Here is a 58,802-nt window from a genome sequence, read left to right as displayed (position 1 = left end):
TATAGGCATATAGTGGGAATAGGCTCTCCAGAGCTCTCCAGAGCTGCGACTTTGTCCATTTCTAGGAAGGAGTAGAAAGGCAAAGGATGATGGGACCATCTCTACCTGGAGGGAGTGAGGCATCACCTATGGTCAGTCTTAATTTAGCTCCACTAGGTGAAGTTACTGTCTGTTCCGTTTTTCCTTTAGGAATATGCACAGTCCAATTGAGAGGAATTTGAATAGAATTCTGAGCAGCAATGTCTCCATGAGTCTGGACATGCAAATGTTATCCTGGACTCAAATCAATTGGATTCACAATACAACAAGAAATTTTGTGAGGTGGAGATAATTTTTGTGAGATGATGGGTAGCATCATCCCTGACCCTCTCATTCCCACCTCTGCACCTCCCAAAATTTCCAGAAATGTTCCTTTATATTCAGATGAAGCACACATTTGCCTAGTGTTAATCTACACTGTGCACCAGTGTCGAATGGTCCCAAAAGCCTTCACTCATTATCTCCAGGTCATCCAACTTCTTTTAAAACTGAAGCATAATTTGCATCTGGTAATATAACTCAAATCTTAAGTGTATAGCTTTTTACTGATGATTTGTTTATTTCCTATTGATGAACATTTGGGTTGTTTTTAGTTTGCCCTATTATGAATAAACCTGCTATGAATTTTTTGTTCAAGTTTTTTTTATAGATGTAGAGTAGTTGTATGTTTAATTTTATTAGGAATTGCCAAACTGTTTTTCAAAGTGATTGCATACTTTTACATTCTTACCATAAGTATATGAGAGTTTCAGTTGCTCCAAACCCTATAAAAATTTTGTATTGTCTATTTAATTGTAGCCATTCTATTGAGCATTCAGTGGTATCACACTGTGACTTTAATTTACATTTCCCTGATAAGTAATGATGTTGAGTGTCTTTTCAGATGTGGTATTGGCCATTTGAATATCTTCTTTTGTAAAATACCTGTTTAATTTTTTTGCCCACTTTAAAAAGTTGAGTTGTATGCGTTTGCTTATTGATTTGTATGAGTTCTTTATATATTCTGGATATGTCTTTTGTCTGATATATGTATTGTGAATATTTTTTCCCTTTTCACTTTCTTAAGGTATCTTTTGATGAATAGAAGTTTTATTTTGATGAAATCCAATTTAGTAATTTTTCTTTTGTGGTTAGTCCTGTTTGTTTCCTGACCAAGAGCACTTCATTCATCTCAATGTCACAAATACATTTTTATATATGTTTTCTGTTTTCTTCAAGAAATTTTATAGTTTTAGCCCTCATATTTAGGTCTATGAGTCACTTTGAGTTAATTTTTGTGTGTGCTGTGGAGTAAGGAGTCAAGGTTTAATTGTTTTCTATGTGCATATCCAGTTGTTCCAACTGAATGTATTGAATGAGTCCTTCTTTCCCCATTAAATTGCTTTGACACTTTGCCAAATTGAAGTGATTATGTAAATAAGGATATATTTCTGGGTTCTTTATTCTGTTAAATTGATCTATTTATGTATTGTTTTGTACAAATACTACACTATACTAATTATTTTAGCTTTGCAGTGAGTCTTGCAATGTGGTGATGTGTGTCCTACAACTTTGTGGTTTTTCTTCAAGATTGTCTTTCCTGTTATAGGTCATTTTCATTTCCATTGAAATTTTAGAATTGGCTTGTCAATTTCCAAGGACAATAACCAGGGTCCCGTGCCCAGGCTCGGAGTAAAGTGGTTAGAGTCAGGGTCTACTGTCCCAAAGCCTAAGCAGTGGCAGCATGACTACATTTGGAGTAGCATTTCTATAGATAGTGGTTAGGGGAGAAGATCACAAAGTAACACATTAGGGCCGGCCCCGTGGCTTAGCGGTTAAGTGTGTGCGCTCCGATGCTGGCGGCCCGGGTTCGGATCCCGGGCGCGCACCGACGCACCGCTTCTCCGGCCATGCTGAGGCCGCATCCCACATACAGCAACTAGAAGGATGTGCAACTATGACATACAACTATCTACTGGGGCTTTGGGGGAAAAATAAATAAATAAAAATTAAAAAAAAAAAAAAAGTAACACATTAGAATGACCTCTAGTTTCTCACCAAAACACTGATGCAGTTGGACAATGCAGATATATCTTCAAAGTTCCGAAAGTTTTGGTACATAGAATGCTATATCCTATCAAATTATCATTCAAATGAAAGAGCCAAACAATGATGTTTTTCAGATATGCAAACACCTGGAAAGTTTCTTTTCACCATTGCATTAGTCATCTGATTTATTAATAGTTTTAAATTCCATGAGCTATAAATATTTATTTGAAGAAATTCAGACATTACAATTGTGTATAAAGTGGAAATCTCCCTCTCTTCCCTCCCGTACATTTCCGTTCTTACTCCAGTGACTATACACACATGTATATTCATATAATGTTTTAAACATAATGAATTCATCCTTGTATACTTTGTTCCACATATTGATTTTTCTACTTAATGGCTTTTCAAGGAAGTAATAGACATCCATTTGATTCTTTGAACCTACTGTATGTGTAGTGCTACATTTTATGTAATTAATCATAATTAATTTCTCCTTTCCCTAATGATAGGATTTCAGGTTGTTGCCAACCTTCATCTGCTATAAACTGGGATTCACTGAAAAAAGTGTATCTTAATATTCAGTATACATTTATGGTAACATTTCTATAGGTCTGACTCCTAAGAGTGAGAGTTTCTAGAATAAAATATTAAATCACCTATTTTTATTTCTTTTTTGAGGAAAATTGGCCCTGAGCTAACATCGGTTGCCAATCTTCCTCCTTTTTTCTCCCCAAAGCCCCAGTAGATAGTTGTATATCATGGTTGTACATCCCTCTAGTTGCTCTATGTGGGATGCCGCCTCAGCATGGCTTGATGAGCGGTGCATAGATCCGCACCCAGGATCCGAACTGTTGTACCCTGGGACACCAAAGTGGAGCACGAGAACTTAATTGTTGTGCCACTGTGCTGGCCCCTGAATCGCCTATTTTTAGACATATAACCTTAGGGATAGATGTAGGGAAGAGAAGTTTCAACATCTCTACTGTGGAATGGATTACTTTCATGTTATCACTCTTGGTTCTTAGTCTATATGGCCATTAGCATGTTTAATTATGTGGTAAAAAATAAGAGGAAATTAAAAAAAAATTAAGCCACGGCAATATAATGAAGGATAGAAAAAGAAGAGAAGAATAAAAGTAAGAACTTGATTTTTAAACAAGAATATTTTTTTTTTTTAGTGAGGAAGATTGGCCCTGAGCTAACATCCATTGCTAATCTTGCTCTTTTTGCTGAGGAAGATTAGCCCTGGGCTAAAATCCATGCCCATCTTCCTCTACTTTATATGTGGGACGCCTGCCACAGCATGGCTTGATGAGCGGTGCATAGGACCGTGCCTGAGATCCAGGCCTGCAAACCCAGGCTGCTGAAGCAGAGCACGCGAACTTAACCACTACGTGACAGGGCCAGCCCCCACAAAATTTTTTTTTAAGAGAAAAATAAGGAATTATAAAATCCTCAAAATGAGAAAATCAGCTAAAATGTAATCCTCCTTTTCCCTCTCTGCCTCCATTCTTTCCCCCTTCCAATGTTTTCAAACACATTCAACAGCTATAAATTATTTGTTTTCAGCAATACACTGAAACATGAAGGATTTTGGACGGTAAATCTTAATAAAAAAAGAGAAATTTGTTCAGGAAATATTTGTGGGAAAAGGACTAGTTTAAAGCAGTGTTTGGAAGATGAGAAAAGGATGAATCTTCATAGGAAAGAGGAGGAATAGTGAGGAAGAGTGTCATGATTTAAGCAGAGGCAGGGCCAATTGGTGTGCCATCATCAATAGATATAAGTACCCATGATAGCCTTGTCTCACATGAGTTAAAAATGCTAACCTTCAACAGCTTGATTGTTCACCAAGAACCAGTAGAAACCATAGTCAAGTGGAGCCGACTCCATTTGTGGGTTTGTCAAGAGGGTGCTGCCTGCGATTTCCTCTTGCCCATCAGCTTCCTCAGGCCCCCTTTCAGGTCCTTGTTTCTCAGACTGTAGATAAAAGGGTTTAGCATGGAGGACCAAACTGTGTAGACAATTGTTGCTATGTGGTCCCTAACAGTATAGGTGGACAGGGGCTGTAAATAGACATAGAAGATGCTTCCATAAAAGAGTGTCACCATAGTGAGGTGAGAACAACAGATGGAGAAGGCTTTACCTTTCCCAGCAGCTGAGAGAATTTTGAGAACCGCGATGAGGATTCATATACAAGAGAAAGCAATGAATAGAAAGGGGGTCACCAAAACAACAGATCCTTCTGTCATTATCACAATTTCATGGACAAATGTGGAGGAGCAGGATAATTTCATCAGAGGGCCGATGTCACAGAGAAAGTGATGGATAACATTGGAGTCACAGAAGGTGAGATGATTCAGCAGAATTGTGTATAGGAGCATGTGGAGATGAGGAAATGAGCAGCAGAAGGCCACCAGCAGGACACAGTGGTGGTGGCTCACGGTGGTGACATAGTGGAAGGGGTCGCAGATGGCTACATAGTGGTCAAAGGCCATGCCTGCCAGAAGGCAGCTATCAGTGTTGCCCAAAGCATAAATAAAATACATCTGTGTCAGACACCCAGCATAGGAGATGGTCTTCTTTGACAGGAAGTTCACTAGCATCCTGGGGACAACAGTTGTTGTGAAGCGAATGTCAGTGAAAGACAGGAAACTCAAGAAGAAATACATGGGGGTTTGGAAGTGCAGGTCAGAACAGATGACCAGGATGATGAGTAGGTTCCCTGTTATAGTGACCAGGTATATGGTGAGGAAGAGGACAAAAAGTGGCTTCTGGTCCTTGGGCAGTGAAGAGAGTCCCAGGAGGATGAACTCAGAGACACTGCTGGTTTGGTTGACTCTTTCCATTGACTTGGGTCTAGTTATATACAAGAAGTTCTGTTATTTAACATACTCAAATTCCATAACCCAAATCATGAGAACACAGCAAGTCTCTGTTTTCTCTGTTTGGTCACAGTTAGCTGTTGTGCAGGGACAGCTTGTCAACCTCATGGTCCTTGATGTGGTCCTCCCTTCCCAAATCCGTAGACATCACAAGGGCCTTATATTGAAAGCTGGAGGGACAGAAAGAGAGTTTTCCTTTAGAGACCATCAGAGGTGGACTTCTAGGTTTCAACTTCACTAGTTCCTATTCTATGAAAAGCACTGCTCCCCTGCTGGGGACACAACAATAAAAAGAGCCAGATCTTTGCCTTTGGGAAGCTCATGTTCTAGTTGCAGAGAGAGTTAATCAACAAACAAAATATGTAATATAATATCAGGTAGGGATAAATTTCGTGAAGGAAATAAAGCAATATATAAGAGGATTGAGGTGGATGGGGCATGGGGGTGGAGGTATTTTACATAGCAGGGGTCACAGGACACACATTCCCTATCAAAGCAAACTCAGTCGTGTCATTCTAAAGTATGTCTTTGCATTGTCTTGGAAAAAAATAAGTGTTTGCCAAAATAACCAACAGGGCAAATCTAAGAGGTATGTTGAATCCAGTTCAACAAAATGTTTTTTTTTTTACTCGTCTGGGCACAGGATGAGAGATTCACCCTCCTTAGCTCATGGCATGCTATCATCATCAGTCTGTGCAGGTCTCCCCTTTTTGGTAAATTGCTTTTCCTTTCTTTAATCCCCTGTCTTAAATCATGTTTGTACAGGATGGGCATGCATTGTTGAGTTTTCAATTCATGCTTTTAAATTTGTCTCTCATATATGTACCCAAAAATATCTATGAGAAATATATTAATTTTTAAAATATGTATATTTTTTCAGTCATATTCAGTTACTTAGCAATGGACATCAAAGTGGCCTCCATTTGTTGCTACTACAAGAAACTCTTCAGTGAGAGATCTTGTATCAGCAAAGTGTTTTAAACTAATTTATTAGTGTCAGCGTATTCATCCATACCTTATGAATGAATATATTATGTAAAGATTTTCAAATATTTTGAGACATTGGTTATTTATATATTCTTGGTTACCATAAAAATCTCTACAATAAACATACTTATATCATCAAATTGTTTAAAATAATTTCTTTAGAGATGGCATATTCTTTGACACATTTTGAATGGGCCTATTACATTGGAATTTTCTTTTTGTTATTTATTGCACTAACATTGGTTTATAACATTGTATAAATTTCAGGTGTACACCATTATACTTCTATTTCTGCATAGATTACATCATATTCACCACCCAAATACTAATTACAACCCATCACCACACACATGTGCCGAATTATCCCTTTCGCCCTCCTCCCTCCCCCCTTCCCCTCTGCTAACCGCCAATCCAATCTCTGTCTCTATGTGTTTGTTTATTGTTGTAATTATCTACTACTTAATGAAGGAAATCATACGGTATTTGACCTTCTCCCTCTGACTTATTTCACTTTGCATAATACCCTCAATGTCCATCCGTGTTGTCACAAATGGCTGGATTTCGTCGTTTCTTATGGCTGAGTTATATTCCATTGTGTATATATACCACGTCTTCTTTATCCATTCGTCCCTTGATGGGCACTTAGGTTGCTTCCAAGTCTTGGCTATTGTGAATAATGCTGCAATGAACACAGGGGTGCATGTATCTTTACAAACTGGTGTTTTCAAGTTCTTTGGATAAATACCCAGCAGGGGAATAGCTGGATCATATGGTAGTTCTATCCTTGATTTTTTGAGGAATCTCCATACTGTTTTCCATAGTGGCTGCACCAGTTTGCACTCCCACCAGCAGTGTATGAGAGTTCCCTTCTCTCCACATCCTCTCCAACACATGTTGTTTCCTGTCTTGTTAATTATAGCCATTCTGATGGGCGGGAGGTGATATCTCATTGTAGTTTTGATTTGCATTTCCCTGATAGTTAATGATTTTGAACATCTTTTCATGTGTCTGTTGGCTATCTGTATATCTTCTTTGGAGAAATGTCTGTTCAGGTCTTTTGCCCATTTTTTAATTGGGTTGTTAGTTTTTTTGTTGTTGAGATGCATGAGTTCTTTATATATTTTGGAGATTAAGCCCTTATCAGATGTATGTTTTGAAAATATCTTCTCCCAATTGTTAGGTTGTCTTTTCGTTTTGTTGATGGTTTCCTTTGCTGTGCAGAAGCTTTTTAGTTTGATGTAGTCCCATTTGTATATTTTTTCTGTTGTTTCTCTTGCCCGGTCAGACGTGGTGCTTGAAAATATGTTGCTAAGACAGATGTCGAAGAGCGTCCTGCCTATGTTTTCTTCTAGAAGTTTCACAGTTTCAGGTCTTACATTCAAGTCTTTAATCCATTTGGAGTTAATTTTTGTGTATGGTGTAAGGTAAGGGTCTACTTTCACTTTTTTGCATGTGGCTGTCCAGTTTTCCCAACACCATTTGTTGAAGAGAATTTCTTTTCTCCATTGTATGTTCTTGGCTCCTTTGTCAAAGATTAGCTGTCCATAGATGTGTGGGTTTATTTCTGGGCTTTCGATTCTATTCCATTGATCTGTGTGTCTGTTTTTGTGCCAGTACCATGCTGTTTTGGTGACTATAGCTTTGTAGTATATTTTGAAATCAAGGAATGTGATACCTCCAGCTTTGTTCTTTTTTCTCAGGATTCCTTTACCTATTCGGGGTCTTTTGTTGTTTCATATAAATATTAGGATTCTTTGTTCTATTTCTGTGAAAAATGTTGTGGAACTTTGATAGGGATTGCATTGAATCTATAGATGGCTTTAGGAAGTATGGACATCTTAACTATGTTAATTCTTCCAATCCAAGAGCACAGAATATCTTTCCATTTCTTTGTGTCTTCTTCAATTTCTTTCCACAATGTTTTGTAGTTTTCCATGTACAGCTCTTTCACCTCTTTGGTTAAGTTTATTCCTAGGTATTTTATTCTTTTTGTAGCAATTGTAAATGGGATGGTATTAATTTCTCTTTCTGCTACTTCGTTGTTAGTGTGTAGAAATGCAACTGATTTTTCTATGTTGATTTTGTATCTTGCAACTTTACCATATTCGTTTATTACTTCTAAAAGTTTTCTGGTGGATTCCTTAGGGCTTTCTATATATAAAATCACGTCATCTGCAAATAGTGACAGTTTCACTTCTTCCTTTCCAATTTGGATCCCTTTTATTTCTTTTTCTTGCCTGATTGCTCTGGCTAGGTCTTCCAGTACTATGTTAAATAGGAGTGGTGACAGTGGGCATCCTTGTCTGGTTCCTGTTCTTAGAGGGATAGCTTTCAGTTTTTCACCATTGAGGATGATATTAGATGTGGGTTTCTCATATATGTTCTTTATTACATTGAGGTACTTTCCTTCCATACCCATTTTATTCAGAGTTTTTATCATAAATGGATGCTGTATCTTGTCAAATGCTTTCTCTGCATCTATTGAGATGATCATGTGATTTTTGTTCTTCATTTTCTTAATGTAGTGTATCACGTTGATTGATTTGCAAATGTTAAACCATCCCTGCATACCTGGAATAAATCCCACTTGATCATGGTGTATAATCTATTTAACATATTGTTGTATGCAATTTGCTAGTATTTTGTTGAGGATTTTTGCATCGATGTTCATCAGTGATATTGGCCTGTAATTTTCTTTTTTTGTGTTGTCCTTGTCTGGTTTTGGTATCAGGGTAATGTCGGCTTCATAGAATGAGTTAGGGAGCTTCCCTCCCTCCTCAATTTTTTGGAAGAGTTTGAGAAGGATAGGTATTATGTCTTCTTTGAATGTTTGGTAGAATTCACCAGGGAAGCATTCTGGTCCTGGACTTTTACTTTTGGGGAGGTTTTTGATTACTGTTTCGATCTCCTTACTGGTGATTGGTATATTCAAATTCTCTACTTGTTCTTGATCCAGTTTTGGAAGGTTGTATGGTTCTAAGAATTTATCCATTTCTTCCAGATTGTCGAATTGGTTGGCATATAGTTTTTCATAGTATTCTCTTATAATCTTTTGTATTTCTGAGGTGTCTGTTGGAATTTCTCCTCTTTCATTTCTGATTTTACTTATTTGTGCCTTCTCTCTTTTTTTCTTGGTGAGTCTAGCTAAAGGTTTGTCAGTTTTGTTTATCTTTTCAAAGAACCAGCTCTTGGTTTTATTAATTTTTTCTATTGTTTTTTAGTCTCTATTACATTTATTTCTGCTCTGATTTTTATTATTTCCCTTCTTCTACTGATTTTGGGCTTTGTTTGTTCTTCTTTTTCCAGTTCCTTTAGGTGCATTGTTAGATTGTTTATTTGAGATTTTTCTTGTTCGTTGAGATAGGCCTGTATTGCTATAAACTTCCCTCTTAGAACCGCTTTTGCTGTATCCCATAAATTCTGGCATGTCGTATTTTCATTTTCATTTGTCTCCAGGTATTTTTTGATTTCTTCTTTGATTTCTTCATTGTCCCAGTCGTTGTTCAGTAGAATTTTTTTAAGCTCCACGTATTTGTGGCTGTTCTGATTTTCTTCTTATAGTTGATTTCTAGTTTCATACCGTTGTGGTCAGAAAAGATGCTTGGTATTATTTCAATCTTCTTAAATTTATGGAGACTTGTTTTGTGGCCTAATATGTGATCAATCCTGGAGAATGTTCCATGTGCATTTGAAAAGAACGTGTATTCTTCGGTTTTTGGATGGAATGCTCTGTATATATCTACTAGGTCCATCTGTTCTAGTGTATCATTTAAGGCCAATGTTTCTTTATTGATCTTCTGTTTGGATGATCTATCCATTGGTGTAAGTGGAGTGTTAAAGTCCCCTACTATTATTGTGTTACTGTCTATTTCTGTTTTTATGTCTGTTAATAATTGCTTTATATATATAGGTGCACCTACATTGGGTGCGTAGATATTTACAAGTGTTATATCCTCTTGTTGGATTGTTCCCTTGATCATTATGTAATGCCCTTCTTTGTCTCTTTTACAGTTTTTGTTTTAAAGTCTATTTTGTCTGATATGATTACTGCTACCCCAGCTTTCTTTTCATTGCCATTTACATGGAGTATCTTTTTCCATCCCTTCACTTTCAGTTTGTGAGTGTCTTTAGGTCTGAAGTGTGTCTCTTGTATGCAGTATATATATGAGTCTTGTTTTTTTATCCAATCAGCCACCCTATGCCTTTTAATTGGAGCATTTAGTCCATTGACATTTAAAGGAGCTATTGATAAGTATGTACTTACTGCTATTTTGTAACTTTTTTTTTCTCAGTGTTTTAGTAGTCCTTCTCTGTTCCTTTCTTCTTCTATACAGAATTGATGGTCTCTTTAGTTTGACCTCTGTCTGAAAGCTGTACTCTTTAACTCCCTCCTCCCTCCTTTTATGTTTTTGATATCATAACTAACCTCTTTTTTTGTGTATTTGTATCCATTGCCCTCTTATCATGAAAATAGATAATTTTTCCTATTTGTGGTCTTCTCTTTTCCCCTTAAATCAGTCCCTTTAACATTTCTTGTAGCACTGGTTTCTTGGTGACAAACTCCTTTAATTTTTGCTTGTCTGGGAAATTTTTGATGTCTCCTTCCATTATGAATGATAACCTTGCTGGGTAGAGTATTCTTTGCTGTAAGTTTTTTCCTTTTAGCACGTTAAATATATCATGCCTTTCTCTTCTAGCCTGTAAGGTTTCTGTTGAGAAGTCAGCTGATAGCCTTATGGGGTTTCCTTTGTATGTAACTTGACTTTCTCTTGCAGCTTTTAGGATTCTCTCTTTATCTTTAATTCTGGACATTTTTATTATGATGTGTCTTGGTGTGGGCCTCTTTGGGATTATCTTGTATGGGGCTTTCCGTGCTTTCTGTACCTGGATGTATGTTTCCTTCCTTAGGTTAGGGAAGTTTTCATCTATTATTTCTTGAAATAGATTCTCTGCCCCTTTGTCTCGCTCTTCTCCTTCCGGGACACCTGTAACACGGATGTTAGTGTGCTTCATCTTGTCCCAGAGGTCCCTTAGACTGTCCTCACTCTTTTTAATTCTTTTCTCTTTTACCTGTTCAGCTTGGGTAATTTCTTCTAGTCTTTCGTCCAGCTCACAGATCTGTTCTTCTGTATCCTCTACTCTGCTTTTGAGTCCCTCTAATGAATTTTTCATTTTTCATTTCTGATGGGTTCTTTTCTATATCTTCCATTACTTTGTTGACATTCTCACTGAGTTCATCTATTCTTCTCCCCAGATCAGTGAGCATTCTTAACACTCTTTGTTTGAACTCTCTGTCGAGTAGGTTGCTCATTTCTGTTTCACTTAGTTCCTTTTCTGGGGTTTTGTCCTGTTCCCTTACTTGGAATGTATTCCTTTGCCTCCTCATTTTGCCTCTTTCCTTGTGCTTGTGTGTATGTATTAGGTAGGTCAGCTATGTCTCCTGCTCTTAGATAGGTGACCTTATGTAAGGAGGTCTTAGGAGGCCGGCACTGTGCTTCCCTCTGTTCTCAAAGTTCCAGGGGTCACCCCTATGTGGGCTACGTGTGTCCTTCTGTTGTGGCCTGTTTGCTCTCCCTGTAGGTGCCCCGGGAGGCCGAGTTATGCTCCTGGCCAGCTGTTGTAATGCTCAGCTGCTTGTAGTTGTTGTGGGCCCTTCAGTCTCTTTATCAGGTGTGGGGAGCCCCAGCACAAGTTCTAATACCACATTTGTTTTGCAGTATTTATTTTAAGTGAGTAGGCCCCCAGTGTGGCAGGTTGTTGGGCTCAGGGCCTTACAATTGCTATAAGCCTCCAGGCTTTAGGTCTCTTGTCAGCTCTCTGAGGATTGCAGCTGGGTGGGGCTGGCCTCAGGCATGGGAGCACTCAATTGTTTCAGGCTTTGGAAGGTGGGGCAAACCCCCTATGTGGGTCTTTGAGAAGCACAAGTCTTCTGCAGCTCACAAGCCCTGCCACCCACAGGTCCACACACACAGTCAACACAGTCCTGCCTCATGTGCACGCCCCGACCTCCCAAAGCGGACCCAGTCTCTCCACGGTGGGAGCCCCACACACTCTACCACTGCCCCACACTCTCCACCTGCTCCTTGTGCATGCACTGCCACTCTGAAGTTGGCTCAGTTGCCAGGCTACAGAGAATCCAGTCACCAATCTATGCGGGCCCACAAGTTGCCTGAGAGCTTGTTGTTGGGTGGGGCCAGTCTCTAGGGTGGGCTGCCCGTCCTGGCTGAGCTGGATTAAATCAGGGCACTCTAGTGGGTGGGGCAGACCCTGGGCTAGTAGGCCCCAGGGAGAACTCCAATGGCATCTGTGTCAGCAAGCCCACACCAGGCCACAACAATGGCCGCCGCCAATGTCCCAGTCCCTGGAGAGGTCTCACCTCTCACCGAGATGCACACAGGGTCTATTAGATGAGTCTCTTTTCACCAAAGCACTGTGCACCTTTCTTTCTGGTGATTTTAGGTTGCTTTCTGAAATGGGTGAGTTTGTGTGTGGGCCCTTTAAGAGCCGGTTTTAATTTCTTTGTGAACCAGCTTTTCTCGGGGTACTCCCCAGTGTTTTAGTAGCAGGCAAAGTCAGATATTATGCCACTCATCTCGATTGTGCTGGGTCCACAAAATGCCCACTGTGGGGGCGCTCCCCGGCTCAGGGCCCCGTGCCTCCAGGGAGGGCTGTGTAACTTTGGGCTGCTCCTGGGTGGCTGTGATGCTGGCGGCTTGTGAAGGCGTCGTTTTTCCTCTCCAGAAGGTGGTTTCTGCCTCTTCTACCTCACTTAGGATTGTCTGTTATTGCAGGAGTTCCTCTTATCCAGTTTTCAGTTCTGTCTCAGGGGTAATTTTTCCACTAGTAGTTGTAAAATGGTTGTGTCCGCAGGAGGAGGTGAGTTCAGAGTCTGCCTACGCCGCCATCTTGACTTCCTCCTAGATCCCACAAAGTGTTTTAAATTATTCATCCAGACATTGAGAATGGGCACGTTGGATAAGCATTTTTTTATAGCAGTTCAAGGAATGACCATTTATTTATTCATTCCATCATACAACAATTAAATGCCTATTTTCCAGCTGGTTAACATCAGGCATGTTATTCAATATCTTTAAACTTCAGCTTTATCATGTGTAAATTGGGTAAACTTATAAACATTTGCCCCATAAGATTTTTATGAGGATTTCATGATACTTAAAGCACTTAGAATGGCCCCAGGGACAGAGCAAATGCTTGATATTATTGTCTTCTCCTCCGTGCCGTCATCATTACCAATGACTTTTTCCCTAAATAGGTATTTGTACATGTCCTCAAGATTAATGAATCTGAATATTATAATGACCTGAGCCCTCACAATCCAATGGTCTAACGGTCAAATTAACCCCATTCATACATAACCTTTGAATGAATTTACAAACCTTTTTCAGATGGAGTATTTGTCTATGCTTTGAATCATCTGAGAGGGAATCAATAATTAAGCACTTACCTTGTACGGGCAGTACTTTCTTTAATCCTCAAGACAACCTTATGAAGCATAAGCTATTTTTATTCCCATTTTTTTTTTCTGATGAGGAAGCAGATATAGAGACTTAACATAATTTGCTCAAGTCAGACATCAAGTAAAGAGCAGAAACAAGATTCAAATTCAGGACGAATTCTGAACCTCAAGATTTAACCACTATGCATCTTTTCATATTTTTGTAAAGCTATAGAAGTATATCTGAATCAATCATGCATAGGATCTATTTTTCTTCCGCTTTGATCATTTTCTATGCTAACACTCATACAGACACACACAAGCCCCACACATTTTTTTCCTTAAATGTTTTTCATCCCACATTAAGAACAGACCTTTATTGTCACAATGAGAAATCTATTTTTTCTGTGTTGACCAGGTTGTAGAATTTTAAGATTCTACTATACATGTTTCACTAGCAACAATAAGGGGATATTTGTCTTGGGTGGCTGGGGCATTATGTATGTATGGAATGAGGGTGTGGTAGAAAGTGCACTGGACTTGGAAGCAGAAGATGGGGGTTTGGACCTGACCTCCATTACCTGCTCACTGAGTGATCTTAGATATTCTGAAGAGCTAATGAAATATCATGTATAACTGTAGTTTGTAGAAGATACATCAGCAAAAGTAAGCTATTCATGAAGGGAATGCCCAGGGAGTGTGAGATGTAGAAGATCTGAAGTGATAAGTAAGGTTGGATCCTCCTGTGTCTCATCTATGCTGAGAACTTGGGAAAATGGAAGGAATTTTTGGAATGAGAATCTGAGTGAATAGTTATAAAAGCCTGGAATGTGTCTCGGGGGACTTTTTTTTTTTTTTGTCTTTTCTACTAAGTTCCTGATATCCACTTTTTGGGAATTTGCTTCTTCAAAAACCATGGGATAACTACATACCCTAGCCCAGTGATCAAATAGAGTGGTCATAAAATACAAAGCTAGGCTTAAATGTTAGACTGAACTCTGTGATATACCGTGCCCATGTGATTATTGGAACTTCCAAGGAGGGTGAAGTAAGTACCTGATTGAGGTGGATGGTCAGGTGGGCAGCCAGTACTGATGTTCGCTTTCCATGTTCAGATATCTTCTTGCCTTTCCCAGATTTAAAAAATCTGTTCTCCCTCCTGAACCACTTCTCCAAGTTGGTTATGTTCACGTATAAGTCAAAACTGACCTTTTTGACCTTCTAGCCAGTGACAAGCAAGAAGAGTTGAGGGAAAGGAGGAAAGAGAAGATAGATTTCTCTAGATTCTAGAAGGATATACTTAAAGAGTGTGAAAGTCTCAGCTGACTCTACCGGGAGCTCTGGAACTAGAATATCAAGGGAGATGGCTCTTTATATGCCCATGTTGATCATTGGATGCAGGCTGCCCTGGAAGGAAGGATGTTGTTTGGTGAAGCAATCTCTTTCAGTGGAGGCCATCTCCAAAGAAATCTTAAAGCTGAGGATTCTCTTACCAGGCAACACTTGATGAGCCACAGTGTAGTCATTATCCACTTTTGACCTGCACTTACACAGTGAGCTGACCCACCTCTAAACCATGCTCTGGATTTTCCCTCCTCCATCAGCTGGTTATGGGGAATAGTCTATGCAGCCATAGCTTTCTGATCCCTCTCCTAGATCACTGGATTTCTAAAAATGTTATTGATGTAGAGGTTTTCCTGCATCTTTGTAGTGTTTATCTTCCACCCTCAGGATTGTCTGTGTCTTGCTACGGCTCCAACTTGCTAGCAAATTCTTGGTTATCTGGTCCACTCACCATGGTGTCATTGATACAGTGGACCAGTGTGATATTCTGTGGGATATCCAGATTGTAGGCATCTTTGAAACTATATTACGACAGATTTCAAGAAAGTTAACAGAGCCCTGGGGAAAAACACGTGGTGTTTTCCATTCAAAGTGCATGTGAACTGTTTCTGATTCTTTTATGTGATAGTAGTGGAAAAGAATGCATTCATCAGATTAATGGCTGCAAACCATGCACCTGTGGCCACTTCCCAGTCTTCTGAAGCAAATATGCTATATCTGGCAGGATGGCTGAGATTGAGGCTACTCCTTAGCTGAGGTTGCACTAGCCTACTGTCATCTTCCAGAATCTGTCTGGTTTGTGTAGGGACTCACCTGGTGAGGTAAGGAAAGATATGATGGAGACATTCACCCTGGCATGCTGTCTCTGCCATTCCCCTGGGATACGATGTTATTTTTGATTAATTATCCTGGCTGGGGGATGGACAGTTCCAGAAGCTTCCCACAGGCCAGGGATCCAATGTTGAGGTTGTGCCAACTGCCAAGTATATCTTTGAATGATATATTTGTAGACTAGTAAAATGATCACACAATGGGCCTGCAGATTAACCGGACCCACTGTGTAACAGATTTGGACAAGCACTCCATTTAACACCTTGTCCCCATATGCATCCTCTCTAACAACAGGACCATGACGACATTTTCCCATGTGAAGTTACCCAGGCAAATGGCCATAGGTACCTGTGGGGAAGGACAGGTAATCTTTATGGGTACAATTTCTGTGGTGTTGCATGGCCCTTCCTCCTTGGGACCTGGCCTCTCCATCAGTCATTGGTTCTGCGTCTGAACTGGCTCAGGTCTAAAAACTAGGCAAGAGATTAGAACGTTTTATTGGAGTGACTACACTCAGTCTCTTCATCATTCATCCTTGATTTCCTTTGTTCTAGAGATGGAGCACTACCCCTTATGGGTTGGTGATCCATTTTCCCCTTGGAATGCCATTTCCATAATTCTCCCAAGGTGAGGATTTCTTGACTGCCTCTCTGACCTTACCTCTGGTGATGGTTAATTTAACGTGGTGGTCAACTTGGTGGGCTACAGTACCCATTTATTTATTTATTTATTTAAATTTTTTTAAATTTTTTGTTTATTGCAGTAACATTGGTTTACAACATTGTAAAAATTTCAGGTGTAATTCATTATACTTCTATTTCTGCATAGATTACATCATGTTCACCACCAAAATACTAATTACAACCCATCACCACACACGTGCACCGAATTATCCCTTTCATCCTCCTTCCTCCCCCCTTCCCCTCTGGTAACCACCAATCCAATCTCTGTCCCTATGTGTTTGTTTATTGTTGTTATTATCTACTACTTAATGAAGGAAATCATACGGTATTTGACCTTCTCCCTCTGACTTATTTCACTTTGCATTATACCCTCAATGTCCATCCACGTTGTCACAAATGGCTGGATTTCATCATTTCTTATGGCTGAGTAGTATTCCATTGTGTATATATACCACATCTTCTTTATCCATTCGTCCCTTGACGGGCACTTAGGTTGCTTCCAAGTCTTGGCTATTGTGAATAACGCTGCAATGAACACAGGGGTGCATGTACCTTTACAAACTGGTGTTTTCAAGTTCTTTGGATAAATACCCAGCAGGGGAATAGCTGGATCATATGGTAGTTCTATCCTTGATTTTTTGAGGAATCTCCATACTGTTTTCCATAGTGGCTGCACCAGTTTGCACTCCCACCAGCAGTGTATGAGAGTTCCCTTCTCTCCACATCCTCTCCAACACATGTTGTTTCCTGTCTTGTTAATTATAGCCATGCTGACGGGTGTGAGGTGATATCTCATTGTAGTTTTGATTTGAGTTTCCCTGATAGTTAATGATGTTGAACATCTTTTCATGTGTCTGTTGGCCATCTGTATATCTTCTTTGGAGAAATGTCTGTTCAGGTCTTTTGCCCATATTTTAATTGGGTTGTTAGTTTTTTTGTTGTTGAGATGCATGAGTTCTTTATATATTTTGGAGATTAAGCCCTTATCAGATGTATGTTTTGCAAATATCTTCTCCCAATTGTTTACCCAGTTATTTATTGAAACACTAATTTGGATGTTGCTGTGGAGGTATTTTGTAGATGTGGTTAATATCTACAATCCTTTGGCTTTAAGTAAAGGAGATTACTCTCAATAATGTAAGTAAAGGAGTATAATGTAAGTAAGTAAAGTGAAATATATTATTTTATAAAGTAAAAATAATGTAAGTAAAATAAAATAATGTTGAATAAAGGAGATTATCCTCTTCTAATCAGTCAAAGGCTTTAAGAGCACAAACAAAAATTGAGGTTTCCTGGGGAAGAAGAAATTCTGTCTCAAGACTTCCTGAGTTTCCAGCCTGCTGGCCTGTTGTATGGATTTTGAGCTTCAGATTGCAGCATCAACTCCTGCCTGAGTTCCCAGCCTGCAGGTCTGCCCTGTGGATTTTGGACTTGCCAGCTCCCACAATTGCATGAGACAATTCTTAAAATCTCTCTTTCTCTCATATATATATAATATACATAAACATATATAAATATACACATACATGTATGTATGTATATAATAGGAGATGTCTATACACCAATAATCTATCTGTCTATCAACTCCTATTGGATCTCTTCTCTGGAGAACCCTCACTGATATTCCACTCATTACAAAAATCAGATCCATTTGTCTTCTTATGGTTTAGATTTGCCACTTGGACTCTGTCATTCTCATTGCCATTAGTGAGCTGAGTTCTGTGATGGCACATCCTACTATCAGTCTGACTTACAGAGGAAAGAAAAGCCACTATCAAAAGTATAAAATGAAAAGTAAAAGTCTTATCTTTCTGTTTCCCATCCGCAGTCTGCTTTTAGTTGGTTACTATCATAATTTAAAAGCAGATGAAGACTTGTGTTGGTGTGCTCCACAGTAATAGTAACCGGAACAATTACTAAAGTGAATATTTTATTTGGCCAATTGATTAGGATATATAGTCCCTTAGGCCAACTTGTTTCCAGGAAACTGGCTGGCTTTAGTGTTTTAACCTACAGTATCTCATTTAACCCTCACAATAACCTCAAGAGCAAGGTACTATTACCACCTACCATAGATCTAAGGAAACAGAACTTCAGCCCCTTGCTTAAGGCATCCAGTGGCAGAGCTGGTTCTGATCTCAGGTCACTCTGTGTCTAATGCCCTTGGGATCAACCTCACCACTTGACTACTTCCAGAACAAGCCTCAGCCCCTGCTCTGCAGAGTATCTCAGAGGGGTGGGGAGACCTGCAGGCTTTCAAGTGGCAGTGGAATGTGTGCTCTAATGGAGGCCAGGGTCAGTGGTGTGGTAGTCTGCAAGGGCCAGGCGTAATCCTGTCTGGGCCATTCTGTGATGTATGAAGAGTGATGTTTGAAGAGGCCAACTCCATGCTGTGGTTACTTCAGAAGCCAAGGTGACCATAGTCACTTCTGCTTTCCATGACATCAACATCAACATCAAGGACACGTTCTCCTGGGACTCGTGGCTCAGCCCCTTTAGTCCCTTCACAGGTTACCTTCCAAGGGAAAGGTAGGAAATAGGGAAATTAGACCGTATAGGCTCCTGTTCTAATCAGAAGTTCAGGGCTGTTTTTCCCTGGGCATTAACCTTGTTGGTGAATGGGGATCTTCTTGCCCACTTTTCTGCTGCTCAAAAACAGGCATGAAACATTCAGAAGATCCTTAGGTCATGAGATCTTCTTTTCCTTGGATATCGGTTCTCTTGAACAAAAAGTGAAGGCTCAGGAAACAGCCTTGATCAGAGGTGTCTGAGCTCACCAGGGATTGTCACAGGTCAGAGGAAGATGGAGAATCATCACTTGGCACTGATGTGTATGTTTATTCAAGAATGTGTATGCGTGTGTATTTTTTGTGTTGCCTGTAACCCAGTGTATTTAGTGGGCAACTAGTCACATACCAACTCTCTTCACGTAGGAAGAGTTGAGACAGATTATGGAGGGCTGGAAAACTCTTCTTGGTAGTCTATGTGTGTGTCTGTGTGTGTATATACACGTGCTGTTTATGTTTATGTTTGTGTGTTGTGTTTGACTGCATGGCTGCGTGTGTATATATGTGTACATAGTATTTGCGTTTGCCTGTGGGTTGTGGTTTGTCTGGATGACTAGGTGTCATGGTTATGTGTTGTACTGTGTGTGACAGTGTTTTATTTATCAGTTGTGTGTAAATTTGTGTGAAAATTCACAAACACTGACTGCTTTTTACCTAGAGTACGTATAGGTCCTAAAGAGAATGAGTATAGGTCCGAAGTTTATGATTCTGTGTATGTGTGTGTGTGACTATACGTGTATTTTTATGTCTAAAACACCCACACTCTGACTATTTTAACCTAGAATGGATGTAGAAGAGAGGGAGCTAAAATAGTGATAAAGTAATGTGTGTGTATGTGTGTGTGTGTGTGTGTGTGTGTGTTGGATAAACAGACTCATAGCTACATTCTCCTCTTATGTCTTATCTCCTCTTATTTCAGAGAGACACAGGCAGCTTCAAGCAGGGTCCTCCTCAAGCCAAGTTGTAAGGCCTTTGTCCATGTGAGTTGAAGGCCCCACAGTGCTCTGAGGGCACTTTTCTTCACTGGCCTTCAGCAACGCCATTTTTCTACTCTTGGGAACACAGTAGTGGTTAAGAGCTTAGGCTCTGGTGTCACATACCTCTTGATTCAAATATCCTATTTTGGCACTCCATAGCTTTATGACCTTGGGCTCTACCTCTGTGAGGCTCAGAAGACTGAACTGTAAAATGAGATGAAAGATTTAATCAAATATGTGGCATGTTATAAACATGCACTAAGTGGGCGCTAGCATCATGATTATTCCTTAAATGCATGATATTCTCAACTCGCTAGTCATTTCTTGACTATTCAAGGCAGAGTATTTTGTGCAAAGGCAAAGGAAACATCCAAAGGGGTTCTTTCAAACTCCAGCTGACAGCTTCCCTTCTTCCTTCCTGAGCGTGTGTCCAGCTGCCTCTTTCACACAGGGGTCTTGCATCAAGATTATATTTCTCCTGGTCCAATGATTGAATGTGAAGATCGTACTTGACACATAACTTCTGGATTTCCTCCCAGAGATGCTTGAGTTCCAAGGACAAGTCTGATCTAATAAATGCCAGTGGGAAGCCAAGTCTCAGCAGAAGGTTTAATTCACTGCCCTCCTCCTGGTCCCCACTGACTGAGATGACCTGCTTGGCTGAGCTCCTCTCTTCTTTGAAGGACCTCTTATATCAGATATCTATGCCTTACAGTGATGTCTTTCACTAGCTTCCCTCTCTAGGGCTTCTGTATGTGACCTCTAACTCTGATTTAACTCCTAGTGAAGGAATTATAGGCACCCAATAAATGTTTTCTGGTTAATGTAATTAAATACATGTAAAAATCCTTTGCAAATTAGAAAGTGTGATATAAGTAGCTGACCATACATTCTGGTTTTCCTGGGAAAGTCTTGCTGTGGCTCTGTTGTCCTGGTATGATTATTATATAACTTCTCTTTCACTCTTAAAAGTGTCCTGGCTTGGATAATAAAATACAGAGTCATCATATGTGTAAATATGAGTGTTGGTAGATAATCACACAGGTGGCTGGGGTAATTTTGAAGCCCTGAAGCAATTCCAAACAAGGCCCAGGATTTTCTGCCAAATAAACGAGGGGCAGCATCAATGGAACGGTGAAGAATAGGGCGTCTGATCATACTGACATAGATTGGAATTGTGGCTGCATCAGGTATTACCTTTGTGACTTTGGACTAATTATGTAACCACCCTAAGATTGTGTCCTGAAATGTAAATTTACCATTATTAATGCCTATGTCCTAGTAGAAGCTCATTAAATATCAACTATGATCAATGCTAAGGTAAATTTTTGGAATTAGTCATAGTTAATCAGAAACTATGAATTCTAATAGATATCTGAAATCCTACGTTATCAGCAAGTTCTTAGGGGTCTGGGAAGGACCTTGGGCAAATTCTCAAGCCTCTCACTGCCTATGTATGCTTACATTGGAGAGAGAGAAAGGAAAGGAAAAGGGAGAAGGGGAGGGAGAGGGAGATGGAGATGGAGAATAAGCGAGTTGGGTCATGTGAAGAAGAAACAATGTTTCTAAGATCATTGCCATCAGGAAATTAATCCCTAGGGTCCATGGTCTGAGTCTTTGCCCTTTCCCAGGGAGTGTGAAAGTCCAGAAAGTTAACAATTTTTCTAGGCCAACAACTGGGACTTGTCTGATGCCCATATTGCTTTTCTGTTCTCTTGAGTTCCTGGAGTTTGATGCCAGATTTATCTGTTTAACACGTCCTGCTGTAATAATAGCTAGCATTGTTGCTAACTAAGTGTAGGGCACTGTTCTAAATTTATCACACGCATTCAACTCATTTAATTCTCCCAACATCCCCATAGCCAGGTAATAATATTATTCTCACTTTATAGACAAGGAACTGTGGTACATAGAGAAAGTGCCCAAGACCACCGAGACAGTAAATTATTGAGGTTGGACTCCAATTCAAGCCTCTTGGCTACAAAGCCCCAGCTCTTGATCAGTACTCTATAATGTGCTCATAGAATGTGAGCTTCAAGAGGGAAGAGGATTGGGTATTTGCTTTCTGTTCTATTCCCAGGGCCAAGAATGGCATCTGGGACATGGTTGAATAAGTGTAGAAATTTACACTGGTCTCCTTTGAAGGAAATCTTGTCTGCCTTTGGAAATCTGACGCACTCTGTGGCTAGAATGTGGTAGGCAGAAGATTTAGACAGCAAAATGTGCAGTTTGTCTGAATTTTGACACAGTTTCCAGGAAAAAAAGTGTGTGGCTATAATGTACACATGGTGATCATAACAGCCATATCTCAGCCCTGATATTTCCTACTCCCTCTATCCCTAGCAGAGATTAAGAAGAGAATGAGAAGGGAGAACCAGAGCAGCATGTCTGAATTTCTCCTCTTGGGGTTCCCTATCCAGCCAGAGGAGCAGAGTGTGTTCTTTGCCTTGTTCCTGGTTGTATACCTGACCACAGTGCTGGGGAACCTGCTCATCATCCTGCTCATCGGGTTGGACTCTTGCCTCCACACCCCCATGTACTTCTTCCTCAGCCACTTGGCTTTCTCTGATGTCTCTTTCTCATCTGTCACTGCCCCAAAGATACTCATGAACATGCAGACTCAGCACTTATCCATCCCCTATGTGGGGTGTTTTTCCCAGATGTATTTTTTCATTCTTTTCGCTTCTCTTAACAATTTACTTCTTGCAGTGATGGCATATGACAGGTATGTGGCCATCTGTCACCCACTCCACTACACCATCGTCATGAGGAAGGAGCTATGTGTCTTATTAGTGGCTGGATCTGGTTCTTCTATTGTGCCCACGCCCTGTTGCATACGGTCCTTCTGTCCCGCCTGTCCTTCTGTGCTGACAATACCATCCCCACTTCCTCTGTGATCTCACTGCACTCTTGAAGTTGACCTGCTCAGATCCCTCCCTCAATGAGCTAGTTATCTTCACCAAGGGGAGAGTGTTTGCCTTCCTACCATTCAGTACTATTTTGGGTTCTTATATTCCCATTGGGGTCACCATCCTGAGGGTCCCCTCCATCAAGAGGATCTGCAAAGCCTTGTCCACCTGTGGCTCCCACCTCTTTGTGGTGTTTTTGTACTATGGGACTCTTGCAATGATTTACTTCTTTCCTTCATCAAATAACCCCAAAGTCAAAGACATAATTGCTTCAGTTATGTATACAGTTGTGACACCCATGTTAAACCCCTTTATCTATAGCCTGAGGAACAGAGACATGAAATTAGCTCTGGGGATATTTCACAGGAGAGGGCTTTTTTTTTCTCCAAGTAACAGTTACCCACTCATGTTCTTAATTTTCCTAGTGATGCTTCCAGAGACATCTCCTTGAAAAATTGTGTAGGTAACTGTGGTAGATTGCAAAAATGGTCACAATACTTTGCAGCCCCTCCTTGCAAGAGTGGAGTTTATTTCCCCAACTGTTGAATCTGGGCAGGAATTGTGACTTACTTTGACAACTAGATTCAGCACAAGTGATGTTGTGAGAGTTCCAAGCCTAGGTAGACTATGTTCCTACTGCCCTTGGAACCTTAAGACCACAATGTGAACTAGGCCAAGTATGAAGACGGGGGACCACATGGAGGAGAACCAAGATGCTCCAGCTAATAATCAACCAGCTCCTAGGTGAGCTGGTAGGTGATTGTAGAGGCATGAGTGAGGCCCTTCTGAGATCAATTGGACCTAGCCCAGACCAGAAGCACCATCCAGCTGAGCACAGTCCCAGCCCAAATTACCAGCCCGTAGAATTGTCATATAAACAACTAGCTGTTTAAGCCACTACGTTTTGGGATGGTTTGCCATGCAGCAAAAGCTAACTGATACAATGACTGCCCTTGTTTTTGGTACCCTCCAAACTTTACTTGATTTCCATGATCCCTCCCCCTTTTTGGTTCCCTACTTGGATTGTATTCCCTGCGTATTTTTCTAGAACACACTGGCTTTAAAACCTCTGAGTTATGATCTCCATAACCTATTGACTGAGCTTTAGGTATATCTCTTGTCCTCACTATTCTCTCATAACCCCTGGTAACTGGCATTGCCAGCAACTCTCATTTTTGTCAAGTCAGCATCTAAAGGTACAGCCTTATCTATCTGAAAACACATGAATGCCTTGCTATGATATCAAAATACATAAATTTTCTCTTTCTGAAGGAAGATATTACATATTATGTGCTTCACCCTTAAGAAGAGAAACAATCTTAGACTACAATTAGAAGACTGAATAATATTGCATTTTATAGGTTATATCTTCTTACTCTTTCATTTACTGATACCAAGTTGAAAAAATAAGAAGTCTCAAATGTGATATGCTACTTGTCTTTAGAATACAATTCACATGTGGACCCTTACAGTTGCATTAGTATCAAGGTTTGTGGAATATTGTTTTAGAAAAATAAAAAGTCATAAAAATGGCTAATATGAAATTTTATGATAATTCATAGTTTGTAACTATTTATGTAAATGAGATATCAATAAACATTTTGGTTTCTTTGTCATTTTGTCCATAATTTCCATAGTTATAAAAAGTAATCATCACTCCAAGTGAAGTTGATGAAGTTGAAAATATTTGTATTTTCACTGTAGTTGCTAGTTATATATTGTGTCTGATTGCTTCCTAAAATCTAAACATATTGAAAAATTTTGGCTTTATTATTCTTACATTTGTTTTTACCTATGATAAAAACCCTACAGAGGAACACAGGATATTGAATCTCAATTCTAAATTCCCCAAACCAATGTAGGACGTATTTTTTTTTTTCTAAGTGGGACTTTCTTTGTGGGAACAGCCTACCTATGCCAGCTTAATACTAGGTTATGAAAATGAGTTATCTTTTGCTTCACAAACAGCAAAAATTGATTTCCAGGTAAGACATGGCTCCATGTATATATAAGTAGTTCATTCTTTTAACAAGTATTTATTATGTGTCTACCGTGTGTACAGAAATTTCTAGAAGTGAACAAATCAGATAAAAATATTTTTCTGTTGTAGGGCTTATATTCTAGCGAGGAGAGGATGAAAATAAACACAATATATAAATAAGTTTCATGGTGTTTAAGTGCTGTAAAAAGCAGCAGTGTGAAGAAATCAGGAATGTGGGGAATAGGTTGCAACTGTAAGTCATGAGATGAGGACTGGTCTCGCCGAGAAGGTGATATTTGAACAAATAATGGAAGGCAGCAAAGAACAGAGCCGTGAGGATATTTGCAGCAAAAACATTTGGGGGAGAGGAAACAGCAACTACAAACCTCTGAGATGAGATGGTGTCAGCTATGTTCCAGGACGACAAAGGAGACTAGAGTGACTGAAGAGGGGTGAGCATGTAGAAGAGCAGTAGGAGATCATTTTAGAGCTAACAGGGGGGAGCTACTGTGTGTAGGTCTTATAAGCTTTGTAATTTGATTTTCTGTGAATTACTTGTGTAGCCCTTGGAAGCTTTTCAGCAGAAGAGTAACATGATTCGGCTTAAAAAGGATCACTCTGGCTTCTGAGATGAGAATCGACTGAAGGAGAAGGGGGCAGAGTGGAAAGAGGGAGCCCATCTAGGAGCTTCCACAACAGTGCAGTTAAGAAATGAGAGTCAGGCTAGGGTGGTAGCAGAGGAAGTAGTAAGAATTCAGCGAATACTGTATTTTGTTGTAAGTTAGAACCAACAAGAGTTGCTGACGAATTGAGAGGAGTGTAATAGAACGATAGGAGTCAAGGATTCACACATTTTGGTTTGAACAACATGGAGTTGTCATTAACCACAATAGTACTGACACAAATGGCATATGTATGTGTGAGCAGCTGAAGGTCAGGAGTCTGTAAACAGTAACAATAAAATAACCCATGTTTATTGAGGACCTACAAAACACCAGACAATATTCTAAGCAAATTATATATTTTAAGTCATTGAATCAACTACTTTAAGAGAGGGGTTCAACTGTCACTCATCCCGAGCAATTCTAATGAGGGAAATGGTGCAATTGTGGCTTATCTAAACTAGAAGTGCCAATTAAAACCATACTGGCAAGGGGCTGGCCCAGTGGCCTAGCGGTTAAGTTCCCGTGCTCTGCTTAGGCGGCCCGGGGTTCGCGGGTTCGGATCCCAGGCGTGGACTGATGCACCACTTGTCAAGCCATGCTGTGGCAGCGTCCCATATAAACTAGAGGAAGATGGGCATGGATGTTAGTTCAGGGTTAATCTTCCTTACATGAAGAAAAAAAGAAAAAAACACACTGTCAAATGTTACACAGAGACACTCTCCACAGATGAATGGTTTGGAGGTCTCAGATATTCCATAATTTTCCCTAATCACCCAGTTGGCCTGCTGTCAGCACACTGTCCAGTCTGGCCCCTTTGGTAGTTTCTGGTCAATCAGCTTAGCCAGACTTCCTCCAGTTTCCTTCTCCCTCTATGCATCCTGTTTTCTCACTTCTATGATGGTCTATTGTTTGTTATTTCTTGCATATTTTAGCAAATGTCTAGAAAACTTTCAAACTAAAGTAAGTGCATCTGAGTTATTCTTTGCTACCATTTTATGGAAGAGGAAACATTTGATCTTATAGCCATACTAATAAGACCCAAGGATACTAATTGTAATCCTAAAACTAATAATCATTCTCTTTTATATTGTATACAGGAATATTTTTATCCCATAGTTATGTATATGATTTAACTGTACCCTAAGGTAGCAAAAATTAGCTACTGTCGCTGGTAGGTTCCAGATCGCCAAAGAAACGACAGGGATTTCCAGAATAGAAAGGAGCATGAGACTTCTGTTCCTGAACAATATTTCCTTATAGAGCTCTACAGAAACTGTTCCCAATTTACTTAAGTACATCCACAGTGTTTTTCTCCATCATCAGAACAATCAAGTTCAGACAGTTGGTACCTAGCAATTACCATAGCAATACATTTGTATCTCCCCAATGTATAGCTCAAAACTATTCCTATGTAATCAAATGAACTTCCTGTAATTACAACTTCAAAATATGAATGGATCTTTGGGGATATTCATTTCTTTTCTCCAAGTGTTCAAAATAAACCTCTAGTCACTCACATTTGATTAATAGCCTTATGTGGTAACATAACAGGAGGGCACTAAGACACTAGTTCTGGCCATTGTATGGTGCTGTATGCATAATACACAAGTCTAACCAAGGTGTGGAAGTAGCATTGGACTCTACCACCAATCTCGTGGCCATTGACATGAGACATAAAGATCCAAACAATTTGTGCTCACTGTTATGAGTCTTTTTTCTGAGACTTTACTTTTTCTTTTATTTTTTTGTTGAGGAAGATTGGCCCTGCGCTAATGTCTGTTGACAATCTTCCTCTTTTTTCTCCCCAAAAGCACAGCACATACTTGTGTACCATAGTTGTAGAGTTGTAGCTCTTCTGTGTGGGACGCTGCCTCACCATGCCTTGATGAGCAGGGAGTAGGTCCACTCCCAGGATCCGAACTGGCGAACCCCACCCACCGAAGCGGAACCCATGAACTTAACTGCTATGCCACTGGGCCAGCCTTGAGACTTTATTTTTTTATAGCATTTTTAGGTTCACAGCAAAACTGAGAGGAAGGTACAGAGATTTCTCCTATACTCTCCTGCCCCCACACATGCATAGCCTCACCCATTGTCAACATCGCTTACAAGAGTGGTATATTTATTGCATCTGACGAACCTACATTGACACACCAAACTGTAGGGTTCACTCTTGATGTTGTACACTCTATGGGTTTGAAAAATGTGTAATGATATATATCCATTATAATATCATATAGAGTACATTCACTGCCCTAAAAATCCTCTATGCTCTACCTATTCATCCCTGTCCCCCTGCATCCCCCCAGCAGCCGTTGACATTTTTACTGTCTCAATAGTTTTGCCTTTTCTGGAAAGTCATATGGTTGAAATTGTACAGTATGTAGCCTTTTCAAATCGGCTTCTTTCACTTAGTAATATACATTTAAGTTTCCTCCATGTCTTTTTACGGCTTGATAGCTCATTTCCTTTTAGTGCTGAATCATATTCCGTTGTCTGGATGTGCCACAGTTTATTTACACATTCATCTACTGAAGGACATCTTGATTGCTTAGAAGTTTTGGCAATTATGAATAAAGCTGCTATAAACATCTGTGTGCAGGTTTTTGTGTGGACATAGTTTTCAACTCCTTTGGGTAAATACCAAGGAGCACAATTGCTGGATTGTATAGTAAGAGTATGTTTAATTTTTTAAGAAACTGCCAAACTGCCTTCCAAAGTGGCTGTACCATTTTGTATTACTAGCAGCAATGTGTGAGAGTTTCTGTTGCTCCACAGCCTCATCAACATTTGATGTTGTCAATGTTGCAGACTTTAGCCATTCTAACAGGTGAGTAGTGATATCTCATTATTTCAATTTGCATTTTCCTGATGACATATGATGTGAAGCATCTTTTCATATGCATATTTGTCATCTGTATCTTCTTTGGTGAGTGTCTGTTAAAGTCTTTGGGCCATTTTTAAAACAAGTTGTTTGTTTCTTTACTGTTGAGTTTTAAGAGTTCTTTGTATATTTTGGTTAACAGGCCTTTATCAGATGTGTCTTTTGCAAACATTTTCTCCAAGTCTGTGGCTTGTCTTCTCATTCTCTTGACATTGTCTTTTGCAAAGCAGAAGTTTTTAATTTCTTTTTTTTTTAAAGATTTTATTTACTCATTTTTTCCCCCCCAAAGCCCCAGTAGATAGTTGTATGTCATAGGTTCACATCCTTCTAGTTGCTGTACGTGGGACTCGGCCTCGCGTTGGACGGAGAAGTGGTGCCCTGGGGCATGCCCGGGATCCGAACCCGGGCCGCCAGCATCAGAGCGCGTGCACTTAACCGCTAAGCCACGGAGCCGGCCCGTGAAGTTTTTAATTTCAATGAAGTCCAGCTTATCAATTATTTCTTTCATGGATGGTGCCTTTGGTGTTGTATCTAAAGAGTCACAACCATATCCAAAGTCATCCTGGGTTTTCTCCCATTTGTCTTTTAGGAGTTTTATAGTTTTGCATTTCACATTTACGTCTATGATCCATCTGTATGTGTCTCTTTTATCCCATGGGTACTTCCAATTCCTGCAACTTTAGGCTTTGTGGATTTATAAGTCTTTGTCTTTGATTGTGGGAGGTGTGCTCTCACAGAGAACGTAGAGATGGTTCCCTGATCTTAAAGTATGATGGCAGCCTGGCAGTTTTAAATTCTTTATTCTGGAAGACATGAGACAAAGAAAGGAGTTACTCTTAAGTTCAGGAAAAATTGACCTTAATTATCATGAAGAATTAGGGGTGCTTCCCTGACCAGTAGTAACATTAGACAGGCAATTGCAGCTCTGCTGCATGACAGGTAACAGAGCAGGATAACCAAGACCTCTGATACTTCACAAATGAAGATCTTGGTCTCCATCAGGGAAGCAGTCTTGACTAGTCGTCGTGTTAGAGGAGGACAAAGGAAACCAATATGGATGGTAGAGGAAGGCAATGATGAATTTCAATTTCAGCCTTGGGATGAGCTGTAGTGACAAAGATTGTAGTTTATTCCACTAACTCACCCTTTTAAATTCTGTTTATAAAGTATATGACTGGTTACCATCCTCCACGCTGAGTGAGGCAGCAAGAGTACATGTGGGTAGGGCAAGTTGGGGACTGGAGCTGATGCCCAGCCTAAACTACCTTGTCCCACTTAAGTTTACCGGATGTTGCCTTAGACAGCTTTCAGCAAGCTGACAGATTATTGTTGGAAGTGTTTGCATTCTTCTCCTCTGCCTGAGGGCTTTCTCTGGCGCTGAGGGAGTCTGCCATCATCCAGCCAGTGGAGATGTCAGGTAATGTGTTAAACAAAGGGAGAGTAAAAGTGGATTGACTGATCTGCTGAAACTTGCATCACATAATTTTATTGTTATTCTGTGGGGATAATTTAGGTCTTTCTTAGGGAGAGGGTAGGTTCATACTAAGATCAGAAGATTTCAGTAATCAACTAATTTAGTCATTCATTCAGTATCAATCTTAAATCAATATCAGTGATTCTAGATATAATTATTTTTTTTTGAAGATACAAAGATAGTGATGGTAAGAGCTGATATTTATTGTGCAGTTATTATGTGCTTTAGCACGAATCATCTTATTTAATCTCAATAATAACTTCATGATGACAATGCAATTGTTATCTGCACTTGACAGCTGATGAAACAGGGCTGAGAGGATATATTATTTGTTCAGGGCCACCAATTAATGAGTGGCAGAGCCCGGAACCAGTTCCCTCTGAGTACTGAGCGCAAGGACTCAATCTCCCTACTCTACAATCTCTTTGAAAAGGTACTCCTCCATGCCCTGAAGTCTCTCCAAAGGAGAGAAGGACCCTGCAGGACGTGAAGTTAAACCTAGATTTGTGCTCTCACGGTAACAAGTTTAAGTGGTATGGGGTTTACAGAAACCTGACTTTCTACTCATTGACCTACTCAGCTGGGAGAGGCTGACCCAGTGCATTGGCAACAATTGGTGTTGGAGGATGGCTCAGCCATTCCTGTCTCCCAATTGGAATTATGAGCGGGCAGAGAGGAGCCCAAGGTGTTCCTGATATCAAGGGCACCCTCTCAGGTGGCTCCCACACACAGCTCAGTCCCTCCAGCCTCTGCACGAGCTCTTCCCCAAGGTATGATAGAAATTGGAGGCAATTATTTTGATTCATTCATTAACCAGGGGCTTAGGGACTTTTTCTGAGTCCTCTCTGTGGTTTGTAAGATGGTATCCTCCTGCCTGTTGCTCTGGAGCTCAAAGGCAGACACAGAGAGCTCAGGAGGTCCTGGGCTCACAGAGGCTTTCTCACGTTTTTGTTCCTGGTGTCCTCAACAGAGGCTGAGGACTCAGGAAACTGGATTAGAAGGTGCCTGAGCTCACCAAGAACTGAAACAGGTCAGAGTGAGCTGAGAACTCTAGGTGGGTGAGGTGTGTCTCTGTGTCTAGAGGTCTGTATATGTATTCCACATGGGTCTGTGTGGTGGTTCTTTGCTCCTATAATGTTTATATATGAGTGTTTTCTTCATGAGTTTTGTTGTGCGTGTGTGTGTTTGTCTGCGTGTGTGTGATATATAATTGACTCTCAGTCTTATTCTTTTCCTCTCTTAGACCCAGAACATATACCTCTAAATGAGAGTTGCCCCATTAGGCATGTGTAGGGCATTTGTGTGTTGGAGTTGGGATTTCCTCATCAGTCCCTTTGATTTCAAGTATTTGCCTCACTCATTTTATAACTCCCACTTTTCCTCTTTGGACAGACATCATAGGTAAGTAAATGAGACAGTAGAGTCTGAAGAGAGACAGATGTGCTCCCCAGTCTGAAGCAGAAGTTTCCTAAATTTACCTGTGACCAGCATTATGTGAGAGGTCTTGAAATCTCTACTCGGTGATGTGTGTGTGTGAGCTTACATTTTGTTTATGAGTTATATTTGTATGTGATTCCAAACGTTTAGAGTATGTGTTGTGCGTTTGTATTTGATGACGTTTTCTTTGCAGGTGGTGTTTGTGTGGTGGTTCCTGTGAGTGAATGGGGCCCAAGTGTTTCACTCACTGATCACTTTCCTCTATGTTGGGTGCAGGGCAGTGGGGGCTGGAACATCTCATTTTGCAAGGAGGGTATACGTGTGTGACCATGTGTTGTTTATTGCCTGACCGTGAAGAGGCCTGTGTGTGCAATGGTTTTATTTCTTGTATGATTTATGTATGATGTGTGTGACATTTGGGTTTTTTGTTGTATTAACATATGTTTTTCCATGTGTGAGTATATATTCAGAGTACGAGATTATACACCTGATATGTGAATTTTGTGTGTTGCTGGTTGTTTGATGTTTGTGTTGAGATTATACAAGTGTTTATGTGTGGTTTTGTGGGTTATTTGAATGTTGTGTATTCAATTTTGTGTATTATTTCTGAGTTTTGTTTTTATGACTCTTTGGGTAACTAAGCCATATTATTACTGTCCTTCTTTTAGGATCACTATAGGTCACAGATGGCAAGAAATCACAAATCAGCAATTTAAGTGTGCACGCATGTATGTGTGTACGTGTTTCCTGGACGTGGTTTAGGGTCTTCTGGTTGGCGCCTATGAACTAATATGTTTCCTTAGCTGTCTTTCAACAGTGACCACATTACTGCATTGAGCAGGCAGGTTCACGTGCATTTCCACTGCTGGGCAGGTGTCATACACTAATAGATATGACCTCAGTGTCTGCAATACCTCAGACTGCAGCCCAATCATTAGTCTGGCCCTTATATGTTTTTTCTGACTTTGATAAGTGACTTCATCTCTCTGAGGTGCAGATTCTTCACTGGTAAAGGGGGGGTAACTATTCCTACTTCACAATGCTATTCTGAGGATGAAACAAGGCAATGCATACAAATCATTCAGCATCATGCCTGGCACATAATTGGTGCTCAGTAAAAAGGAGGTATTTTTATTATCTTGCCCCAAATCTAATTTTATGTCTCCATTGCCTGGGGCAGGACAAGTAGAAGTCAGGGAAATCTGGCCCATCCAAAGGCTCCCTCTCACACTTCAAGGTCACACATGATGGCCTTTCCAGTGCCCAGGACCCAGCTGCCTCCTTCACAAGGTCCTGCTTGAATCAAGGTTCCTGGTTGGTTCTGGCCCTCTTGTTTTCTTATGGTTTCCTGGTGAGGACTGACACAGCATGTCTCATTGAACAGCCAGGCCTCCCCATAAGGGTCAGTCATTGTCCTCCTTGGTGGCCATGAACTGAGATAATCAGTGGCCCTGAGCAAGTTCTTGGTCCCTGAGGAGGACTTGCTGTCTTGCTCCATTACTTAAGTGAGAACGTCAGTCTTGGTTCCGTCTTCAGGAGTCTGTGGCCCGGGTAATCCCTAGGTCTATCCTAAGTTCCAAATAAATATTGAATCTGGAAAATACCATCAAAGAGCTGAGTCACTGTAGGTAAGTCATTTATCTCTTTAGCTTCGGTTTTTATATCTATAAAATGAAGACATAGTATTTTCCTTGTGTACCAAATAGTCCCTAAATACATAATTATTGATTCAAGAAAAATTAAAGCATGTGAATCCCTTTGCAAATTGTATGATGTATAAATGTGAGTGGTAAATTTTTCTTAGCAGAGAGCTAAGGACATTTTGGACAAAGGTAGCTGATGCAACACAGCTTGTCTGGATATTCTAACTAATGAGGGTATAATTTCTATTCAGAGTGGTTAAGAGATGGATTCTGGTCAGACAGAAATATGCTATGATTCCAACTGTCCCACTTAATTGTGTGTACCTTTGCACATTTAAATAATGTACACTTTTGTTTTCTCATAATAAAATGATAATAATAATACCCATTTATTAGGGCTACAGTGTGGATTTAATTTGAAAGTGCATGTAAAATATTTGGAATAGTGCCTGGCACTATTATTAATGTTGATTTGGAAACCTGGATTGGACACGTTTGGTATCAGGGAATTTTAAATGACTCAAAATAGGTATGACCCAGTCAATTACATTGAAAGTTTGTGACAAAGCTTTACCAATTATTTTCCAACTTAGGGAGTTTCACATCCCTTTTAAGAGGAAATGGCTAATACCTCTTTCCCTGTGCCAATTTCACATACAATCTTGGTAAATTATTGAGATGTGAACCTGCCTAGATATAAAGATGTAAACTCCTGAACATAGAGACTTCCCGTTTCTTGTTCACTACTATGTACTCAATATGGGACAAAGCTTTTGTTCAACAAATACTTGTTGAATAAAGAATAGACATTCTTTGGTTTCTTTGGAAAGAAACTTGGTTAATGTGAGGGTTTGGTGTATCCTTGGAGCCAGAAAGGGACAGACTGATTCACGCACCAACAATTGTGAGAAATAAACAGAAAGATAGCTAAAATTAAGAATTTTCTTACTAAAAGGACATTATATAGAGTTATGGCATATTCACTGACATTTCCCACTTTCCCAAATTCCGAGCAGAGATAAGAGCAGTATGAGCAGGGAGAACCAGAGCAACGTGTCTTAATTCCTTCTCCTGGGGCTCCCCATATGGCCGGGGCAGCAGAGCATATTCTTAGCCCCGTTCCTCGGCACGTACCTGACCACAGTGCTGGGGAACCTGCTTACCATCCTGCTCATCGGGCTGGACTCTTGCGTCCACACCCCCATGTACTTCTTCCTTAGCTACTTGGCTTTCACTGATGTTTCTTTCTCATCTGTCACTGTTCCTAAAGTGTTGATGGACATGCACACTAACCACAAGTCTGTCCCCTTCACAGGGTGCATTTCCCAGATGTATTTTTCCATATTTTTTGGTTGTCTTGACAATTTCCTTCTTGGAGTGATGGCATATGACAGGCATGTGGCCATCTATCACCCACTCCAATACACAATTGTTATGAGGCAGGAGCTGTGTGTCTCATTAGTAGCTGGGTCCTGGTTCTTCAGTTGTGCACATGCCCTGTTGCACACCCTCCTCTTGGTCCAACTGTCCTTCTGTGATGACAATACCATCCCCAACTTCTTCTGTAACCTCTCTGTGCTCCTGAAGATGAACTGCTCAGACGTCTACCTCAATGAGCTGGTCATGTTCAGCGAGGGAGGAATGTTGGTCATCCTGCCTTTGAGTAGTTGGGCTCTTATATCCATATAGTGACCACCATCCTGAGGGTCCTCTCCATGAAGAGATTCTTCAAAACCTTTTCTACATGTGGGTCCCATCTCTTTGTGGTGTCTTTTGGGACCATTGCCGGTATTTACTTTTTCTCCTCCTCATCCATCTCCAATGATAAAAACATAATTGTTTCTGTGATGTATATGGCAGTTGCCCTCATGCTGAACCCCTTCATCTACAGTCTGAGGAACAGAGATATGCAACATGCCCTAGAAATATTTGTTAATAGGGTTAAGTTCTTTAACTCACAATCACTCAACGTATAAAAATTACACATTCAAATGAACAAGGAAACCATTAAAGCTGAGTAAACATTCTGAGTGTCCAGTTGAATTTGGCCTGCACATACAGCTCAGGGAGGTTGACCTTTCCCATGTCCCTCTCTGCTGACAGACTGACTTCAATGATTCTGACACTTTCTTAACAATTTTTAGAGCACATGATGCCTTATTCCAACATGCACAGGGATTGGTGAGGGAAGGGGAGCAGTGAGGATGCCAACTGGCAGGAGTGAGGAAGGAAGTTCCTCCAGTCTCACCACCTCCAAGAGAATTCTGTCTTTCTTCCTTGTCTTCCCAGGGTTAAGAGAAGGAGGCAGCTAAAAAGAGCATCACAGAAAATTTTGCTCACATAAATCGAACTTACAATTTTAAATATCTTACATTCTCACAATAAACTTTCAATAACTCTTAACTTCATCTCCTTAAAAGTATGGGAGATAAAAACAACAACCAACAAACACATAGAGACAGAGATTGGATTGGTGGTCACCAGAGAGGAAGCGGGGAGGGAGGAGGGTGAAAGGGATAATTAGGCACATGTGTATGATGATGGATTGTAATTAGTATTTGGGTGGTGAACATGAGAATATGATGTAATCTATGCAGAAATAGAAGTATAATGATGTACGTCTGAAGTTTATACAATGTTATAAACCAATGTTACCACAATAAAAATAAATAAATTAAAAAATTAAAAAAAAAGTATGGGTTCATATGAGTTTGTCTACCTTTAATAAATAGGTAGAAATGACGTGATTTTGAAAATGTGCTGTTTTATTCAATATTTTAGTTAATTCTAAGAAAGGTATGTGAGAAAGTCTTCCGGGGTGCTAGAAAAGTTCTATGTATTGATCCTGGCGCCAGTTACAATGGATGGGTAGGTATGTAAAAATTCATCAGGCCAAACATTTCAGACTTATGCACTTAGTGTATGCATGCTAGACATTAGCACAAAAAGGTAAGAAGGAGGAAATACAACAAACCATGACTATGATTTTCTTTTTTTTTTTTTAAATTGCTGGTAAATTTTATTTATTTATTTATTTTTACTTTTGTTTATTGCAGTAACATTGGTTTACAACATTGCATAAATTTCAGGTGTACATCATTATACTTCTATTTCTGCATAGATTACATCATGTTCACCACCCAAACACTAATTACAACCCATTACCACACACATGTGCTGAATTATCCCTTTCACCCTTCTCCTCCCACCTTTCCCTCTGGTGACCACTAATCCAATCTCTGTCTCTATGTGTTTGTTGGTTGTTGTTATTATCTACTACTTAATGAAGGAAATCATACGGTATTTGACCTTCTCCCTTTGAGTTATTTCACTTTGCATAATACTCTCAATGTCCATTCATGTTGTCACAAATGGCTGGATTTCATTGTTTCTTATGGCTGAGTTATATTCCATTGTGTATATATACCACATCTTCTTTATCCATTCGTCCCTTGATGGGCACTTAGGTTGCTTCCAAGTCTTGGCTATTGTGAATAACGCTGCAATGAACACAGGGGTGCATGTATCTTTACACATTGGTGTTTTCAAGTTCTTTGGATAAATACCCAGCAGGGGAATAGCTGTATCATAAGGTAGTTCTATCCTTGATTTTTTGAGGAATCTCCATACTGTTTTCCATAGTGGCTGCACCAGTTTGCACTCCCACCAGCAGTGTATGAGAGTTCCCTTCTTTCCACATCCTCTCCAACACATGTTGTTTCCTGTCTTGTTAATTATAGCCATTCTGATGGGTGTGAGGTGATATCTCATTGTAGTTTTGATTTGCATTTCCCTGATAGTTAATGATGTTGAACATCTTTTCATGTGTCTGTTGGCCATCTGTATATCTTCTTTGGAGAAATGTCTGTTCAGGTCTTTTGCCCATTTTTTAATTGGGTTGTTAGTTTTTTTGTTGTTGAGATGCATGAGTTCTTTATATATTTTGGAAATTAAGCCCTTATCAGATGTATGTTTTGCAAATATCTTCTCCCAATTGTTAGGTTGTCTTTTTGTTTTGTTGATGGTTTCCTTTGCTGTGCAGAAGCTTTTTAGTTTGATGTAGTCCCATTTGTTTATTTTTTCTATTGTTTCTCTTGCTTGGCATGACTATGATTTTCTAAGTGAAAGTGAAAAAAATATATATAATGAATGTCTATATATGTGTGTGTGTGTGTGTGTGTGTGTGTGTGTGTATAAATAAAATGAATTTCATTGTCCTGGTGAGGAGATGCTCCCATTTTTCCTACTTGTTTTTTGTTTCCTCTCTAATATTTTCTGTCTTTTTTTACATCATAATTCACTTAAATAAAACTTAGTAAAGCAGACCTTTACCAACAGAAACACTAATGGGAATTCTTTAGGCAGAGGGAAAGTAATTATAGGATAAACTTAAAAATTCAGAGATATTTGTAAGATTGGTAAATACAAAAACAAATACTGAATGAACTAAAAAACACCAATAACAACAACATCCTATGGGGATTATCTGAGTAATCCTGTGGCCACACTTCTTTGAAAATAAATTAGGAAACTCAGTAGAATTAGATAACTTCACAGGGAAATACGTATTACCAAATTTGACTCCTTATAATATGGAAAGTCTAAACACATCAATTTATGTAGAATAAATGGAGAAAGCTATTAAGCAACTACTCCATAAAACAGATACAAGTCCATACAGTTTCATAGGGAATTCTATTAACTGTCAAATACCTGATAATCTGAATACAGCATGAATTGTTCCACAGCATTGAAAATAAAGGAAAACATCTTATTTTATGGATGAAACAAACACAACATTGATGTGTAAGCATGATAAAGAAGTAGAAAAATAAAATTTCAAGTTGACGGTACTTATGAAAATTCATGCAAATGCAATAAAATATCAGCAAGTAAAATCCAACACCACATTAATAAAATAATACACATCACCAAGTGGGATTTTTCCAGGAATTTGAAGTTGGTTCAATATTATCAAATCTTTAATATAATACAACATATTAATATATCTTAGGTTAAAAGCCATATAACTCTCTCCATCAATGCTGAAAAAGACCTCAACAGAATTTGATAACACTCAAGAAAAAAACAATTGATTGATTCCCTCTTACTAAAATATATTTTTTGCATGAACTATATATGATACACAAATATCTTTTTATTATGTTAAATTATGTATATTATTATGCATAATAAATATATGTTTAGATATCATGTATATTTCATAAAATATATTATATATTTTATTATGTATATTTCGATATATAATAAAAATATTTATTCTTTGGTTATATGGCCAACATCTGACTTAACAGGGAACTATTAGTGGCATTTCCTTTAAGATCAGGATCAAAAGCGTAATGCTCACTAATCAACATTGTGGTGAAAAGATTAGCCAATGCAACTAGATTAATGACATCAATCAAAGTCATAATAATTGGAAAAGAAGAAGTAAAATCTTCCGATGACTTTGTTATACGTACTTTAAAGACAGAAAAAGACATTCTGAAAGCAGAAATTGTATGGAGTACTGTAGCTGCATAATCAGTTCAAGAGAATGCAAGTAGTTGTCAGGAGTTAGACATTTGTCAATCCTGCCTCATTTCTCCTGGATCTTTCTTCACCAGCAAACTCACATCTTGGCAGACTAAACTCCCTGTTTGCCAGTTCCTACATTTTTAGAATTCAATCTGAATATGAAATGGGTCATACCTAAACAGACCCCGCCATGTCCAATTGCCTTCCAAAAATTGACAGTTGTGTGTCATCGTCACAGTTAAATTGATTTGGGTTCAATACCCTGGTGTTGTGTTTCTGTGATGTAATCTGATTTACAGCATCTCTCCCGTAATCTACCACATTCCCATTGTGCAATTACTGTTTTAAAATGAAGTTTTACTTCATTTCTTTGTTTAGGCCCTCTTTTTGAGTTTCTGTTTGTAGTACTTTATTGAGTAAACCTCTCACCTAGACTCAGCCCAACATGATTATTCAATTTTCCCTGCAAAAATATTGGTGTTCTGCCTTTGAATTCAAGCTCATGCCCTGCTCCATTGGGATAAGTATCCAGGTGTGAAATGTTTGAAAGAGTCTTTTTTTTTTTTTTTTTAACTCTATAACCCCAGTCATTATGCCACACTGGGCATGGTATTTGGACCAGGATGACACCTGTTTTTCTGAATTCACATGAGAGATTGCAACATCTTTGTAGGTCATTCCTGTTGCAGAGGAGTCTCTGCCACAATGAGGCTGCCTCTCCAACCTGTCAATGACTACTCCTAGGCCCCTGGCCCTTCCTTTCTCTCCCTTCTTGTCTTATTTGAATAAATTTCCTCCAAATCTCCAGAAAAGGCATATAAAATTTTAAAGAATGTTCTTTCTTAAGGTGTTAATAACGAAAGTCAGTTATTTCACACCAGTCGATCATCTAAAGCAATTAATAGGTTCAATTTTTATAATTAAAATTTTAGCTTTTATATCATTATTCTCCAGGTGACAAAGATATCTCTGAATTGATGTCGAATGATCTCCAGGATATATTGTTAATGTATAAAAGCTTTGTGTCTGAGAGTCTCTGTTGCATGCTATCCTTTGTGTAAAAATGAAAGAGAAATAAAACATACGTGTATCTGCTCATTTGAGCAAGAAGGAGCACAGGAAGAAGTCAGAGACTAATGAATTTGGTTTCCTGCAAGGGCTGGAGGGGAGTGTGTAGGAGGTATGGGAAGATGAGTGTGCCTGTTTGTAGGTTTTGACCAGGTTATCTTTTACCTGCTCAAAAATAAATAAACAAAAAGAATGGGAAACAAAAAAAATAGAATAAAAACAAAAATTAACAATTGTATTTCAAATGAATAACATGATTAGACTGAAAAAGAAATTTAACTAATCCTAGTAAACTTGGAACTCAATATTTTTTCTATATATCCTCACAATAAAGAAAAAAATATAAAAAATTTGGGCTGCAGTTAGTAGTTTTGTCATCCACAATGATATGGGTTCAGAATTCTGAAGTTACTTAACAGGTATTCCAAGATTCATTGAATAAGTAAAAATATTGTTGAGGAAGGGGAATGACTCCTCACTATCAGGGAAAGGTGTCACATACATGGAAAAGGAGAGGCTGGAAAGAACTCTACGGTGTCAAACTGGAATTGGAGGTGTCAGTTTGATCTCATGGTTTTTAATTTGTATATAAATAAGTTGAAATTTATGAATTAAATATCAATATTTATACTATTCTCATCCCCCATTCTTTTCACCCAAATTCCCACCCCACCTCCTATGAGTAACCATTTCTACTAGTTTGTTTCCTGTTTATACTTCCTGTTTTGACATCTATCTATATCTATATCTAAATCTACATCTATATCTATATGAAGCAGTGAACATACCTAACCAATTTTCTCTCTGAATACAATTCTTCCCTAAAAGGAACCCAAGTTACTTAGAAAGATGGCTGATTCCAGGGCTGGGGCCAGGGAATGCGAAGACGATCTGGGAAAATTTTGCTGAGCCTGAAAGAAAGGAAGTGCTCAATGAATCACGGGAACACAGGAGCCAGCTCAAAGGGGATCCCCATGGATCTGGAATAATTCGAGCTTCAAAAAGAATAACAGCAAACAAGCAAACACATAGATAAGGAGAACAGATTGGTGGTTACCAAAGGTGAATGGCATCACCGGGAAGGTGAAATTGGTTAAGGGGTACCTATTTATGGTGACAGATGAAAACTAGACTATTGGTGGTGAACATGATGCAGTCTATAAACAGCTGAAATATAATAATGTACACCTGAAATTTACACCATGTCATAAATCATTGTGATCTCAATAGAATTATTAAAAAAGGAATAACAACTGTAATGGATTATGATTCAGAGATTAAATGAGAATCTGTGAGGTCCAGCCTGGTGGCACAGAGGTTAAGTGTGCACACTCTGCTTTGGCGGCCCAGGGTTCGCAGGTATGGATCCCAGGAGTGCACCAACACACCATTTGTCAAACCATGTTGTGGAGACATCCCATATAAAGTAGAGAAAGATGGGCACAGATGTTAGCCCAGGGCCGATCTTCCTCAGCAAAAAGGGGAGGATTGGCAACGGATGTTAGCTCAGGGCTGATCTTCCTCACACACACACACAAAAAAATAAAGAGAGAGAATCTATGAATCCATAATGATATATATAAATTAAAAAAAATAAATGGTAGAGAAGGGAAACTTCTCTCTTACAGAGAACAAATACATGTAGAATGATAGATGGAATGAGAAAAATCACCTTTTGGCTGCCACAATTAAAATGATTGTTTCAGGGGGCCGGCCAGGTGGCTTAGCGGTTAAGGGCGCCCGTGCTCCGCTACTGGCGGCCCAGGTTCCGATCCCGGCATGCGCCCACGCACCGCTTGTCGGGCCATGCTGAGGCAGCATCCCACATGCAGCAACTAGAAGGATGTGCAACTATGACATACAACTATTTATTGGGGCTTTGGGGAGAAAAAGGGAAAAAAGGAGGAGGATTGGCAATAGATGTTAGCTCAGGGTGGATCTTTCTCAGCAAAAGGAGGAGGATTGGCATGGATGTTAGCTCAGAGCTGATCTTCCTCACAAAAGAGAAAAAAAAAGTATTGTTTCCAGCAAGAATCACTTGATTCTTATTAAGTGGGATGTTATATGTAGTGGTTGAAATTTTGAAGAGCTGTAGCACGTTTATATAGTCTCAAAATATCTACTCAAGTTATATTTATTAATTTCAAAGGTAAAAATGGTAACTTTACAGTAGAGAAAACTGGTAGACACTACCTTAATCAATTGACCAAGATTAAAACCTCTGGTAATTGGAAAAATTATCAGGTGCCTTTTGATATTGGGCACTGTGGTATACCCACCAAAGATCTATAGGCTGAGTCTGAGATACATGCATACTTACACAATAATAAAGCAAACATGGTTAAATATTAACTTTTGGGAAATCTGGGTGAAACATATATGAGAAATTTTTGTATAATTTTTACTTTTCCATAAGTCTGACATGATTTCAAAATAAAAAGTTAAAAAAATTCTTTGCTGAAAATTACTCAGTGAGAGAGAATAGAATATCCTACAGATCTATCTCTAAATTTATAGTTGACATCCAGGCAGGTAAATATGATCTTCTAAAGTATTCTCCTCGTAGCTCCTGTCAGAGATCGAATATGAACTGCTAAACCATGGGCAGGGCACAGGAAAATAATTCTATAGAATGTCATCCCTGCTCTTTAAGAGATTACAGTCTCTAAAATGAAACTGTAGAGGCAATTTTACACAAAGAAAAGTAGCATGTCTGAAGAATAAAACATATCAGCATATTTGCTATCCACAAATTGGCAGACAAATGTGTAACTAGAAAATGTTGTCTATATCCACGTGTGGCAGATAGTTTCTACTTGCCCCTCCAGGTCCCTTCTCCAACCTTCTCCATCCTGTTTTGTCTCAGGAGTCTGACCTTTATGGACTGTACCAACTGGGCTCCTTGGCCCTTTGGATTTGGCCAATGGAAACACAATGAAGAGATCAAATGCAGAAGGAGAGAGAGGTTGGGGCATTGATTCTGTTTTCCTCCCTGCTGGACCGTGGGTTGAGAATGGCCAGCCACAGCTCCTGTCCAGGGGTCCTCTCCTACTGCTACATGTCTCACCAGGTTCTCATAACCACTCCCTCCCCTATCATGTGTTTCCCACTGCTGCTAGCCCTCGGTGCCTCACCATCCCTTAATAGTTTCCCTTAAACTTGCCAACACCTTTGCAAACAAGCCATTATGACATCTTTAAAAAAAATCCTTTGTCCCAGCTGGAACCATGCCCAAAAAGAAAGGCATTGTTGACATCAGAGACTCCGTGCCCTGGGACTCCAGCCCCTCTGGTTCCTGGACACATGGTTCCCCAAAGGGAAGAAAGAACTTGGCCAATTAGCCTACAGAGGCTCCTCCCTGACCCAGAAGCCTGGGGACATTGTTCCTGTCCTGTTTCTGGTACTCAAAACATTATCTTTTTGCTCATAGCTCCAGAGTTGGCTAAGGAACGTGAAAATCTGGAGAAGTGCTGAGGCCACAGATATTCTTCTTTTCATCTGGATACTGACTCTCCTGAAGAGAAGCTGAGGATTTGGGCAACAGTCTGTAGCAGAAGGTGTCTGAACTCACCCACAACAAACACAGGTCAGAGGGAGCTGGAAATCTGCACTTGGAGATGGATCTGCCTCTGTGTTTTTGTATTTGTATATAAGTATCTCTGTGTTCGTGTGTGTGTGTGTGTGTGTACACATATGCTTGTGTTCATGTTGTTTGATAGTTGTATGTGTGTGTGTATACTATGTAACTTACTCAAAGCCTGATTCTTTACCTGAGTTAGACTCAATCTGGGCTCTGTTTTAGCATGTGTAGAGCAAGTTATCAGCCTCCTAACCTGTGATTAGGGATCCCTGAATCATGTCTGTGATCTTAAATATTTGCCGCCTGTTGTCATGAGGGGACATTTCCTGCAATGGGCAGGCATCACAGCTGAGCAGTTGAGAGCTCAGCCTTGGGAGTGAGATTGTTTTCCTCGCTGCTGGAGAAAAAGATGCCTGAACTCACCAAGGAACCCAGGTCAGAGAGGACTCAAACCTCTGCTCAGCAGTGTGCTAGTCTATGTGCCAGCTGCGTTTGTGAGTAACACACTTGTGTGTGAAAGCAGGAATTGTTTGCCTTTGTCTGTGTTTATTTTACCACGTGCCTGAGGTGGTGGTGGTTTAGTGATGTGCCTGTGTGAATAGGCTTAACAGTCCCATGCTGACTGCCTTGCCACAGGAAGAGTATCAGTCAGAAGGGGCCAAAGCATGCCTGTCAGTTCTGGGGGTGTGTGTCCTTCTTGTAGCGAGTGTGTGGCTGGGTGTGCATGCGTGTTGTTTCTTGTGAGGTTTTTGCATTGTGTGTTGTTGGTGATGTGTGTGTATAGTGATACATTATGTATATGTGGTGAGTTGAGTGTTTACCAGGTGTGTCATGTGTCACGTGTGTTGATGTGCATTGTGAGTGAGTTTGTGGGTGAATGGTACATCATTGTGGGTTGTGTATGTCTCACTTTGTGTGTTATTTATGACTTGTATGTGTGTATATGAGTGTTGATGAACTGAACCACATACTGGCTCTCCTTCCCTTAGGATGGGAGCTGGTCAGGTGACTGGAATCTTCACATCAGTAGTGTATGTGTGTTTGTGATTTGTATGTGTGTTTGGGGCTTCTGATTTTCCACCATGACTTAAATATTTCCTCCAGTGCCTTCCTCTGGAGCACCATTGGCTGAGATAATCTAAGCTCCAAGCAACTCCTTGTTTCTGAAATGGATCTGCTATGATTTTCATATATCTGAGTGTGACTGAGTCACTTAGAATGTTTTAACCTTTTGCTTAATGTCCCAGGCAAAGACCCCTTAGTGTCATGCTGTGTGATGTTAGAGTGCAGAACCCCCACCAATGACGGTGTGACCTTGGGAAAATCACTTAACTCCTTGGCCTCAGTTTTCAACCTTTAAAATGGAAGCAATTACACTTGCCTCATGAAACTTACAGGCCCTCAATAAATATTTATTGTTTGAATAAATGATAAGCAATATGAGAGTCTTTCGTCAATTGGGAAAGAGATCAATATAAATGAAGAGAACAAATGACGGGGAAAGTTTCCATGTACGGTGGTTAAGAACACAGGCTCTGATCACACAGTCATATTATATAGAACTGCATGAAGTAGTCAATATGTTGTAATTTTTAACCTACTGAAAATGGTAATATATATAATTTATATATAAATATATGAAATTTCTATCATTTATGTTTCTGTTTCTTAAGAGCTAAAAATAGGTGAAAGAACATTCATTCTTAGAGCAGCTGGAGAGATTTTTTAAATATAGGAATCTAAGGCTGATGTGTGTATTTAATTAGGAAGTGAGGGCAAAGTCCTTTGACTAGTACTCAATGTTCACCATTCTTCTGAAAGAGTTCGTGGACTATTCTGGTTTGGGAGCTATTCTGGCATCAAGCACCACCGACTTCTAGAGGGATCGTGAGTTTACAGCTCTAGGTCACTGGGACCTGGCTGGGATCACAGGAGGAATGTAACAACACTAAAACAACACCAACTCAGCATTGGATTCTCAAGGTACTTTAAGGCAGAAACAACTCATCCCAGTTTGTGGAGGCTCATCTACTATTTCTGCCACAGTGAATTATTACAATTTGGCTCTGTCGTGTAGTGAGTTATCTCTCTATGCTCATCAAGATCTACACTCACAGAGGGCAGGAAATTTGCCTTTCTTGTTCACTGCTGAATTCTCAGTTCTTCGTAGAGGTCCATGTTCAGACTCAATGTTCAGTAAATATTGGTTCAATGAAACAGGGAACACGCTCTTACTTCTGTGCAGTGAGGTCCTGTTGGCTGCTTTTAAGTGTGATGTTTTCCGGAAGCAAACTGGGACAGAACGAAGAGGCATGCATCCACAAGTGTGAAAAAGTAATGAGTGTATATAAAATTTCATTGTTTTCTCAGAGAATTACCTTATGACATATGATGGTCCTGATCAACCTTTCTAGGTTCCTGAGATTCCCAAACCTTCTTCACCCCCAGGATCTAAAAGAGCACTGTGAGGCCTAGAGAACCAGAGCAGCATGTCAGAGTTCTCCTCCTGGGGCTCCCCATCCCAGTGGAGCAGCAGGACATGTTCTTTGCCTTGTTCCTGGACGTGTACCTGATCACGGTGCTGGGGAACCTGCTCATCATCCTGTTCATCAGGCTGGACCCTCACCTCCACACCCCCATGTACTTCTTCCTCAGCCACTTGGCCTTCTCTGACACTTGCCTTTCATCTGTCACAGTTCCAAAGATGCTCATGAACATACAAACTCAGCAACGGTCCATCGCCTATGTGGGGTGCATTTCTCAGATGTATTTTTTTATAGTTTTTGGTTGTCTTGACAATTTCCTTCTTGGAGTGATGGCATATGACAGGTATGTGGCCATCTGTCACCGACTGCACTATACCACCATCATGAGGCAGGAGCTGTGTATCTCATTAGTAGCTGGGTCCTGGTTCTTCTGTTGTGCACATGCTCTGTTGCATACCCTCCTCTTGGTCCAATTGTCCTTTAGTGCTGACAATACCATCTCCCACTTCTTCTGTGACCTCACTGTGCTCCTGAAGATGAGCTGCGCAGACACATCCCTCCATGACCTGGCCATCTTCACCGAGGGAGGAGTGGTTTTCATTCTGCCTTTGAGTAGTGTCTTGGGATCTTATATCCGTATAGTGATGACCGTCCTGATGGTTCCCTCCACCAAGAGACTCTTTCAAGTCTTTTCTACCTGTAGTTCCCATCTCTTTGTGGTGTCTTTATACTATGGGACCATTGCAGGTGTTTATTTTTTCTCCTCATCATGGGGCTCCAATGACAAGGACATAATTGCTTTAGTCATGTATGTGGTAGTTACCCCTATGCTGAACCCATTCATCTATAGCCTCAGGAACAGAGATATAAAACAAGCTCTAGAAATATTTGTCAATAGGGCTAATTTCTTTAAGGGACGATCACTAAATCCTTTTATTGAAGTCATGAGCAGACTAAAATGTATCTCCTAATGTTATTGTGTGGTTGACAACTCCACATAGCTTTAACATTGTTAACAGAGTAAAGTTGTGTTTTGCTCTTTTATGTAGATTGACAATCACTATATTTCTGGAGGATTTGATCGATTAACATCTAATGGCATCATGATAAATTTGAATTTATATTTTCCATATTACTATATCTTTTCTCCTTGAGACATCTGTTTCATATTCATTCTCTCTTCTTTTGCCCTTTTTATTATTTAAGAATACATTTTGTTACTCTGCTCCCCATCTATTAACTTATTAATCATACATTATTATTATTCTGTAGTTTATTCTGTGCTTTACATTGAGATTACTTCTTACATTCTTATTTTTTTAATTGTGGTATAATATTCATAACATGAAACTTACTGTTTTAATCACCCGAAGTATACAATTCAGTGGCATTTAGTACATTCATCACCACTATCTCATTTGAGGAGTCCAAAGGGAATCTCTATGGAACTTCAATGCAATTAATTTCTTTGCTGCTGTGAAAAAATAATGAGAAAGAAATCTATGAGTCAATATGGATGGATTTCCAGGATATATTGTTAACTGCAAAAACCTAAGTGTAAATAAGCATCTGTAGCATGCTATTTTTTGTGTAAAACTGAAGGGAAAATAAAATATACATGTATCTGCCTTTTGAGCAAAAAGAAACACAAGAAGAATAAATTAGAAACTAATGAGATTTCCAACTTACAAGAGGTAGGTGAGAATGGGGTAAAAAAAATGGGGAGATGGGTCTATTTGTATCTATAATTTTGACTATGTTATCTTTTACCTACTAAAAAAATAAATGAAAGAGGGTGAGGAATATAGTAAAATATAATAAAATGATACAAATGAACCCAAATATATTTCAAATTAACGCCATAATTAGACTACAGGAGACAATGAAATAACTAACCTAAGTAATTCTTGAACACAGAATTTTGTCTGTATACTCTCACAATAGAGACAAACTATAAACAAAGTTTTTTTTTGTTTTGTTTTGCTTTTTTGTGAGCAAGATCAGCTCTGAGCTAACATCCATACCAATCCTCCCCTTTTTTTGTGGAGGAAGACTGGCCCTGAGCTAACATCCGTGCCCATCTTCCTCCACTTTATATGGGACGCCTCTACAGCATGGCCTGACAAGCTGTGCGTTGGTGCGTGCCCAGGATCTGAACCCGTGCCACCAGCAGTGGAGCGCACGCACTTAACTGCCACGCCGTGGGGCCAGCACCTGAACTAAGTTTTTGAACTGCAGTTGGTTTGTCACTAACAGTAGTATGAGTTTGAGATTCTGATGTATTCAAAGATTCAACAAATAAGTGAAAATGTTGTTGAAAAGAGAATGATTGTTCACTATGGAGGTGTTGATGCAAATAATCAATAATCATTCTATAGTAGAGAAAAGAAGAGAGTTTTATTGGAGCAAAACTGAGGACTATAGCCCAAGAGTCACATCCTTCACGAGGGAAGAAAGCACTTCGGAGAAGATCAATTATTAGTGCAGTTATGTACCGTTGTAAAACAAGGTTATGTACATCAAGTGTGACACAGGTACATTCCTTCAAGGGTTCAAGAAGAATATAGTTTCAGATTAGCACATATACAGCAGGTCAGCATGACCCTGGTGTAATAGAAAGGGAGGCAATAATTCTTATCTTCCAAGAGTTCGTTCTTTACTATAGGGTAATGATTAAAGCAGATATTCAGAGTATGTTTGACAAGCCATTAATCAGGTTCAAATAAAACTGAGGCCAAATCAAGTTCAAACCAGAATGGTTTCCCCATATATTTAATACATAAAATTTTTCTTATCATCTACCCTTTTTAATTATTAATATTTTGATAGAAAGCATTGATGATCAAATATTGTCCTTCAATGCCAGGGTCATTGCTTCCTGTCATGGGTCCATCATGTCCCTGGAGCTGGGCTTCATTTCAGTTAACCTGCCCAGTAATCCACACTGGGAGGAAATAGCAGAATAAAATTGACAATCATAGAGGTGCACACTGACAATGGAAGTAATTTTATAGGTTATATATATTTTTAATTACGTCGAATTGTCACACAAACATTGTATGTGTGTTTCACATGACATTTTGTGATTACATTGTTTATAACATTTATAGAAGAGATACAATAACAATAATAAGAAACCAGCTATAATATTTGAAGTAGCTAATATGGGCATGGATTTAAAGAGACAAGAGAAGACAAGAGAAGAAGCCAAAGAATCTGTTACAGGTATTTTGGTAACTTTGTACTAATTTAAGTATTTATTTGCCTCCTTTATCCACTATTATGTGCACTTTATGATAAGTTTGGGAAGACTAGTTTAATATGGTAACAAAATCTTCAGTTGTCATTTGTAAAGATTTTTCAGGCCTATTAGATTCCATTGAAACTACATCTTGTGGTGGATGTGGTTCTAATTCCCAAAACATTTGATCATCGATATAAATATTAGTATAAGTAAATATTTATAAGTATAAGGTGGTTCTATTTGACTAGCAAAGCTGGTATTACACCATAGAACAGTAAACTTATGGTAAAAAGTACTTTGATTACAATAGAGGTCAGAAAGTATGACAGAGATATTTCATAAATCTTCCCAACAAAATTTCTCTTTACCCATATACCATATATTTGTTTGCATGGGTGTGGTTGGTATAGGCCAAGTAGAAGAAAATTTGGGGTTGTGGTGCTGTTTGGGTCATAGCCACATACTTTGTCGGAATTCACAGATTTGAGTGGATTTAGAGTTCCAGTATGAATTATTTGATAATAAGACCCATCTTCCTCCAACAGGGAGAATTCTGATAGAATTTAAAGTGGTCCCAATTCCTACTACTTGAACAGCATCAAAGGTGTAGCTTGTTATAAGTTTAGGTACTAAAGCTGTGACTGAACACTTACATGAATTACAGGATCTTTTAAATTGGAATCTAGGAAACTTTCTTTATCCTCCTGATGATAGACTTGAGTTAAGAATTTAGAGACTCATAGCAGCTGGTCATACTAGCATAAGACCACAAGGGATCAGCAGAAGGTTGTGTGCCAACAGACACTGATGCTGATGACCACCCCATGGGGGTCAGTTCTTGTTTTCCAAAGGGGGCAATATGAGCAGATGTCAAGACCAAAGGCAATAGTTTAGTCCAGGGTAGTCCAATAAAAAAGTATATAACAAAACATCAAAGAAAATTAAGAGGACTAGAGTCCAACATCTGCAAAGGTGCAACATAATTTTCTCTCCACAATTACCCTCATTTTTACCAAAGATAATCACAGTAAAACTAATTTGCTTATAATAAAAACTCGGCCAGATTATTTATGTAAGTGAAAATAAGAATACTTACTGAGAGTTTCTGAATTCTGGAGGGTTCTGGTAGGGAGAAAAAGTAAATGTTTCATCTTTGTTCACAAAGGTTTATCTTACCAAACTGTTGATAACTTAAGAGAAAAGATTTATTTAAATTTGGAAAAACAAAACATTAGAGCATCTTCCTTGGATTATGTAGTTATATGTAATTAACATTTGATCTTGATCTTTTGTTAGCAGTTTTATGAAGCCCTAACTCTCTCCATTAGAGTTCGTTTTATGATCAAAAGTATATCAGAAACCTGATTTCTAGAATAAGTGTCAGATGTCTTGCATGAATCTCTCTGAAGATGAAACATATTTGCAAAAGCATCAGATTAAAACAATAACTATCTATAGAGGACAAAAGACTTAACATTATAAAGCAATTGAAAAGGAAATTTGGTTATTTCCATGATATAACTTTTTAAGATAATAACTAGGATTATGATGATAACCAGGACAGATCAAAATTTTAGGAATTTATATAATTTTAAAGCACTTATATTAATAACATTTACAAATACAATATAACCTAAGGAGGTTTATCATCATTTATTTTACAATGCTTTCCATGTAATTAAACATGCGAAATAAGCCGAATTAGTTTAATATCTCCCTCTTTATAGGAAGAGAGAATAAATGCTTTGAGAAGTTCCAAGGGCCCACTGAAAATTCTCAAAGTTACTTTTAGGTCAAAAGAAAGAGTTCGTTTTGAATTTGAGTTCTGGGAAGTTTGTCAAAAATATCAAAAGGGGGCCGGCCCTGCGGCTTAGCGGTTGAGTGTGCGCGCTCCGCTGCTGGCGGCCCAGGTTTGGATCCTGGGCGCTCACTGATGCACCGCTTCTCCGGCCGTGCTGGGGCCGTGTCCCACATGCAGCAGCTGGAGGGATGTGCAGCTATGACATACAACTATCTACTGGGGCTTTGGGGGGAAAATAAATAAATAAAATCTTTAACAACAACAACAACAAAATATCAAAAGGTTTTAGAACACTTAGTTAAATAGGATCATAGGTCACTGTGAAACAATGCTTATCTATCCATTTCACCATGGTGACCATTAAAGATTTTCAGGCAAATATAGAAATTTAAATAGTTTTAAGAAAAACCTTAGCTCTTGTGATTAAAGACCTGATAAAACCAATACAGGAAATTTATTTTGATAAAACATAAAATCTCTTCCTTTTTGAGACTACTCAAAGTTAAAGAAGAAAAATCTTTCATAATCTTTTTGTCAAGAGCAGACTAAAAGTCCAAGAAAATTATCCTTTTAAGAAAAAGAAAACCAAATTCTAATTTTTGTGCCAGCATAGTTTTGATATTGAAACTATTTTATTTAATTAAACTAAATTCAATCTTACCCAACTTGACCATGCAAAAACACTTTCCTCAGGGTTTCTCTTCCACAAAACTTCTATAATTTTATTTTTAATTCAGAAGTTTTCCCATGACTTCCCTTCTTCCTAGTACTTTAAGACAAATTTACCTTTCCTAACAAAAGAATGAAGCAAGAATATCTCCATTGTTTATACCTTCTTTACTGAAAACACACATCTTACTTTCCCTGTATACAGAGATGTTTCCCTTATTCATTACATCAATACACTGTGGATTGGCAGACTTTACATTCTGTCTATAAACATGTGCTTTCTGACAGAAAATTTTTCAGCGTGGCACAAAACACGTTTACTATTAAGCCAAGTATTTTTCTAGTTTGTCTGTAATAAGAATCCAAAGGTAGTTAAATCTATGTTTTGGAATTAATGTCTAAGATTTTGTCTTATGTGGAAATGACCTACATGCTTAATAAATTTCTATCATTTTACTTAACTTAGCAAAACCCTAAGGTTTCAAGTTATCAAAAAACTTGAAGTAACTTTTAAGTACATATACCATAACGTATAATTATTGTTAAAAGATTAACCTCAAAACTTTTATCTTACTTACATCTATTTAGTTTACTTATTCCCAATAATTATATTTCGATTGCCTATAAAAACGTCATGAGACATTAGACAAAATCAGCTATTATTATAAGATATCATTTTTGCTGACAAATTTTTAACAGAGATAACATGAGTTTATTTGACTAATAAACCCAGGTAGAATGAAAGCTGCATGTCTGCATCATATCCAATGTTGATAACTCTGAAGACATGTTTATTTCAATCAGGCAAACAAACTTAAATAAGCTTTCATTTACCAAAGATTATTTTATATCATGTTAACTTGAAAAACATTTAGGTTAGTTTCTATTACATTTAGAAATAATTTATGTGAGCACTTACTTGAAGCCAAATAAATAGAACTCTTTTAGAAATTATGTCATCTGGAGGTTGAAAAATATCACATATATATAACATATATAGATATACATGGATATATAGACAGAAGCAAGCAGAGACCTTAAACAGTTTTTGTTAAATTTTTGCTTGAATCAGGTACCGTAGAAAACTCAGTAATTTATAAAAGAAGAGTTGGATTCAAACTTTGTTTCCAGCAGATAGAATAAACTAAAGTTATCTGCTTAGGAATTGATGATGGTTTAGATAACAGCTCCTGGAGAGGTTACAAGCCTTTTGAAATAAATAGGGGGGAATTTTAGGAGTGGGGAAAGAGAATTGGCGGAGGCTGAAATGCCTCTAGAGCTGCATTTCCAGTTTTGCAAATATTTGTAAGTTCAGGACAGTTGTTCTCAATTCCTCAGAAATTATTTTGTAACTTAAATGACATCACAGGTTGATCTACTGTCCAACTACATCATTCCTAATTTGCTTCTTGCTCTGGGTACATAGTTTTATTTTAACTTAGGGAAGAAGGCCCATAAAAAAATTCCTATCTGATTCCAAATATCGGCTTCCAATTTGTCCAAATTTCTGATTGTAAGTTGCTAAATCTTTTCAAATATCTTGTCAAGTTTCAGGTTTCTGGCAGTATTTAACAACTCCATTAATTTTTAATTTTACTTTCTCCTTAACTGTTTGAGGGAATAATAGAGCAGTTTCCCAGAAAATCTCTCCAAGTCTCGTCAACTCTGAGAGGGGCTCATATGGAAGCCTCTTTCACAGGTAGATATGGAGGTGTCTGTAAAGCAAGAGACTTAACAGACTTTTGTATAGTCTTTTCTTTTAGGTACCTCTTGTATCTTAAGTTTTTATTAGCTTTTGCTATAAAATTTTCAATAAGGCTATTTTGGAATTTTGAAGCATTTTCCCTTCTTAAGTGATCTTATATAATTGAAATTTTCCTTCTTTTTTAATTTTTTTTATTTTTATTTTTTATTGGTTTATAACATTGTAAAAATTTCTGGTGTTCATCATTGTACTTCTATTTCTGCATAGATTACATCATGTTCACCACCAAAATACTAATTACAACCCATCCTCAAAAAAGCAAGGATAGAACTACCATATGATCCAGCTATCCCACTGTTGGGTATTTATCCAAAGAACTTGAAAACACCAATTTGCAAAGGTACATGCACCCCTGTGTTCATTGCAGCGTTATTCACAATAGCCAAGACTTGGAAGCAACCTAAGTGCCCATCAAGGGACGAATGGATAAAGAAGATGTGGTATATATACACAATGGAATACTACTCAGCCATAAGAAACGATGAAATCCAGCCATTTGTGACAACATGGATGGACATTGAGGGTATAATGCAAAGTGAAATAAGTCAGAGGGAGAAGGTCAAATACTGTATGATTTCCTTCATTAAGTAGTAGAAATTTTCCTTCTAATGGCCAATGTAATTCCCCTGAGGCTGGTGGAAGTTTGGTAGGACCCTAGTTGTAAATGGAGTTCAACCCACATTTCTGTCCAACCATATTTTGGGGCCCCCAACCTGACGGTTACCAAGTCAAGGTCTCAGGACAAGAAACAACCTTAGTAAGGTTTTGCTGTTCTTTGCAAATATTTACAACTTCCAGAACTATTAGTTTTTGAGTAGGTGTGCTGGAAGGTGTGGCACTTAACTCTTTAAAGATTGCATTTAATCTGTCTGTTCCATGGTTCTCAAATCTAGTGCACAAAAAGATAGGTTTTGGAAGTTGAAAGAAGCCCCAAAGTGGCGACTGCAATTTTAATTTATCCCAGGTTATCTTGACCAAGGATCAAGCCATTTATACCTATCCTCTCCCTATTTCTCATACATCTATCAAGCTGGAGTACTCGAAGGAGGCATTTCTGCCAAAGAGCACTTAGAGTAGGGGATCCCAATTTTGGCCACCTACTACTTAAATTACCTTTTGTTAAATTTTCCCATTTTGTTAAGTACTTTCAAGAAAAGTGTCTGTACATATTGTGAATAAGCCAGCCTGAGTTTCAGTCAGTGGCTGCCAGTTTAGGTGCTTGTCAGCTTTAGACACTTGATTTTCTGTTTCTTTTAGTCTCAGTTTAATATAAAATCTGGTTGGTCAAAAGTGTGCTGCTTGTAACTGTCACTTTCTAAAAGACTATGAACACTGTCTTACATGTCTCAGTTTCTCCCACCAGCAGTCTAAAACTACCATGGGAACTCAGACATTGGATGACCGATTCTTATGTGCATGTTTCCAGAAAAGCCGTCAATTATTTAATGTGAACGATCACGATGGAGTTCCCTCTGGGACCACTGCACATCATCAGGATTGACCTCAGATGCTTCCACTAGGTTCTCAGTGGTCTGAGAACCCCTTGTGGCTGGAAGGAGCAAGTGTTCTTTTTCTTTGGAGCTGAACAAGTTCAGCCTCTCATCTTGCTGTCAAACAATTTGTTCAGACTTTGTAAGCATATATCTTTTCTAATTATTAAAGCTAAATTAAAAGATCAAGCAGCCCAATTCACTCCAAATTTCCCCCTAGTTTTACTTTACCTAGGAAAAGTACCAGTACACACTTAAGATGGTAAGTCTTCAGACCAAAATCACTTTGAATAAAAGTCAGACTGCCAACTGCAAAAAAGAGGTCTGGATTTCAGGAGAACTCACTGACTCCCCTGAAGAGTCCAGTGAATCTGGAGGAGCACAATGGGCCCATGCTGGTACTAAGCACAGGTTCAAAGTAGGCTCCAGGTGGTCTCAGGTGGGTTTCTCTGAACTCCTGCATGGGTGGCCAAGAAAGGTCAACGGAAATAGTCAATAATCATTTGATACTAAAGAAAGGAGGAGTTTTATTTGAGCTAAGCTGAGGACCATAGCCTGGGAGTTGCAGCTTTCCCAGGGGAAGAAAGCACTCTGGAGAAGAGCAATTTTCAGCACAGTTATATAACATTTCAAAACAAAGATATGTACATCAAGCATGACAGAAGTATATTCCTTCAAGGGTTCAAGGAGATGTTCATTACAGATGTGGGTCAATTTGACCTTAGCATCACAGGAAGAGAGGCATTAATTCTTATCTTTAAAGAGTACTGGTGTCATAAGAAGGGGGCATTATTCTTATCTTCAGAGTACATTCTTTACTTTAGGGTAATGATTAAAGCAGATGTACAGTATCTGTTTGACAGGCTCTAAGTCAGGCTGCTTTGGTTCAAATAAAATTGAGGCCAAATCAAGTTCAAACCAGAATGGCTTCCCCATATACTTTAATATATAAAAATTTTCTTATCTGGGGAAACATGCCCAGTACCTGGAAAAGGAAATACTGAAAAAAACTCTACGGTGTCAAACTAGAATTGGAGATATCAAATTGAGCTCATGTTTTTTAAAATTTATAAGTACATTGAAATTTATGGATTATGTATAAACATCTATATTGTTCCCATCCCCCATTCTTTCTTTTCCACTCTGACTCATCTCCTATGTGTAACTATTCCTTTAGTTTACTAGTTTCTAGTTTCCACTTCCTGTTTCTTTTATCTATATTTCCTAGCTGCATCCTCTGAGATCATTTAGAGGCCTTGAAAGCAATGAACACACCTAATGCCAAAGTTGCTCTTTACCATTCTTTTGTATAAAAGACCAATGTTACTTAGAAAAATGGCTGGTTCCAGGCTGGGGCCAAAACATGACAATAATATCCAAGAAAATTTTGCTGAGCCTGAAATTAACAAGTGCTCAAAGAATCGTGAAGACATAGAGCCAGCTCGAAGGGTCTCCCACTGGCCAAATCTGGAATAATTTGATCTTGAGAATGAATAACACCACGAATGGATTATGAATCCAAGAGATAAGAATCCATGAGTCCATAATGATACAAATAAATCGATGAAAAAACAAACGAGTGGGGTTGATGGAAAGTTCCTTTTATAGGACAATACAACTGATAAACATAAAATAAATGATAGAATTAGAAAGTCACCATTTGGCCACGACATTCGCAATAACTTTTTCATAAAGAATCACCCATGCAGTATTTGACCTTCTCCCTCTGACTTATTTCACTTTGCATAATACCCTCAATGTCCATCCACGTTGTCACAAATGCCTGGATTTCATCGTTTCTTATGGCTGAGTAGTATTCCATTGTGTATATATACCACATCTTCTTTATCCATTCGTTTCATTAAGTAGTAGATAATAACAACAATAAACAAACACATAGAGACAGAGATTGGATTGGTGGTTACCAGAGGGGAAGGGGGAAGGGAGGAGGGTGAAAGGGATAATTCGGCACACGTGTGTGGTGATGGGTTGTAATTAGTATTTGGGTGGTGAACATGATGTAATCTATGCAGAAATAGAAGTATAATGATGTACACCTGAAATTTATACAATGTTATAAACCAATGTTACTGCAATAAACAAAAAATCAAAAGAAAAAAAAAAAGGATTCACCCATGGATGTTAAATATAGTGGATGAAAGTTTAAAAGGATCAAGTTATGGTTATATAGTCTCAAAATATGTACTGAAATGATACTTATTAATTACAAAGTTTCAAATAGTAACTTTACAGTAGAGAATCCGGAAGATGCCACCTTAACCAATTGATCGAGGATAAAATCACTAGTAATTGGAAAAGCCAGTATTATATACCTTATGATAATATGCACTGTAGTAGACACGCCTAAAATCTAAGCCTGAAATATACATACATACATAAGTAAACATAGTAAAGTGTTAACCATTGGGGAAACCTGGGTGAAGTGTATGCAAGAATTCTTTGTATCATTTTTACAACTTTTCTATAAGTCTGAAATAATTTCAAAATAGAAATTTAAAAAATCCTTTTTCCCAGTTGTAACCAGGATCAAGAAGAAAGGAGTCCAGGGCATCACTGGCATCAGGTATACCGTCCACTGGGACTCCAGTCCCTCTGGCTCCTGGACACACAGCTCCCCAAAGGCAGTGAGAAATTAGCCAGAAGATTGGGGACATCATTTCAGTGCTCTCATTGGTAATTAAAATATTTATCTTTTGACTCATTTCTCTGGAGCTGGTTAAAGAATATGAAATTGCTGAGGCCACAGGTATTTCTTCTGTTTTTCTGGATATGGAGTCTCCTGAAGAGAAGCTGAGGATTTGGGCGACAGTCTGGAGCAGAAGGTGTCTGAGGTCACCACTGAGGAGCGAAGGTCAGAGCGAGCTGGAAATCTGCATTGGCGATGGATCTGCCTGGATGCTTGTGGGTTCCTGTGTCTTTGTATTGATGGGTGTGTTTGTCTGTGTGCACATGTGTGTGTATGCTTGTGTTCATGTTGTTTGATAGTTGCAACCGTGTGTGTCTACTATGTATCTGATTCACAGCCTAATTCTTTACCTGATGGACTCAATCTGGGCTCTCTTTTAGCACGTGTAGTCCAAGTTATAAGCCTCCTAGTGTGTGATTAAGGACCCCTGATTCATGCCTGCAATCTTAAATACTTGCATCACAGCATTAGGAGTGAGATTTTTGTCTCTGCTGCTGAAGAAGAAGACGCATGACCTCACCAAGGAAGCCAGGTCAGACAGGGCTCAAACCTCTGCACAACAGTGTGCTAGTGTATGTATGAGCTGTGTTTATGGGCGACACTAGTGTGTGAGATCAGGAATGTGTATTGTTTGCTTTTGTCTGTGTATATGTTACCATGTGTATGTTACCACGTGCATGGTTTGGTGGTGGCTTAACAACTGTGCCTGTGATTGAATAGGCTTATCTGCCCCTCACTTACTGCCTTCTCCCAGAAGGGTGTGGGTCAGAAGGAGCTAAAGCATGCCTCTCAGTAATGAGACTGTGTGTGCTGCTTGTTGTATTGAATTTGTGGCTGGGTGTGCATGTGTGTTTGTTGGCATCTGATTTGCATCCATAATCTCAAATATTTCCTTAAGTGCCCTCCTTCTGGGGTACCATTGGCTGAGATAACCACATTCCAAGTGACTCTCTGTTTCCTGAAAAGGATCTACTATCATTTCCGTATATCTGAGTGTGACTGAGTCACTCAGAATTTTGTCACCCTTTACTTTCACTAAACTTTCCAGGCAAAAACACTAGAGTCATCATGCTGTGTGACATTAGAGTCTTGATCACCACCAAATAGCAGAGAGATCTTGGGAAAGTTACTTAACTATTTGACCTCAGTTTCTACATCCATAAAATAGAAAGAATTACATTTGCATCATGAAACTTACTGTCCTTCAGTAAATATTTATTGTTTAAATAGATGTTAATTGTATGCAAGAATTTTTTAAATCAGTTGAAAAGTATATAAAAATGAAGGAATGAAGTTATATAAACAGGGGACTAAGAAAATTTTGAACAACTTTGGCTTTCTTGAAGCTCTAAAATATATAGGGTGCTTGGCTCCTGCAACCAATGAAAGGGGAAGTTTCCATATGTAGTGGTTAAGAGCATGTGATCCGATCACACAGTCATCTTAGATTGAACCACATGAAGTAGCTAGTACTTGATAATTTTTAATTTACAGAAAATGGTAATACATATATATCAATATACATGTTATATGATATATATATAATATATGTATCTTATATCATGTATATTATAGGTACATATATACACACACACGTGTGTACGTGTGTGCAATCTCTGTCCCCTAGTGTACTTTCGGGGGCCTATTGAATTGATATTCTT

The 58,802-nt window shown here is 38.9% G+C and overlaps 1 protein-coding gene and 3 pseudogenes across 1 annotated transcript; 3 read left to right on the top strand and 1 right to left on the bottom strand.

Moving 5' to 3' along the window:
* Window positions 1–3,974: 3,974 nt before the first annotated feature.
* LOC101390045 (olfactory receptor 1L8-like) lies at window positions 3,975–4,919 on the bottom strand (annotated as a pseudogene).
* A 17,241-nt stretch (window positions 4,920–22,160) lies between these two features.
* LOC101390306 (olfactory receptor 1J2-like) lies at window positions 22,161–23,160 on the top strand (annotated as a pseudogene).
* Window positions 23,161–33,822: 10,662 nt separating this feature from the next.
* On the top strand, window positions 33,823–34,769 carry LOC101390557 (olfactory receptor 1J4-like; annotated as a pseudogene).
* A 10,009-nt stretch (window positions 34,770–44,778) lies between these two features.
* On the top strand, window positions 44,779–46,436 carry LOC101390813 (olfactory receptor 1J4-like). The gene is given in 3 exon segments (XM_014781929.2): window positions 44,779–44,818; window positions 45,455–45,478; window positions 45,481–46,436. Coding segments are annotated over 3 exon segments (1,020 nt in total).
* The last annotated feature ends 12,366 nt before the right edge of the window (window positions 46,437–58,802 follow it).

This window comes from Ceratotherium simum, chromosome 29, assembly GCF_057802395.1.
Source record: "Ceratotherium simum simum isolate JZ-2026a chromosome 29, ASM5780239v1, whole genome shotgun sequence".
In the NCBI taxonomy this organism is placed as follows: Eukaryota; Metazoa; Chordata; class Mammalia; order Perissodactyla; family Rhinocerotidae; genus Ceratotherium; species Ceratotherium simum.
The sequence above is the reverse complement of the archived record's forward strand: the minus strand, read 5'-3'. Positions and strand labels throughout refer to the sequence as shown.